Here is a 60948-nt window from a genome sequence, read left to right as displayed (position 1 = left end):
AAGAATGCGCCTATTAGCCGAAGTTTCCGAGGGTGAATGTGGCAACAGGAATGAAATTGCAATCACTTTTACACAAATTTTATATATTTTTAATAGAATATAATTGTAAAATTTAATATTCACTTTATATTTTTAGATGTTAATTTTATATTTAAAAAAAGTTGTTACAAATATATGGAAATGTTTTACAACAAATCATATTATTACTGTAATACTTCGAATCCAGTCTTGTATTAAAATATTTTCTTTCATGGCATTACATTTACAAATTGCATATTTATATATTTTTTTATAAGGTCATTTCAATTTAAACATTATAAACTTCACGATCTTATAAATTATAAACAAAAAATCTTTAAATATATTTCTTTTTCTCTTTTTTTTTATTATATTTTTTGATAAATTTAAAAAAAAATTGCTACAAAAAAAAGTTTTGTCATATTTAATTTTTAGTCTTATTTTTATATATTTCATTTCATTTTATCTTTCATTGATATTATTATACAATATAATATTATAATATATTTTATTTTTTTTTTCTATTTAAAAATAAAAATAATTTTTTTTTCTTTATATTTTCATATAATATTTTTGTGTCAAATAAAATATTTTTATAATTTATTACCTTATGTGAAAAAAAGAGAAGAAAGTCCAAAAAATTTATCATTTACTATATTTGGAAAATATTGTTTTTTTTTAAAAAAAAATTCAAATTTATCTTCCTTACCTTTTGATAGAAGAAAACAAACAAAATTTTAATTTTATAATATAAAATAATCAATTTATAAAAAATATGTAAAAAATAAGTGAAATACAAAAGGAAAGCAAAAATTAGGTGAAATAAAAAAATGGTAGGAAAAATAAATAAATAATAATAAATATTTGAGATTCTGAAGCAAAAAAAATGACAGACCCCCATCCCATTCCATCCCTTACTTATGATGTTCGGAATCTAACAAAAAATTAATAGGATTAACCCAAGGAACCCTTTAATCCTTATGTTGAAAAGGGGATACAAATGCGATATAACTATAAATGGCTAAAATATCGCTTCTCCAGGCTTATCGTCACGTCCCATTTGAAATATCCTTTTCAAAGACCGGCCATTTGGCGAGAGTTTAATATCTACCTGATTAGAATCATGGTGTATTCATCTTTGATGTTAGTGGATCGCATTTCTGGCTCAGTCATCATAAATAACAAATTTGTGGAATATTCAAATAACGTAAATTCCGAAAAAAGTATTAACGAATCAAATATAGTTCAGGACATATTCAACAATAAAAGCGATCCCAAAACGTCCATGGTAACAACATATTACATTAAAACGACTCATGAACCCAAAGTCAACTCTTCCATCAAAGATTTATCGTTACATTCCAATAAAGCAGCCAATGTAAGCGTAAGCATGAGTAACCCTATCATAAAAATTAAAAACAATAGTTGGCTTCCCGATTCCATCACTAAGCAGTTCTTTATAAACTCAACCTCTGGCCATCTCAACTTAACACATCCCTCTAAAAACCAACATACAAAAGTGACCACTAAATCGATGGTGTCCAATTCCCCTTATGAAATTAAACAAACCTTCTCTATAAATACCAGTTCCGCTTCCCTCGATCATCAGATTAAAAATGGACTCAGTACGCAAGTGAGCAGATCTAATAACGAAGAAGATAGCGAAGATACATTTCTCTCATACCGCCCAATAGTGCTTAACAACGCACCTCCTTCATTTATTCCGCCTTCTGTACCCCTCAAATACCTGACTATATATGTGGGTTACGGGCGTCATAATCCTAAACCTTATCAAACTATAAACATAGGCTTATTGCTACCCCAAAGCTGCGATTTATTGTCTTGCCTCTCCAAGATAGCTCCCGCTATCAGAATAGCATTTCGGCGTTCAAAAGTGGAATCGTTGATAAGTGGGTTCACGATAAACATTATTCAAGCGGATAGTAATTGTAGCAACATAGAAGGACCACTAGCAGCTATCCGTCTGTGTTGGTTCGAGAATGTGGTCGTGATATTCGGGCCCGTTTGCGATTATGTTGTGGATCCGGTTTCCATATTGACGAGTCGCTTCTTCAGCATACCACTCATCACAGCTGGAGCTTTCAACCCGGAGTATGGGAGAGACAAGAAACTGCCGAATTCTCCGTACCCACTACTTACCAGGGTGGGCGCTCCGTTTAACTCTATTTTTTCTTTCTTAATAAAATTTTTCCGATACAACAGATGGAAAAAGTTTTTCGTTCTCTACGAAGTTAATAGCCATCCCCAGATCATATCAAACTTCTGTTTTCATGTTGTATCTGGCATGGCAAATTCCATGTATAACTCAGACAACATGACTAACCCTCAAAATTTTACTTATAAAAATGGGTCCAGCAAAAACACGTTTAATTCATATCATTTTAGCCACAAAACCGAGGATATCCAACAAATGCGCAACCAAAATAAGTCCTATTCAGCGATTCTCGAAGATATAGCTAAAGAATATGGAAGTTAGCTAATAGTTATAAATATTATAATTAGTGTTTTTTTTTAAACATTTGAGCTCATTTCTATTTTTCGATAAAATTTATTTATAAATTTGCTATACGACTAAAAGTCAATTAACTCAGGACGTGCTACCATAAAATGTTTCCTCTTAAAGAAAATATTTTAGGCGCCTTAAATTTAAGTTTATATATACTTAGAAACCCCAACGTTTTTCATGTAAAAATTTTTATATGAAAAATTTTATCATTGAATTTAAGAGATCAAATTGTTCATTTTAGAAAAAAAATCTAAGAACTTTATTTATTTTTTTTGGAAGGTTTATAAAGAGAAGCTTTTAAGTTTAATTAATCATAATATTTTTATTGAGGCAAAAGGGTGTTATTTTTGATTCTTGGGTATGAGAAAGAAGTTTTATTTTTTGAAAAAGTTAAAACCTTATTTTAAACATTCGAAGGCAATTGCCACATACGCCCATAAAGCCCGGATAAACCTTATTATGGGTGTACTTTATTTATTTCATATTTTAAAAACAATGTAACAAATTTATTACAAACCGATATCTGATACAAATTGGAATATATTATAAAGATAAGATGAATTAATTTTCTGCATTCAAAAGAAATTATAAATTTATTTTTAATCTTACTAATTATGGATTTTCTAATGGTATATTCTTTAAATAAAGGTGGAATTTCTGAATCGAGCGACATCTGAAAATATTTACCCACATACAGCGTCAGAGAGGGGACCGATTTACCAAATTTTTTGAATGGGGGTAGAATAAAATAAAATTAAACACTATTTGTATTAAAGAGAAAAATAACTGATAAAAAAAAATTAAAATATTTTAGTATATATTTATTTTTCATTCATTCCTATAAATAACATATTAGTAAAATTTGAGGTTATACGCGCTCGTGGCTAATTTTTAGAATATGCTTAGTAATAATTAGTCAATTTTCACCAACTAATTATTATTATTATTACTATTTGTTGTTCCAGGTCTAAATAATCAAGAGGCCTGAAGCAGTATTGTTGGATAGATATCGCGACCGATGTCCGTGAAAGATTTTTGGGGGTAAGGGGGGGGGGTGTGGTAGATTTTGGAAGGAGTTTGCTTCCAAAAAATTTTTGTCATGTAGACGCTTGCCCACTTAATATTTTATTTTTGTCAACATATTCCTAATGATTTTTTTTAAATATCAATCAAATAATAAAATGGCTAATTAGTAAAAGGAAACCGAACTGATAAAAAAATATCCCATTTGAAAATTTTAAATTCCTATTAAAACAATTTAAAAGATTTTGTTAAAACTGAACTATTTGTTGTCAACTCAATCCTAACAGACGAAAAAATTCTCCTAGTCTTGAGTCAGGAGTAAATATTTTTCAAGATTGAGCTATCCTTTAAGTTTAAACCGCGATCGAGGCTAAGATGATAGTTTTCTCATAGAAATTTGGTTTAACCCTTTTAGAGTTGGCTTAAAACCTGTAAAAAATAGAGCATTGAACCTATTTGTTGGTGGTGAACCTCACTCTATATTTTAAATAAAACAGAAGCAGCGACGACATAAAAAAGTGTTGTTAAACGGCTAACTAATATTTTATTCAGAAAAATATTACTCAAGCTTGAAGATTTTGATCATATATGATATAAAGATCTAGAGATCTATTAACAAAATCTCGAGCCTTATAGGCAATACATTTTTTGGTTAAAATATTGAGTTAGCCGTTTTTAAAAATCGGCTCAAAACGAGCCGTTTAACAACACTAATAGAAATAATGATAAAAATGTTTAAAATAAAACTTTTTGCTTTTCTATCTTCTTTATGGCTTTAAAAAAATGAAAAAGACCATTGACTATATAAATTTAATTTTTATAACAATAATAAGAAAAGGACATTCAAATTTAACATTTTTGAAAAAATATTTGGTGGGGGGGGGGGTGTGTGTGGGCTCAGCTTTTCTTTGAAATTTGGAAGGAAGCTATAAGTCAAAAAATTATAAGGGGGCTTCCCCTTAGATTCCCTCGCGATACACTATATGCCAATCCCAATAGAATCCTTACTTATTTTTAGATGAATAAGTAATAAAAAATATATGCAACCACCTCCCCCAACCTACCCTGTTTAAATAGATTAATTGAAAAAATTCAGATTTGAACGAGAGTTGAATAAGGATTTATCATTCAATTTGTGTAGTAGTATTAGCACAAAGTTATCAAACAAATTTCTACTCTAAAAAGTTGAAGTTTTTCCGGCTTTTAACTTCAACTGGAAAGACAAGAAAAAGTAAAGGAGGGAAAAGAGGAAAGGAATAGGAATGAGAAACGAAATAGTATAGGGAAAATATAGAAGTGGTACCATATAATCTTTCATTCTTTCAATAATTATTATAAAATTGAGGAAGTTTTGATTTATAATTCAGCCTTGGATTTCTCTTTCCTCATTTTTAGCATGATGTTTTTTTTTATTATGATATACCAATATTTTCTCTCAAAGATAACCCTTTTAAATTTTGTCGTAACTATATGGAAATCCCTGACTTTCTCGGAAATTGATTTACTGGATTTTATAACAAAATTACTAAATATACAATTAAAAGTTAAAAGTTACTAAGCCTCCTAATGGGGTTTGGCATAATTCTCAAATATTAGGTCTAAAAAATGTAACAAATATATTTATTCCAAATAGAAAAGGAATTTAAAATGAGATTGGGAAAAATAGGCATGGGGCAATATTGCACATTCATTTTAATATAACTAATAAATAGAAAAAACAAATGAACAGCGTCAAATGAATGGAATTAGTTATTGCTGAAGATTTTAAAATTTAATGCATTATATGAAAATGAAATGAATATATTAAGTTTTAGTCCGGGGTAAGCCTCGGATCGGATGGGGGATGGACCTATAAAATTTTGCACCAGTTTGGTGAATAAATTATAAACCGCCCTAATAAATTTCTGAAAATAAAATAAAATTACGTCAATGTTCGATTTATTCGGGTCCCAGAAGCATGTGTTTCTACTACGAGGAAGAAGTATATTGAAATTAGAAGGGGGGTAGGTATTTATGATGACGTTATTTCATTTGAATAATATTGGAGGTTTGTACAAGGGTAGTTTTGATTTGGTTTCCCTATTTGCTACTTTTTAGGTATCCTTTTTTAAAATAATTTTGATTTGGTAGAAGGGGCTTCAGAGGGGGGGGTCGGGAGGTATGAAGGGTGGATTTATTGGGAGGTATAGAGGGGGATCGTCATCCTGGGGGGTGGGGAAAGTGTAGAATTCCTTGTAAATAATATATAATATTAGAATATATTGGTCATTATACTTTTTTTTTTCTTCACATTTTAATTAATTTATGAGGAAAATCTATTTTTGAAAATAAATTTAAATCTAAATATAAATTTATTTAAATGATTTATTATAAAAATTTAAATTTTTTTCTAATTAAATAAAATATTTTCCTTTCTTGGATAACCTTCGGACATATTATCATTCTGTTTTTTATTAAATTTCTATACAAAATTTAAATGAATTATTTTTTTTTCCAAATAATCTCTTTTTTAACCATTCTCAAAAATACATACCACCATTTATGATGATACAAAAAAGTAAGATAAAATGATACTTAAGATGTAAAACTTGTTTAAATTGGGCACCCTCTTTGACCAACAAGTATATAAGTATATATACTAGACTTATAATTTTCTAAAAAAATTTGCCCTCCCGACCGCCCATTTATTTAAAAATTTGTTTAACTTTCCCGCTCATCTAATGCTTAAAAATTATCATAATGTCAGGTTTGCTCTTTTTTATTTATTTTAATGTATTTTTAATTAAACATATATAATATGCAATATTATGAAAAACTAATTTATAATAAATTGAAGTCTGTTCTGTTAATTTCGCCTTAAAAATATGAAAAATTTACCCGCCAGAGCCCACCCAACTCGCCCGTCCCGCCCTATGTTGAAAATATTAGAAAACCCGACGCGTCCGCCAGAAGTGGAGTCGTGAACTGACGGGATAAAAACCCGTTCAATACAGACCACTAATATTCACTATTAGATAGTGATGGTAATCGTGTTATTAGAATACTTTTGAAAAGTTAATACTACAGTTACAAATTATATCCTTAAAAAAGGAACTAGATAATTTTTAGTTACATTTTTTTAAAATATAATTTAAATAACTAGATACAAATTTAAGTTATTCTATAAATTATCTATACAAATCATCACTTCTAATTACACTTTAATTACACAAAGCAGAATTTAGCGAATACAAATTTAAACCAAAGGAATATAAATGAAATAAAATTTAAATAAAGAAAGTTATTTCGGGGAAAATAATCAAATTATTAAAATATTTTTTTGCATTTGCATCGGAAAAAAATATACATAAAAATTTGGGCTCTTTTATTTATATTATAACTTTTATTTATTTTCAAAGTTGTTGTCCAAATGAAGTATTTTTTTTCTCCATTCCCTAGAATAGACAAACAAATAAGAGTGGCATTATATTTTATTAAACGGGAATTTTAATGATATCTATTCGTTTTTAAAATTATCTAGCTACATGTTGTTACATGCCAAAAATGTAACATTTGCCGGTAACTGGTTACTTTACCAACAATATGGTAATGATATCGATTAGAGAAAAAATATATAAATTTGTTCATGTTCGACCGTACGGAAGATAAGATTAATCGACGAGAAATAAAAAAAATGTGTTCAAATTTTGAAAATAACCATAGAGCAAATTAGGACAAGTTTTATATAAGATTATAATAATTATAAAGATGACTCTTAATTATAAAATTTGAGAAAAAAAATCATTTAAAATTTGATGATAAAAAAGAGACATTTTTTTTCTGCCTTTTTTATATTTATATATTATAAAAATATCCACGAGGCATAAATTTTCCCCTTTTTTTTAAATGTAAGAGTTATCTACTACCTTTAAACTCCATTGAATTTGAAAAAAAAAACAAGTTTACTTTCTTACTTACCCCAACATTCATTTAATTATAATTTTAATAAACTTGGAAGGGGCAGGGGTTAGAAGTGTTTATTATTGAAAATTAAAAATATTAAAGTGAAGTTCATCATAAAAAAAATAGTCTTTAATATCCAATTTTGATAATTTAATTAAATGTTCAAATTCCTCGAAAAAAAGTAGACAAAAAATGATAATAATAAAAATAAAAAAATCTTTGAGAGGCGCTAAAAAGTCAAGTTTTTTCATGTGAAAAAAAAATTACAAATTTTAGGATTATGAGTGACTAAAAAAAAATTTTTTTTTTTATTATTTTTTTTTTGTCATAATAATTTTATTTTGCTAATTTTTTTTTTGTATTTATAATTTTTAAAATATTTATTTTTTGAGAAAGTTTTTTTTATTTTAAAAAAATATTTGTTTTTTATTTCTAATGATTTGTTGGTATTTATATTTACATAATATATTTTTTAAAAAAATAATTCATCTATGATAGATCTATCAGTATACTCGGTTGCTATTTATAAAATAATAATTTTTTTTTTATGTGGAAGTACAAATCTGTACTTTTCCTATGCTTAATAGGGTTTAAAGACTTAAATGAGATTGATGGCGCAAGAGACGATGCTGAAAATAATATTATTCCATATGACGATGATCTTGGGGGGCCTAACAATGCCTGGTGGCACCGAAACGTTGATGCTACCTCTAATAAATCAATGAGCATGACTCAAGATATGTTGGAGGAAGCGTTGGAGTTCCAAAGGCAATACAAAAACTATATGAAAAGAGCCAAAAAAGGTCGGAGAAAATATTATAAATATGCTAATTTAAATCGTCAACAAAATAATGTTGAAATAAAGGTAACCTCAGATAATAAATCGAATGTATACAATACTAGCTTGAATGAAAAGTATTTAGAAGCTGATTACGAAGCTTTTCTAGTGAAAGAACAAGAAGACATCTTAGGCCCTAAAATGTCTTACATGTTGAACTCAAATTCGCATCATTTAAATGCTTCAAATCTATCAAATAATTTAACTACCCGTTCGTTTGGCGATTCTCTCACTGGCTTTAATAATAAATTATTGGACGAAAATCGAACTCATGGATTAGCTATTTACTCTCATAACAGTTCTAACAAACATAATAATATACTTGAAGGTAATGATGCATCGTCCATAACATATCCAGTTGAAGTAAATGAAAAGAAGAAAAGTATTCTGTTGCAATCTACTATTATTCCAAATGTAGCAAAGAATTTATTCAAGTTATCAACTATTATAAAAACATCTCCAGAAAATTGTGGACAAACAAAGGCAGGTATGATGAATAAAAAATTTGAGAACGCTGTAACGAGTTTGAGAATGAGTACCAAATCTACTCAGTTAAATAATAATTCTTATATTATGGGTCCTCTCGATTATAATTTAACTAGTTATTTTTCAAATTTCCCTTCCCTAATTATAGCTGCAACTAATCGTGATAATTTCCTTCCTAGTACGAGTTCCTTTAATTATCCTTCATATAATACTTTATCGGTCTTATTTAATGTGTTACTAGAAAATCAAACTATTTTTACGAATATCACCAACAATCTCGTAGTGTTAAATAAATTATTTTCTAAGTTTGCCACAAATGTTACCACGATGATTACACCAGCGACCGTTTTTAAAGCACTCTATACCACTCATGGTAATAAAACTTTTGAAATGTTTATAAAAAATTTGCGTTCAAATATTGATTTTGCCATCAACCCTAATTCAGTTAATGAATCGTATTCGATTATCTGTCAAAACTGTACGAATATTGGGATTAGTAAAAAAAAATCAGAGATCACATCAAAATCAACGATGCTAATAAAAGATGTTAATACGAAAATGGCCATGAGTGACATTACCAAGCATATTACGATAGTTCACTGGGGTCTTCTTTTGAACAACAATAGCAATAGTTTATCATCGCTTTCGAGAATTGCTCCCGCCATTCAAGTAGCGCTTAAGAGACAGCAAATTCAATCATTACTTATACTTCCAAAATACAATAAGTTAAATATTTTACCTAAAAGGGAAGGAAATGGCATACCTAAAGCGAGCACATCATTTTTATCCGCTACTAACCAATCTTCTTTATCCAGCCATCTTAAAATAATCCAAGAAGATAAAGAACAAGAGGGAGAGAACGTTCTTAGAGTAGTAGTTAAACAAGGGGATTCTCAATGCTCCTTTGTGTATGGCTTTACAGAAGCTATTAGACTAGCTTTTAACGAAAACATAGTAGTATTGTTTGGTCCGGTTTGCGATTTGGCTGCTTCAAAATTCGCCCGATTAACTGGAAGGTTGTTTAATATACCGATGATCAGCGCGGGAACGTTAACCCATGATTTTGGCAAAAATAAAACCCTTCCCGATTCAGAATTTCCACTGTTGACCCGAGTGGGTCCATCTTTCAACTCAATGGCTAAGGTTATCGTCAAAATCCTTATTCAGTTTGACTGGAATCGCGTAGCCATACTCCACGAAACTAATAGCCACCCAGAAGTCATGGATAGATATTGCTACTATGCATCGACGGGAATATTGAACGAGCTTATAGATAGGAATGGGAAGCTGGGTAACGATAGTAGTAAGGAACCAGAAGCAATGAAAATTACGTATAAGCAAGCTTTGAATATGAGGGAAGCCATAAGTGGACAGATTTCTTGGACTGAATTCCTGACGCAGAGCGTGGGATACGAATATTCTGGTAAACAAAAAGAGAAGTTAAAAATATTATTTGAAACCAAATTAAATTCATTTTTCAATTATTATCGCTGTCAATAATTAATTTTAGAATTTTCAATTAGAATTTTTAAATATAAGCCGTTGAATTATTTGCTTCAATATAAATATTTTCGGATATTTTTAATTTTGTTTAATTTTATCTATCCAATATGAATGTAGAAATTTTGTACTTTGTTAGGTAAATGTGTGAAATCTATTATATAAATTCAGAAATGGCAATATATAAAATTTCTATGGGGGGGGGGGGTGAGAGGCTGTAGATAAGTTCAAAACTTGAAAAAAATCTAATCAAATCTTATTTAATTGTAAAAAAAATAGCAAAAATATATTTTATTTTCCCTTAAATGTTTTTGATAATATGAATTAGAGATCTGCAAATCACTGCCCGGCCCGTACCCGGATCTATTTTTTAAAAAATAATTTCGTTTCGAGAATGGGTCAAACCGTAAAATTTCTAAAAAAAAAAGCCGGATTGGGTCGGGTTTAAATTTTTAAATATGATATCACAAAATTTTGTCAAATAAATTTATATAATTTAAAATTGTTGCAAGAAACAACGCGATAATATTTTTTATTTGTAGAATATTACAATAAGAAAAAATATTTAATTTTTCTATATTTAAATGAATTCGGGCTGGGCCTTGCGGGCAGATAATTTTTATTTTGATTTTTGGGTCGAGCTTTTCGGGATAAATTAAAAAAAATTTTTGCTTGGGATCGGGTGGGGCAGTATAAATTTTTTTTTAAAAAACTTTTGGTCAAGTTGGGCTTGAAAAATTAGGCCCAATGCAGATCTCTAATTTAAATATAAATAATATTTAATATATTTTTATTTTGTAAATGATATAATATAAGAATAAACTAATATTTTTTTGAGTTAAAATGTGTTTCTTCTTATTTATATAAATATTTATTATCTATCACATTTAAATCAAGTTCTTTTGCTCCTTCTATTGACATTTAAAATTCCGATATGATTTAGTCGTCGTTCCTGTTCCATTGTAGGACGTAAATAAGATTTATGACATGTTAGTCCTGAAAACGATCGTTCTGCAGAACAAGCATTTACGGGAATTGTTAATAGCATTTTAATAAAGTTAACATACTCTGAAAAAAATTGAAATAATTTTTCTCTTACTTATTTTTTTTAATATAGTTATATGACGTTCTCTAAAGTGTTTGAATTTATATATTTTTCCAAATTTGAGTAGTTTAAAAACATATCTCTATGAAGAATTAGACGAGCTCAAAATTATCTCCATATAGAATACTGAAACATGATTTCTATCAAGTTTCTGGATTGCAAATTACTCCATAGATCTGATTTGTTGATACGATTTATTTTATACTTGTACTTGCAATTGTATGATCTAAAACTTCATAATAAATTTGTCTATCTGACCCGAAATGATGGATGTATCTTAGATGGAACGAAATAGTTCCATACGTTATATAGTAATTTTATAAATAATTATTAGTTTTTTTTCTTCTCTTAATTTCATTTTCGGATGAGATATAATAATTCATCAATTTTTTTAAATAATATAATAATTATTAGTTATTTTTTCTTCTATTTTTTTTTTTTGGGGGGGGGGGGGGCTTTAATGGGGACGCGAGCTCTGCTAAACGAAGTGTGCCTATGTATAATATAATATAATATAATATGATAATGTAAATAAGAAAGAGTTAGATAATATTGTTTCTTAAAAAAATATTTAAAAAAGCTAAGATCTAATATAAAATCACAAGATGCATGTAGAATAATATAATTTAAGAATGAAAATTATTATGGCGGGGAATTTACGCATATGATATATACCCTATTAAATTGTTAATATATTCGGTTTGCCATTTGAGATTATAAAAAAATTAAAAGTGAAGATAAATTATATAATTTTTTAGGGATGTATAAAACGAATAAAAAACTTAATTTTTTCAAAAGTAAAAAATACGAAAAAATGACTAAAAGCACAGAAGCATGTTTTTTTTTAAAAAAAAACTCAATAATAAAATAATCAAGTTATAAAGAAAAGTTTCCAGCAAAATACTGGTGCGTTATGTTTGATTGTATATTATTAAAAAAATTTGCAATAAAATTGGTAGATCTCCTTTTTCATAAAAGAAAGAGTACGATTTTAAATGAGTGATACTACCTGATAAGTTATAAAAAATCAAATAGATAATCGATATTATTTTAATAGAGTTGCCATTGGTAGGTATACCTACAAAAATACTAATCGAAAATTAGTAGGGGAGACCAGGGTTAGTTAAACCTTGGGGCTTGGCAAATCTCTTAATCTCATTTTAAAATTAAATAGACTAGAAGGTTAAGATTTCATCCTAATATAGCTTTTATTAGTATGCATCAATAGGCAAGAAACTTTTGAAATGATTAATTATTAAAAGATTAAAATTCAAAAGATTTTTACATGAGAGATTAATTTTTATTAAGTTATATAATTATTTATATATAAATTAAGTTTTGTAGCAAAGTTTTAACCCTTTTTTATAATTCGAGAAAAAAGTTTTAGAGTATTTATTTTGTCTAGATACTATTTCAATCATGATTAGTCAACTTAGATCTATTGGGCTTGATAAACTATACACGTCAATTATGGAGTTAATATGAAAAAAAATTTTCAAAATTTTTGAAAGAAAATTTCATGGCTGTGTATGATTTGTATTTAAGATTTATGCTAGGAAATCATAATCTCTTCTTAAAATCCTATTTATTTATGTCCAAAATAGTTATTCAAATTAACCAAAATTACGTTTCAACTTTTATATATAATTAACTTCGATTTAAATATTATGATAGTTTGAACTAGTGATCTGCATCGGGCCTAATTTTTCAAGCCTTGCCCGGCCCGAAATTTTTTTTAAAAAGTTTTGCAGGCACGGCCGAAGCCGAAATTTTTTAAAAAAATTTTGCCGGCCCGGCCCGAATTTATTTCAATATAGAAATTAATTTTTATAATTACTCAAAATAAAAGACATATGTTATATGTCGTTTAGTTTCAATAACTAAAATCAAATATAAATCAAATATTTTTATTTTTAAATAAAAAATTCAATATAAAATTGATAAATTTAGATATATTTAAAAAAATTCCAAGGTCCGACCCGACCCGGCAAGAATTTTTTTTAAAAATATTAGGCCCGGCCCGAACCCGATTATTTAAAATAGAACCGAGCCACAGAAGTTATAGCCCGTTTTACTAAAATCGGTTCGATTAGCCCCAGTCTCCTTTAATTCGTATTCGATTTATATTTTCAAAACGAATAAATTAGTAAAATCGAATCGAATAATTCATTCATATTGATAGGAATAATAGAAATATTATTCCATTTGATTCGATTCGAAAGTTAAATTCTTTAAAATTTTAAAATATTAAAAAATGCATTATTAAAATTTAAAAAAGTAATTTATAGATGAAAAAAGTAAATAAATTTCCTCAAGGAACTTATTTTAAGAATAATTCCAAATATTAATGAAATTTTGAATATTTACTAATTGCGAATAATTAATATTTGCAAACTATTTCAAATAATACCAATAATTTTAAATTATATCAATAATTTCAAATAATTCTTTCCAAATAATTCTTTCGAATAATAGATAAAAAAAAATTATTCGACTTTTACTTATTCGTATTTAATTCGAATTTTAGAATTGAATAATTCTGTTATTCGAGACTCGCTAAATTATTTTTATTTGGATAGATCGTTTTTTAAACTTTAAAATGAAGGTCAACTCCTATAACATTTATTATCCTTCTATAGTTACATCTTAAATTTTGTCAAAATATTTTATGCATACTTCTTACACTAAGTTTGTGTTGTTAGCGGATATTGATACCCAATAATTCTTAGCCCTATTTTCCATTATTTTAAATAAAATGTTGAAGATTAGTTACCTAATATCCACATATTAAACTTACGAGGTTACTATCTTATTTAAAAGATGTGTTGTATTCTTTCAAGTTTGTCGAATGCCATCGAGGTTATTGACAGATTTGTTTAAAAAATAATTTGGTATCTGAATAATGTGAATGACACATCCTTATCGAAAAATCTTACGTGAATGGCAATAATACATTTTCCAAGAAAGTCTACTATGTGCCAACCAGCTCATATACATTTAATTCTAATTCTGTAATTCATCTCTCAAAACTTCAACCCCTCTCTCCTTCCCGATATAAAGTCGAAAAGAAATTTTCAGAAATTGTAACTTTTAAAATCACCATATAAAATTATTCAAAATTAGAAATGAGACAAAGCAAAGAATAATTTATTTATTTTTATATTGGTTTCTTGTTTACTATTAGAGTTACATATAGTAAAAGAGATGTAAGGATATACACGATGTATTACATGAGTAAGATCAGGATTCCTCGGGTGGGAAGAGCTTTACCCTCTATTAACCCCTTTATAGGGCATTGGTTTCTGCAGTTTTTTTTTACTATCGCCTGATCAAGCTTAAAAAAATATTGTTCTGCATTTATGTTTAATATGCTCCGATTTAATTAATAAAATTTTGGTCTCGCCTAGACTCGGGTTTTTAAATTATTTAAACCTAACCAGAATTTTTAAAATTTTATATCAGTTTACATCTCCTATTTCTAATTTCGTTTTTAAAAATATAATTTTTGGTTGTAAAAAAAATTTCAAAAGAGAAAAAGTTTTAAAAAATAATATGAACAATAAAATCGGGTGGTTTGGCTTTATTTTCTTATCCGTTATTTTATTAATTTTTAAGCCCAGTTTCGATTATTAAAACGATAACATCTGATTGCTCGCTCTCGTTCAAGGCCTAGCCTGCCAGTGTATGATAAAATATAATAATAATAATATAAATTAATATTTTTATAAAATTCAATTTTATAAAATCTAATTTTATAACTTAAATAATTAATCAATATAAATAAATATAATATTAAAAATCTCGCAGACTGGCATTAAACGTTATTATTATTGTAAGGGGAAGAAAAATGCAACTAAGAATTTCCGTTTAAAAGTTATTTTTCTTTAAAAATGATAGTTTTAAAGAAGATTATCCCTAATCCGATATTAACCTGATTTAACGCCAAAATAGTGATTATATGCCTCTTTTGCGAAAAATAAAATCTTTCCTGATTTATTCTTTAAAATTTATCAGTAAAAAAAAATCGCAGAAAGTTGATCAAATATTTATTTCTTACGTTTTAATTGATAAATTTTACCCTTTATAACGTGTTGCTGTAAATATTTATGATATTTAAGTATAGTGAAGGTAAATGTTTAAAATAAATAAAGATGAAAAGTCATATAATTTTGACATTGAAAATTAAGAAAATAAATAAATTTATGGGGGTAAAATTATTTTTATTTTGTTGGGTTGTTTATTAATTAATAACATAAATTTTTTTTTAAAAACTTAAACTTGCAATTAAATTAAAAGTGTTAAAAAAAATATCATGGAACTGTTTCAATGTGGACTAAGACATCATATTCATCATAATAAAAAATTGAATTTTTGTTATTTTGTAATTCAATAATTTAAAATAGTTTACTTAAATTTTATAAGAACGATAAAAAAATAAACTCTATGTGGAACTATAGGACATCTTTCTCTCTTGACCAATGAAAATTGGTTTGATGACTCATATATATCGCATTATTGTACTATCCAAATTATCACTTACTATCTTTTTATACATTTTAAACAGCATTTTGTTAGCAACCCCAAGGGTTAACGTTTCCCTTTTATTTTATCATCATACAGCTATAAAAACACCAAATTATCATTACCCTATCAGTATAAGAAGTCTAACAGAGCCAAAATCTTTGAAACTTACCAAAATGGATACCATTAAATCTCTCCGTCTTATACGTCAAAGTCCGTCTTCTCAGTCTCCACCACCTTTGACTACCACTTTGGAACCGCAACGAAAACCATTAGAGGCTCATGTGGTATCGAACGAAATCATATACATAGGCGTATTGGCCCCGGACGATTTTAATGAAACACAACAATACTCTTTTAGCCGGCGATGGATCCTACCCGCCATATTCGTGGCTCTTAACAAGGTTAGACAAACCTATCCTATGTTGAACTACGAATTTGTGGTTAAATTCAGGAACACCAAATGTTCGGCCACTTACGCGCCCCTAGAGGCCATCGAATTTTATAGGGAAAAGACTGCTAACGTTTTTTTGGGACCGGTGTGCAGTTACGCGGTAGCCGTTGTAGGCCGATTTTCTCCATTTTGGAATATTCCCCTGATAAGTCCCGGTGCATTCGTGGACCAACTCGCTGATAAGACGGAATATAAATTACTGACCAGAGTAAATGGTTCCTTCAGAAACCTGGCCGTATTCATTATCAGGCTTCTTCAACATTTTAAATGGTCAACAGTTGCTATGCTCTACAGCGAAAATCTTGATCGTAAGCACCTGGCCAAATCAGATTGCAGCTTCATAGCAGAGGCCATATTCTCTGAGCTGATGGAGGGTTTTCCTAATAAATTCGTCAACAATTCCAGGCCTCCTTTTAACGCTTTTGAAGAAGATCCTATTAATGTTCAAAATATTCCAAATTATATGAAATGGCTCAATGATACATCTAAAATTGCTCGAAGTTTTTTTCGCTTCTTTAATGTGCATATGTGTATGCGTTTTTATTGGCAAAACAAAAAACCAAAAACTTAATTTTTAAGATTGTATTAGTTAGAATGTTTCCAAAAGTCATACACTTTACTGAGAGCTTTAGACCCGTTTTTACAGGCCTTTGGCTGGACATTATTTTTTCAAGAATAGTTTTGGTTTTACACTTTATATTTTTTAAATGATATTTTAAAAAATTATTTTTTATTATAAGTATTTTATATAAGGTTATATAATATATTCATTTCTTGTGAATAAGGGGGGGGGGGCTGGGGAAGTGTAAGGGGAATATTTTAATTAGTTTAAGACTTTAAGATGATATTTTCGAAAACTTTCAAAAAATCGTAATTCAAGAATTTTAGATTATATAGCTTTTTAGTCACATATTTTTCCTTTTCAACTACATTGTATCTTTTCTTCAAAAGCAGAGTCATCTTGACCAGGCTAACTAAATTGAAAGTGGACTTTGATCGAGTTGCTGGTTCGTCTCTGAAACTTATTTCTGTTTAGCCTAGGTTAGACAGATTTTGAACTAGAACACCCTATTTTGAGTTTTTTTTAGTGTGTATATTAAAAATATCTTGGTTCGAGAAGAGTAACAGAGATAGGTTACGTACGTATATCTTAAAAACCTCCTTTCTTTTTAGGTAGTTTAGAGGAAGCTACATAGGCTGGTAAACAGCCTACTATTTATAAATCCATCCTCTATCAAGCTGAATCAAAATTGGATTGATAACTGAATAAAATCATTATATGCTATATATGTTACCGGCGATGTGCTTAATCAGGCAATATGTGTAGTATGATATAAAATTGTCTGAAATTTATAGGGTAAGTTTTTGACAAATTCCGAAATACATTTTAGGAAAACAAAATTTTCGAATTTCAAAAAAAAGGCACAAAACTAAATAAATGATTTAAATTTGGAAAATAGTAAAATTATTTGTTGAGGTTTTTTAAATTTGAAGATTTGAATTTGCTGTAAATATATTTCAGTATAAGTCTCATAGTCGGTTTTTTTCACCTATAACTTTCAAATTTTTAGAAAACTTTAATTTAAGAAATAAGGTAAAGAACTGGGCTTACTAAGACATGAACGGACAAAAATTAATTCGTCTGCCCTAAATAACAGTCCTAATTTACTTAAGCTTTATTAAAATAAGCAACTATGTTCGTCATTTTTAAAATGTAATTCTTAAAGCAGCTTAGAATATGAATCATATAAGATTTAACATATTATAGTTAGATAAAAATAATTTGTATTATATTATAATATCGCATTACTGGCTAATATTATAGATTTCAATCAATTTATATGGTAATAGAATTAGAAAAGAAAAAATTAAATGACTGAATTGGGTAATAATTCAACATAATTTACATAATATTTATTTTATACTTTAATTAAAATCACCTTTTTCTTGCATAAGAAACAAAATGCCAATAAAAATAGTTTAATAACATTTTACATATCTAAAAAACTGATAATGTTTACAACAACCTTAGAATTATGTAAGTTTTTTTGAAAAATTAACAAAAAAAACGTTTTTAATTTTCTTTATTTTTAAATAAAGTATAAAATAGAATTGTCGTAAAAAGAGATATTAATTAGCTACAATTATTTTTGGAAATTTTTTATAATGACATATTATATTAAGAAAAACTCGTAAATGCTAATTTGTATGCAATCTTATTACAGTCTAAGTTTTTAATTGGAATAAATTATCAAATTTCGTTTGATACCCTAATTAGTTTTTTATGTATATATTCACCTGGGTCACAGACGTTTAAATTAATAATCACAATTAACTTTTATATGTTTATAATTAGATAATACTAAGTTTATAATGATAAGCATTCGATTGGAAGCAAGCACATAATAAGGGCCTTTATTTTAATTCCGATCTGTTCCCACTATATTAAAATTTGAATTTCCATTTGATGTCCTTTCCTTTCCAGGTCTTTTAAGTATCAGTTCTCATAACTTTCAGATTATTAGAAAATTCCCGAAACGCTGAAATATTTCATAAGAACTCGGAACTTCCAGGAACACATTTTATAACATCTGGAAACTTATTTCGGATAATTTTTTAAAAGTGTTCTGTTTGCTTCTAAAATTGGACACTTTTTTGGTTCCGGGTCTTTGACTAATTGCTTATTGCTTTTATATTTTTTATAAATTTTATTTTTTAATATATAACAGTAATTATACTCTGCGCGTCTCAAGCTACGGTGCGGAAAATTTTATTGGCTGCGTATGATTTGAATATGGTGCAAAGTGGCGAATACGTCTTTTTTAATATCGAACTCTTCAACAAGTATAAACTTCTATTTTTTACAAATTACTATATTAACAACCACGCCCCCCCCCCTTTCTTTTTTCGGATATAAATTTATTATTTTAAAAAGTAATCCATAAAAAAACTTATTTAAAGAACATTGCAGCTATTTATCATAAATGGAATATCCATCAGCTGTTAAATCACGTCAATGGCGAAAAATCTATATTAGGGCCTCCCCCCCCCCTCACTTTTTCAGTTACGAATTTATATTTAAAAAGGAGTACATAAAAATTAATTTAGCTAATATTTATAAGATTGTTCTTAAATAGAATATTCCCAGAAATTGTTAAAACACGTTTAGGATGAATTTAATCTAGATTAACGGCCCCCTCCCCTCCTCTCACTTTTTTGGTTGCGAATTTATTTCTTAAAAAGGAATCCATAAAGCCATAAAGAGCTAAAGAGCATATTTATCTTAAATGGAATATTCCCATCTAAAACACTTTCATGATGAATTTAGTCTCTGTGAGACTGAAAGGCAATTACCACGAATTAACGAGTATATAAATGTCTTCCGTGTTTTTTAAAAAAAATGACTTTCCTTTAAAGCTTCTTATGCATATTAGTTAAAATTTAAAAAAAATATATATATTATTTTATATGTAATTAAAAACCACAAAATTTAAAAGTAAATATTTATTTTTAAAACCCGACAACAACTTATGTTAATTTAATAAGTGAAAAATAATCTATTGGATAGTTTTAATGATTTATCTTCTTATTCAGTTTTTTAAAAAATAATACGACTTCCAGACCAGATCACAAAAATCCCATATGGGAGGTAGAGAAAGATGGCACGGAGATTAATGCCAAGGCTAAGATAGCGTATGAAGCTTTATTTACACTCACCATGAGGATGCCAGATAATGAGGAATACAGAAAATTTTCGGGTCAAGTCAAAGAAATATCCAAAAGAGTATATGGGTTCGATTACGGTACCGAAAATGTAATTATTTCAAAAAAATTTAAAGAAAAAAAGAACGTAAAAAAGAAAGATGTTTAAAATATTTTTTCCCCACAAATATTAATAAAAATTAACCTTGTTTAAAATAAAATTAACCCACAGGCATTATAATTGTGAATTACTTAAGAAAAGTTATAATTATTAATTTCAAAATTTCATTTTATTCGTGATAATAATTAAAAAATCACGTTTTAAATTAAAAATTAACTTATAATTTCTTTGAATAAAAAAGGTGAACGCGTTTGTAAGCGCTTTTCACGACGCGGTAATTTTGTACGCTTTGGCTCTAAACGAAACCTTACAAGCTGGTTTTAATTATACCGACGGAGTTGAGATCACCAGGAGAATGTGGAATAGAACATTTACTGGTATTCATACTTTTTTTTATCTCCTAATGTTATACTAAATGTTAATGAAAAAAATAAGAAAAAGAATAAGAGATCATAGAAGAGCTAGAAAATGTTTTTCAAGACCCTAACCCTAAAATAAAAGATTAATAATTATAATTTTTCCATAATAAGCCTATATATAGCACCCATCCTAAAGAAAAAGTTTACAATATGTAGTGGCATTGTTTGGACCATGGAATGCCAATATTTTTATATAAAATTTATAAACTAAAATATCAGAGATCTGCAGGTCAAGCCCGGAATTCGGCCCATAAATTTGACCTAGAGCTTTAAAAATATTCGGGTCGGGTTAAAAAGAATGCAAATCTGGGTCGAACACCAAAAATGTTATTTGTTACAAAATTTTTGCTGCGTACTGGGCAAAGAAAAATTTTAATTTTTAAAAATAAATGTCGACCAGATATATATGATATAAATGGTTAAGAATATTAATTTATTACTATACGACAAAAGGAATTACTGGGAACGTAAGCATAGATGCTAACGGCGACCGTTACACAGATTATTCATTGTGGGATCTAAATCCTAACACCGGCAGATTTCAGGTGATGATGAAGAAATATTTAAAATAAATATTGGATTTATCTATCCCGCGTTTTATTATAAACTATTTGTAAATACAAATTAATTTTTAGTTTGTTTTATTTACTAATTATAATATTTAATGATAAAATATTTATTTGAAATATTTTTTTAAACCATAATTAAAATTATATATTGAAAGCCGTAATCGGTTTATTTTATTAAAATGATAGCAAAAAATAAAGAAAAAATGTGGATATTTAGTTTACACAAAATTTGAACTAAAACTTATCTTTCGAATTGATACATAAAAAAAGGTAGTATTGAATTATTATGGCAAAGAAAATTCATTGCTAGAGGTGCCCGGGAAAGCGATTCATTGGGCCGGTGGGAGATCTACGCCCCCCTTAGATCAACCAGAATGCGGGTATGATGGTTCTTTGTGCAGAAAGAAAGGTTATTTTTTCTTGCCATTCCATTTAGTGACAGCCCCTCTCTAGAGTAAGAAGAAAGAAACAGAAAAAATATGAAAGAATAGCCGCTCTAAGGGTTGTCACATTATGTATCTAATGATTGCAAGTATTTCTTTATATAATTTTTTTTTAATCATATTATTTAAGAGTTTCCTAAATACGCCATCGTCATAACATTTTTGGGGTCTTTAGTGTGCTTGCTTTCCATCTTATCCTTCTTTATTTACAGGTTTGGGTTTATTATGTTAAAAATAAATTTTTAATAATATTGTCAACTTAATTAACAATATTCTAATATTCATATGTATAAATTATTCTATTAGGCACGATTAAATCAGTATGAAAATTTTGAAATGACATAATCTTAAAAATTAACTTTTTTAAAAAACATTTGCCTTTCTCTCTTTAACTCGGTTACATAAATAACTCTAGAACCTATTCCGACTGAGACAGAGATTCCGGAACAACCTTCTAGAAATATATAGTCAATATCTCTTGAATGCAGATCTCACTGTATAAGAATACATTTTTCGAAAATTTGCCAGAGTTTGAAAGTTATAAACATTTGCTTTCTCACCCCGCTCACCGTCCGGCCCCCTCTTATATATTATAAGACTTTTTATTGTATCAACTTTTTCCCCTTTTTAATGCTTCCTCCGGCTTTCAACATTTTATTGGTCTCTAGAAAAAAAAACATTATACTGTGAATTTGAAATAATAATATATAAATCTATTTTATCATTTTATGATTATTTTGCTTTTTTCAATGATGAATAGACGTTATCGGTTAGAAGCTGAGCTGGGAGCCATGAAATGGAAAATCGCTTGGGAGGATTTGATGTTTCAAAGTCTATTACAATCCAGCGATAATAAAAAATTTCACAGCAAATATAGCCTGAGCCGTTTTAGCCTGGATAATAACAAACAAGATTCCGAATATAGGCGTAATTACGATAGTAATTCCTCCAATTCACTTGCCAGCGACGATATTATAGAGGAGTCCGGAGGAGGTAGCGATGATCACCAAAAACACAGGCAGGGCCCTCTAGATTATATGAGAAAACGGAGAAAATATCACAAGAAGAAATCACGCCACAAATCAAGTTACCATCTCCTTTGCAGCCTTACGATTAATTCAGTTTTTGATTATAAAAAAAATCCTTTTGAAATTCGATTATATTAACTAATAATTTATTAGATGTGGTGACTTAAGACAATTTATAACTAACTATATAATAGCTTGTTAACGATATTTTTAGAAAGTATTGAAATAGAGATCGATATAAATTTTAAACGGGCATGCCGATATCGAGAAAAATACATTTTTTCCCAAATATATTCGATAAGATACAATATTTAATTTTACCACAACTAAATTCATATCATCTCTAAATCTAATTAAGTTATAAATTTTTGACTCATTATAATAAATATCTTGGAAGCGTGACTGTCTAATAATATCAAATTTTTAAACAAATTGGGTTCATCGTTATAAGTCAAATTATCTTAAATTTTCATTGACCAATATTGTAAGTTAAAAAGAAATTTATCAAATTATTGATCAATAAGAAATATATTCTTTTGAACCACTTAGCAGAGGCGCATCATAATATTATTTAAGTGTAATATAACAGATTGAACATTTATTTTTTTAAATATTTTATAAAAATTTTTATTTTTAGAAGTCGAGAATCAATATTTCAACGAGCATAAAATTTCAAACAAAATTTCCAAAATTTCTAAAGCTGCCTCCATAGAATTTATCGGACACAACCACAAGAAAAGCTCGGATTCTAATTGGTATGGAGGTATACATCATTATACAATATTTTTTTTCTCTAAAAAAATTTAATGCTATTAATAAAATATTTATATATGAAATTTTTTTATTAGAATTTGGGAAAATCACTAAAGATAATTGGATAGGAAAAGTGATGATCGCTTATTACAAGAGTGTCCCGGTAATACTCAAACCTGTCATAAGCAAGAAAAAGATAGAGATAACTAGACCCATGTTATTGGAGATAAAACAAAGGAAAGATTTGCAAAACGATTATATAACCAGGTTCGTAGGGGCTTGTTTAGATAATACAAACCCATTGCATAATTGCCTAGTCACTGAGTACTGTCAGAAAGGTAGTCTTAGAGATATACTAGAAAATGGGCGACTTCAACTAGATTGGATGTTCCGATATTCCTTGATGCATGATTTGACGAAGGTTAGTATTGATAATGATAATGAAGTTTTTTAATACATTATAAACAATATAATCTATTAATATATTATACCAATTCCCTTTCGATTATACCCTAATTCTATTCATAACACACTTTTTTTAAACTTACTATGGCATATTTAATTATTCTTTGTTTATAAAAATTTTGTCAAGGGAATGTCATTTTTGCATAACAGCGAAATAAAATCGCACGGAAATTTAAAATCGACAAATTGTCTAGTGGATTCACGTTTCGTATTGAAGATAACTGATTTCGGACTTCATATTTTAAGACCTAATTACGACAACTTTTTTAAGGGCGAGCCTGAATATTATGAAAGTTTGAAACTTGCAAACTAATAATTATTTTAATCAAATAAAACAATAATTTACCAAAAATGACGATAAAATTAATAATAGGAAAACTATGGACAGCACCTGAACTCTTAAGATTAAGCGAACCTCCCCCAGCCGGGACTCAAAAAGGCGACGTGTATTCATTCGCTATTATAATGCAAGAGATTGGGCTGAGAAAAGGCACTTTCTATATAGGAGAGAATAAAATCTCTGCTAAAGGTTTAAATATCTAATTATTATATTGTTATAACATTTATAAAATAGTGGCTCTATTATGAAGCGAATATTTTCATTTATACAAATAATATTCACGAATACATTATATTAATTTGGATTATTCGAATAAATTATTCATATTCGATAAGCCATTCATTATATTCGATTCTATTAGAATATAAATATGAACACAATTTTAAAGATCACTTTTACTCCTATTTATTACTAATCATAACAAAAATATGATTAATGCTAAATTTTTGAACTATTATTAGAATGAACATAATATACTCGAACGAAAAATTTTATTATTCTAAAAAATAAAAGCAAACCTACATTTTGTTGTGGTATTGAGATTTGGAGTCAACGAGAATTCGGAATTTAACATCGAATGTATTCTAGCATAATAACCTACCATACAAATTTCAGACAATTTTCGCAATAAGCCTTTGTGTATTTTTTTTAAATTTTAATTAATTTAAAAAAATTTATATAAAAATTGAATATAAATTAAGAATATTTAAAGAAATTTCCGGACAATATCGTCTGAAATGTACATTGTGGATGAGCTATACATGACGGAACACATCTCCGGTCAAATAAAAAATTTTTAATTTAAAAATCGCCCACAGTTAATTGGCTTTTAATTAAGAAATTCTGAATCCTCATAGATTCCATGTCCCAGAAGGCATATATATAAAGAATAAATTGCACCATTGTAAAATAAAAATAAATCTGAAGCTAGTATACTTTAAATAAAAAACATTAATAATTATTATAATTAAAATATTATATTATACTTAAGATTCGAAAATATTCGATACTGGTTTTACTATTCGAATAATAATCGATTAATATCAAAATAAAACTATTGAAACGAATACGAATAATAACAATAGTCCTATTCGAATACTCGTTTAGGAGCATTAATTATTATAATTACTTTTTGGTTGGTACAAATTTTACAATTTACACAATATTCTTATTTCACGAGATATATAACTATTATTTAGAAATTTTTGAATATACTTATCATAGGTTTATTTATTTACACAATTATCCATACAAGACATAATTTATTTTTTCCAAAAATGGCTCGTTTTGAGCAAGTTTTTAAAAACGGCTAACTCAATATTTAAGCCAGAAAAATATTGCTTAATCCTCGAGATTTTGTTAATAGAAGTCTAGATATTTGTGCTATCTATGAGCAAACTCTTCAGCGTTGCGTAATATTTTTGTTGATAAAATATTGAGTTAGCCGTTTATAAAATTCGGCTCAAATTAAACCGATTTAAAATTAAGATTTTAGCTAAAAAATATTAGTCAAGCTTCGAAATTTCTTTAATAGATGTTTAAACCATTTTGCCATCTATTAGCAAAATATTGGGTTGACCGTTTTTAAAAATAGAGCCGTTTAACAACACTAATATGCACTTTTCTCTGGTTCATTTTTTTTATATTGGTACGGTGTCTGTTTCTTTTAACAATCTAGTTATTACTTATGAAAATATTTAATCGACTCAACTATGCAATTTTATTTTAAAAATGGAAGACATAATATTAAAAGTCAAAGCGGGTTACAACTTAAATTCTTCAAACCATTACTTTAGGCCTACGCTAGCCGGGGCAGATTGCGATGAAGAAGTGATAAAGTTGATTGAGAAATGCTGGAGTGAAGATCCGATTGATCGAATGGATTTTAATGCCATTAGGCTTATTATCAGGAAAATTAATAAGTTAGTCCGAAATTAATATTAAAATTTTCAATTATATATCATGATAATCGCTCAACTCAGGTAATGTTCAACGGAAGGAATTTTTTTAATTGGATGAAATATAATTAAAATTAAACAATAATCTTATGTGAGGAGTAGGATTAAAAATTAGACAGAAATGAATTAGGATTAGTTATATAGGTTTGAGAGATTTATGTTAGTGGTTAGATTAGTTTTTAATAAAATTTAATATTACCCTGTTAAACATGACATCCGTATGATTTTAAATAGACGAATAGAAATTTGAATAAATAAGCTGTTTTAATGGCAATTTCCTTGAGTTGAATTATAATCATGCATTATGAGGTATAACATTATTATCTTTTCATAATTAGGGTAAATTGTATTAAATTTCAAATAAAGTGAAATATATATCTTTTTTTCTCTTTAGTCTTCACCTTTTCTAATGGTAAGCTCCTTCAATATCTCTCTCCACTTTATGTTATTCATACTATCTCTTTTATCTAATTTATACTTCTTCATATTGGCTCTAACTTTATGGCCCCATTGAAATATTGGTTCCTCTTTTAAGTTTACCCATCACTTTCAAACTCTCAACCTTATTGCCTATGTAGTTCATAGGCCTTCTCATTGTATACCACCTAAGTCTCTTTACCATTATCTTAGTCTTAATGGGCACTACCTTTAAACTTCCTAGTATTCTTGTACGTGAAATATATATAAGGTTACAAAAATTAAATTAATATTTTATTTCATTAAACCGAACTTAAACATTTTTTTGAAATTACTTGCTTTTTATTAACCTAATAAAAGGGAAAACGAAAGTGATAATATTTTGGACAACTTGTTATCGAGAATGGAACATTACGCTAATAACTTAGAAAATCTGGTAGAAGAGAGAACAGCCGATTACTTAGAACAAAAAAGAAAAGCTGAGGAAGTATTGTACCAACTATTACCAAGGTACACATTCATCAAATTTAGGTTTAAACGTTATGTTTTATTTTTAAATTGAATTGAAAGATCCGTGGCTGGTCAATTAATAAAGGGGGAATCTGTGACGGCAGAATCTTTTGATAGTGTTACAATATATTTCAGCGATATAGTCGGTTTTACTTCATTATCCGCTAGCAGTACTCCTATGCAGGTAAAATCGCAAAAAAAAATCATGTCATGATGAATTTAATTTATAACATGCGAGACTAATAAAATTGATTCATCATTATTCTTAGGTTGTTGATTTGCTCAATGATTTATACACGTGTTTCGATTCCACTATAGGAAATTATGATGTTTATAAAGTAAATTTCATTTGGTAAATTTATATGATATAAATGATTCCAGTTATAAATCTTAGTTGTATAAGGCTGGTAATTAAATAAAAAATAGACCATTTTTTGTGTTTTTTTTAAAAAAATTTGAAAGTATTCAAAAAAATAACTTAAATTTGATTTTAGCGTTTTTTTGTTAACTGGATTTATTTATTATTAAATATATATCTCTTAATTGCAATGTATTTTTTCCTGCAATGTGTTATCTTTTCAACTAGCGCGTTTATATATAAATTTAAAAATCTGATTTTACTGGAAATATATTTCACCAGTTTGATATAGCTACCCTCTGAATTTCAGAGAATTTTGCCATAAACCTTTGAACTTAATATAATTTACATTATTTTTCCTTAAATTTTTTACATAAATTATAAATGACTCAAAGGTTAACGGCAAAATTGTCTAATATTCTAAACTTGCTGAAATACATTTTCGATAAAATCAGATTTTGAAATTTTAAAAAACTCGCTTCAAAAAATGATTCTAAATTTTAAAAAAACACATTGCCGCTAATAGTGTTGTTAAACGGCTAACACAGTATTTTATCCAGAAAAATATTACGCAAGCCTGAAAATTTTGTTCATAGGAGCAAAGGTCTAGACATATAGTTCGAAATTTCGAGGCTTAGTCGATATTTTTTTTAATCGGCTCAAATTGAGCCGTTTAACAACACTAGCCGCCAACATACATATTTCTTAGCTCTATACTTGTTTAATCGCGTTGCTAGGTGGAAACGATAGGCGATGCGTATATGGTAGTTTCAGGATTACCTAGACGAATTAATGAACACGCGAGAGAAATATCAGCCATGGCATTGGCTCTACAAAAAGCCGCAAAGTCTTTCACAATAAGACACCGACCATTTGAACAATTAATTCTTAGAATCGGGGTTCATTCAGGTTTTTAAAAAAAAATTGACTTTTGATCATCAATTTGGATTTTAGAAATACATTTATTAACCATTATACCCATAATAATTACACAGGCCCATGTGTCGCAGGAGTAGTTGGATTAAAAATGCCTCGATATTGTTTATTTGGAGATACAGTCAACACTGCTTCAAGGATGGAGTCTACAGGAAAACGTTTAAAATAACTAAATAATTTAAAATTTAATTTTTTTTATAGCGAATATGATTCATATGAGCTCGTTTACCCGGGATTTAATTGAACCTAGTGGTATATTTGACCTTGAATTAAGAGGAGATATTGACGTTAAGGTTTATAAAAAAATAACTTATTAAATTATTAATAATATCTTTTATTAACAGGGTAAAGGTAAAATAACCACTTATTGGCTTCTAGGTTATAAGACTGATAAATCTGACAAGATGGACAAAAAAACTGACTTGAACGATAAAGATATTACTAATAAGAAAGATATCGAAAATTTTCAAGAAAATAAAATCAGCCCTCACGCATCGCACCTTTTCAGATCGGAATATGAAATTCTAGAAAACCAAAATAACTCCATACCATTATATAACTCAGAGAAAATTCCAGAGGAATGCAGTGATGCTGAACAACTAAATGACGATTCAAATTTAAAACGCAATAAAATTATAAGTAATAGGCAAGAAAACAATTGCAAATCTATGTACGCTACACCTCCCACATCCCCGATTTTTATGAAAAAATTTGACCTTGATAACGCACCTACGGATGATAAAAGAAGTGAAACTTACATGCAAGTGGAAGATAAAAATGATATCCCATCATCATACTCTGCGATCCCCGCTTCAAACGATTCTCAGTCGCATGAACAGCCTGATGATAGTATAATTATAAAATTTCTTCCAATAAAATTACCGCCGCACCAAAATAATCGCTCTGATAATAGTGGCAATTTCTTTTCCAATGCTGCTCGTAATTTCTTTGGTTCTACTATGTCATTATTATCAAATTTACATTCGCCCACTTCCTTGGCACCCTCATTGTTTAAAAATAATGGGCATTCCGGTCATTTCTCCTTTCAAAACTTGGACAGCAAACCTATGTCTAGATATCTAACGGTTTCCAAACAAAACTCTAGTATCGCACTGGAAGATAACCCTAAAAATGCACCCTTCAATATTATCCATCGAACCTCTAAAAAAGGAACTAAAGATCTCCAAACCAAACCGCTTACCACAATTTCTGACGATTATAACCTTGATCGCTTAGCCGTAAGACATAGGAAAAATGCATTCAGTCGAATGCAACACAGAAAGCTCAGATATTCAAAAATATCTAGTGAGATGCCCAAACATAGTGGTTCTTTAGCTAGCGACTTGCTCATAAGTGGAACCGAAGAAGATCGGTTTAGGTTACGAAATAAAAAGAATGATCAACAAAGTATTTATGAAAAGGACAAAAATCAAATCGAAGTTAGTGAAGTGGGAACAGAATTAAAGCCTCTATTAAACGCGTAATAATAAAATGCGTTTAAAAAAAGAATAGCGCTAAAATCAGCATGTTATATAACATACTATGTGTTGTAGGAATACACAGCACCTAATAAAGTGAATAAATATGGACCAATTCTCTTAAAACCAAATGAGCCACTTAAGTATTTTTAAAATACAAAGCACACTTCGCAATTCCCATTAACGAAATTGTACCAAGTCAAGTATTATAATATAAATTTTCACAAATTTTATACAAGTAGATTAATTATCCGCTAGATTTTTCACGATAAATTGATGCAATAAGTCTAAAAAATAATTCAATCATAACCATAGTCATTTTAGCATGTTGATCATGTTTGAAAGAGGCAGATAAATTATCTCACAATTCAATCTTTGCACTAGTATATCTTTGTAAAGTTTAAAAAAAACATTTATATACCATATATATTTAATATGATGATAATGTGAAACATTATATTTATATATTTTTATATTATATATAGAAAAAGACCATCGTGATATAATAAAATATTATTTTTATATTATTAAATGATTGCATAATATTTGAATAGCGTTGGACGTTATGGTCATGTGATTTTTCTATCATATCCAAATATTCGATAATGTAGTAAATTGTCCTTATATAAAACACTCATCAATTTTTGAATGGCAGCTGTGACTTATTTTAGGTTAAAAACTTTGAGGGTAAATCATAATCCTAGTTCGATCCCCGGAGTGACTAATTCTCTTCTGAAATGAACCTTAAGGTAGGGTCAGAGTCAGACAGATATGGGATAAGTTTAATTTAAAAAAATGCATTTGGTCGTTATGTAGTAAATTACTATTATGTTGACCGTCCCTATATAGCGTTATCTTCTTAAACTGTGCGCCCGGCTGTGTTATTAGCGGCATTTGGTAAAATTGCAAATATATTTTGATCATACAAATGGTGTGTTATGTTATAATCACTTTTTAATTTTTTTTACTCTAACATGTGACGTTTCTTTTTTTACAAATGACGGTTGGTGGCGGATTTAATTTAGCACCGCCATTAAAATCTTCAGTGGCTTAACGATACTTTTTTTTTAACTTCAATTTTTTTTTTAATAATTACAAAACATGTTAATGTATAGAATTCATCTTTTCCATTTCTAAGGTAATTGTAAATATTGCAATGGACTTGAAAATGGTATTAAATTTTGTCTTGATTTTCTTCGTTTCTTTTAACTTTCACGTGATATGTCATTTTTATCTAATAAATGTCTCATTAAATTTGAAGATATTGATATTGTTAGTAAAAGATTTGATTCGTTTGATTTCATTTGTATTAATTTTTCTCGTTTTTTTTAACTTTCACTATGAGATGGGTTCCCCTTTTAAATCGCTAAAATAGAAATCGCCAAAAACAGAAAAATTGGGAATCTGGCTTAAATCTATTAGAAAATTTTAAAATAGGAATCTTGTGGATATTTCCTCCATCAACGATATTTAAAAAAAATCAATTAAAATACAAGTGGTTACTTCCTAGCATCTATTAATATCATTTTCAAATAAGCGAGATTCTTAATTTTTAGCGATTTAGAACCGATCCTATGCATGGTAGTTTATTAAATGTCTCACTAAGTTCGATGTATTGATATTTTCAGAAATAAGATTAGATAACTAATAATTAAATAAAATCACAAATTTTTTAAAAATAAATAAAAACACTCGGAAAATTTATAAATCTTTCCATTTTCGTTATCTTTATCAATATTTTACATAAATTAAAAATGTTTTTATATGCTTGATTTACATGCAAAGGAAGGCTTTACTCACTAGGATATACTCTATCTTGTATTAATTGTTAATGCAGCATCCAATATATCTTTGTTAAGTTTAGTAGTATATATTAAAATGTTAATGATAAATAAGAATAAAGTTAAATTCAATAAAGAGCAATAAGGATAATATTTCATATTAACAAATAAATTTTCTAATGATCTCACGTAATGCGGTTCAAGGAGATGGAGTTCAGGGATAAACTTAGCATTGCTCAGACGATCAGTAATGCGAGGAAAATTAATCTCATATCGATTATGGTAAGAATTTTTTTTAAAAAAAAATATGATCAAAACGTCACAAAATGATATTTATACTGAATATGAATCTAGTAATATAAAATAAACAAAAATATATTAGACTATTAATTATAGTTGGGTAATGGCTAAATTTCGACTAAATTCTGCTCAATCTTCAGGTGCCTACGGAAGAAAACTCATTAACATTAATGTCGTAAACTGTCAATAATATTTTCGCAAATACAATTTAAATATTAGGTATCAATCAAAGATTGTAAAATTTTGATTGAACATAATGATTTTAGGATTATGATTATTAAAACAATTTGGATTATAAAAAATATAGACACTTTATGATGTTCAATGTAATTTTGCGGCTAAAAATTTAACTTAAACGTTTAAAAATATATTAATTTAATTACCCAACTATACTAGTAATATAAATGAACAAGAAATATATTGGAATGATTATTTTTTAAGTGTAGTCTAATGGAAAAGTGTTTTTAAATAACATTTGAAAAAATAAACGAGTTCTTATCAAAGATTAAGGTAACATATAAAAAATTATATTATAATTTAAATAGCACAAAAGATAATTTTTGATATTTTAAGATAGAAACCAAGTTTTTCTAAATATCTCATTTTTTAGAACAACCGCCAAATTTTTACATTGGCTGTGGCGTGTTCATTAACACGTTTTATAGCTTCAACGTGGTCAAAAATTATTGGCAGCAGCGAATTTAATCGACGTCGCATAGGTCTTATTACAATATAACCCACATATGCAATGTTTATCAACTAAGAATTTTAAAATGGAAACTTATAAAACCAGTATCTACTCACCTAAAATCTTAAGAAGCGCCCACTCCCTCAAAAAATTTTGAAATAATTAAGATATAAATTCTTTAATTTTTTATTAATTTTAGGTAGAATTTCCCTTTTAAAAGTTAGCGACGTCAGTTACAATTAATAGTATTTCTAGTTGCTAAAAATATTAATGGCAGGAAAACGTAATAAATGGAAACATTATCGGATTATATATATATATACTATCGTATATACAATTTTAAAATAAAGGATTCATTATAAATAATTGAATGAAATTTTATGTTACTAAGTGTTATTTGTTACTTTTAAATTAAAATATAATAAATGTACCTTCAGTAATATTTATTTGGAAGAAAATCTACCAAATAGTCTTTTTCTCCCCTTTCCCCCTCCCACCTCCCGGTTAATTATTTTTTGATACTCTTAAATTTCAAAAATAACTTTTCTTGCATCAATCTTTAATATTATATATATATAAAATGTAAAATATACTTTAAAAATATTATTTTTAAATTAATAATTTAGACAAATTAGGGGAAGAGGAAGCAAAAGAATTTATAATTTCTTCAATATTTAATTGTTATGTTTTAATTTTACTCATGATCCTGGCAGTACATAAGTAGTAGGAATGGTTAATAAATATTTTAATATTGTTAAATTAGTGAAAGTAGAAAAATTTAAAAGTAGACTATAAGGTAAAAACGAATAGTTTTTCCAGTTTGAATCATAAGTCAGAATTATCATCATCATCAGAAGAAGCTAAATATTGTGTTAGTAAAAATATTTAATTAAGTAAATTTACAATTCTCAGAATCCAACAAATCTTTAGATTTTTTTGTTATTTGTCCAAGAGAAATATTCTTAAAAACTACTATTTCAAAGCTTCTTTATATCGTTAAAATGCCCACCATGTCTTTTTCTAATGTGATCTATTTATTATCTCTTATATTATGCCATGTGCAATTATTAATTAAGTACTTGTATTTTTTTTGGTTAATATTTTTGGGTATATTTTGAAATTGGAAAAATAATTGTATGACAAGAAATCTCGGATAACAACCTGATTTGCTAAACATCGACCAAAATTTATCAAAAAGTAATCACTTATTATTTAATTTAATATGTATTAATCGAATCACAATGTCGAGTCCGATATCATAAATTAGAAATCCCATGGAATTAATTTAAAAAACTTACCCCCACTCAAATTTTTAGAAGCAGTTGCTTTGACCCTTCCCCCGTTGTAGGGGCCACTGTTAGCCTCAAGTTCTAGATTAATATCAAACATATATGTAATCATGCCATATAAATTTTCTAAAATTAATTAATTCCAATCATTTTATTAAAAAATAATGCGTAAATATCAATTTTATTTACGACTCTAGCTGGTAGATATTGTATTAGTTTTTAAAACCAATACCACTCAATAACAATACCTATAGCTGATAAATCAATTCAATAATAATTAATATAAGTTGAAATGCTATAAAATTATTATTTAAAATTAATTGATATCATTTCTAGGACGTACTTAGTTTGAAAAGCAATATCAATATTATTTAAAAATTTAATTACTGTCCTATTTTATAAGATTTCTTTACTAAATTTTTGACTTTTATTTCACGGATAACGCTAAATATCTTTAAATGCCTAATTTAAGAGGTGCCATATTTTTCATCACTGATCCTTATTATTTTTATAAATTGATTTAATTAACTTTCATATGTTCTATTTATTTACAGCTGTCATCAAAAAAACGTTTAAATAAAAAGTAAATGCTATTAGATTTGTGTAAATTATATTTTTTTAGTTAAACGACTTGAGCCCGACTTATAAAGTTAAATTTTTAGACCTGATTCTTTTTATATTTTTTATTGAAAAACATATTTAAAAAAACGCCATTTTATTTTTAAAATAGTAATTATTTTGTCCTAAATCCCGGAGAAGATTCCCAGTTGACATTTTATTTTAAACAAAAGAAGGGAAATAAACTATATTCATGTTAGTTTAATGCTTGACCTAATTTGTTAACCCTGACCCTAGATATTTGATTAATTTATTTTTAGACCCTACTGACTTTCATGAAATCTATCTCATGGAACCATTAGCATCTAAAACTTTACTTATATTTTATGATGTAAAAAGTATATATAAAATATAAATACATATTTTTTCAAAGCCGAAAAGAATATTACTGTCTTTATAAAATTTTAATAGTAGAGCTTGTAAATTTTTTAAAAAAATAAAAATTCCATGAAGGGATTCAAATCTAGAATCCGCTTCAAATCCGCCACTACACACCTGTTAACACTTCATATTTTTTTAAACGGAATTTTGATTAATTCCAAGTTCTGAGCCATAGACATTTTTTCGAATAAAATAAAATATTTCAAATCACTTATAACTTAATATTTACCAATAAATAGACCTTTAATAGATAATATCGGTAAATTGTAATAATTATAACTATTATGCCTTACAATTTTATGCTCTTGAAATTAAAAATATTTTAATTATAATTATTTTCGTAAAACTTATGGCCTGAGGGAGATCCTATTGTAAAAGTCATTATAAAGATGAATTGATTATTTTTTAATCAATTATACTTAAATAATGTAACACAAAAGATAACAAGAACATATAATAATTTAGAAAAAAAAGAGTGTTTATATATACTATTTATTAGATTATTATTTTATATTATAAAAAAACATTTTTAAAACACCAAAATCCAGCAATCCAGTTATGTATAACATCCTTGATTATTTAGGCAACCATTATCTATCACTTATTTACACCCTTATTTTTGCATGGTTAATTATTTATGGTTTAATTCCAGTGATAAAACTATTCCGTTGCGGCTATAACCATCCCTTACCTTTACCATTCTTTGGTACATTCTTATGGATATATTTTAAAGGCTTCCAAAAATGTCTCATGGACTGGAACCATAAATATGGACAATTTTACGCCGTAGCTCAAGGCCAAAGCTTGGTTTTGGTGATAAGCGATCCTAACTACCTTAAGGATATATTGGTTAAAAGTTTTTCCAATTTTTCTAATCGAAGAATTTTTCCAGTCCGTAATAAATTTTTAAGTAAATCAATTTTCTCCACCACAGATGAAGAATGGCGCTTGGGACGGAGGCTCATATTACCTACTTTTACCTCCCACAAAATGAAATACAATATGTTTCCACTGATTCTCAGCTGCGCCTCTCAAATGGTAGGTCACTTAAAGGACTCAATCAATGGCGATCTAAATCTTATTCATAACAATAAAAATGATGAAGATAAAGACACTGCAGTTGTCGATACCAAAGACATTTTTGGGTGTTATACTATGGATGTAATTGCTTCAACCGCTTTTGGATTGGATCTAGATTCGCACAAGGAAAACAACCATGCTTTTGTTAGGTATCTCGAATCTTTTAAAATTAATTATGAATAGGGGAGAACCCAGGTCAGATTTAATTTAAAACATTTCCATATTTTTTAATTTATTTGAATATAAAACTATTTGACTTGCAAAAAATTGTTAAAATCAATTTTTATAATTAAATAATTTTAATACAAGTGAATTTAAAAAATATGGAAATGTTTTAAATTAAATCGTGTAGAAGACTTAAAAATAACTGATCTGATTAGAATCAGGGCTAGTAGGTTTATTAAAGGTTTGAGATATGTTAAGTTGTATTTTGTAAATTCCATCTTATATTTCTAGTAATTTTGACCAAAATTTTACCTATCACCAGGTATCATTATATTATTTATTGAATGATACAATATAATAATCGGTAAAATTTAATCAATTTAATATTATAAAAATCATTTTTATCTTTTCAAAACATCAATTTAATATTAAATATAATATATCGTTTTAAGCCTTAACAGGCGCGTACGCAGGAATTTGGTCTGGGGGGGGATAATAAAATTTTTTAAGAAATAATATTTTTAATTAAAAATACTAAGCATAAATTTATTAGGATTAATAACTTTTCTAATACACAATTTTAAACTAATGTGAATTAAAAAAATTATATATATAAACCGGCATTTAAATGTGAATCATAAAATATAAAGTGAATATAACCCACGATATGAATCACCTAAATGACCCAAAATTGAAATTTGAATTTTTTGAGCTTTTAAAATATATAAAGTATAAAAAATTTAAATGTTGTAAATATAAATTAATACACAAAAAGTTTCTTAGGAATAATTGTATTTTGTATGTTTTGAGCTAATTTTTCAATTATCAATCCTTGCTTGGCGTTAAATGTCTATGAATATTCAAAAGATCCAAATCATTCAATCTACTTTCAGATGTTGTATTTCATAGGTATGTTTTTCACAGACTTGCAGGCCCGGCCCCTGAGCCGGACCGTATTTTAATTTTTTTAAATATACCCGGGCCGGGCTCGTAATTTTTTTTTAAAAAACACCCAGGCTGGGCCTGAAAATTTTTTAAGAAAAAATATCCGAGCCGAGTTGTATATTTTAAAACCAAATATTTGAAATCGCCATTATTAGCTATAAATATCAAAAATAAATATAATTTATTTTAAAAAATTCAGGCTAAGCCAGCCGGGCCGGGGCCTGAAAATTTTTTTAAAAAAAACCCGGGCCGGAAAAAATTTTAAAATAAAATCTGGGCCTGGTCCTGCAAATGGTACCTCTGCAAGGCTCTGTTATTCTTCTTAAAAAAGTGAATGTTCTCTCATTAGTTTACTAAAGAGCTGCTTATATATATATAACCATTTTAATAATTGGGAGTATAATCTAAAATGTGTTTGAAATAAAAAGCATCCATAGCATTTTTTGGGACTGTATCAACCATAGTTAATCTTTTAATCATAGTTATTCAGCTAATAAGGCATCATAAGATATTTTAACATCTTCATGATAAAAATATAACAAATATTTATATTTTTTTTCTATCACCATATGAAAAAGGTTGGGAGAGGGGACATTTGTTTTATAATACTCTTCTACTGATCCTATATTAATGTTTTGATGATGAGCTTGCTTGCTGCAAGTCGAGGGGGACAAATATTTAACACGTATAGCTCTGCTTTTGACTCAACAATAACATATAAAATATGAAATTCTTCAACAACACTAGCTCTATTTCCTTGAGTTCTAATAAAATGCTCTCCGCTATTCTCATCTTCTTAATCAAGTCAATGTTATGTTTTTAAAAGTATTACATAAAATAGTTGTATAATTAAATAATACATTCTAATGAGAAAAAAAATTTGGAATAAGTATTGAATCCAATAATTTTCTTGCTTCTGAGGAAATATTTCTTTCAAGCCATTGTGATATTTCAGTAATAGCATTAATAATCAGCTCTTCTAACTCCAAAATAGCTGTTACTGTGGCGGAGACTCGATCTCGTTGGACAAGCTTGCAATTTTTTTCTCCCTGTTGGACAAGGAGTTTCAGAGATAATTATTATTTTATTAGAAATTTAGATAAATATTACGCCACTAAAATTTGAAAATAATAGGTAAATTACGCCAAGGAAAACTTGAAATCGAAATTGATTGATAAAATAACTTAGTAGATGAATGTGATAAATAAAATATATATATATATATGTGTATATATGAGATAAGAATAAATATTAACAAATATAAATTAATATTAACAATAATATTTTTGAAAAATATAATCCGGCATCTGCATTTTTTGGCTTTGGGGGGGGGGAATTTGTCCCCCTGCCCCCCCCCCGCTGCGTACGCGCCTGAGCCTTAAGTCTTCTACAATACAACATTAATAAACAATGTTACTTGTATTTAACACTAACAAATCTCTCATTCTTTTTTTTTGAAATAATGGTCTGGTCTCCATTGACCATTATTTTGTCCATTTTGCTCAAATTTATTGGTGGGTTGTGTTAATAACTTCATAATTTCAGATGATTGTTATCTACAATATGGCGAATTTTATAAAGATCTTCTATATGTATCTGCGAGGCGCTCTTGTTAATTTTATTCACTAACATAGCATAATACGTTAATTTTCTTAAAAACTGAGAAAATATATTTTAGATCGTCCGTTACTGACAGAGACTTCATGACCGGTTCCTCGGTCCATATTTATATTATATTTTCTAGCGGACTTGAACCGGATCTGACTTTTTGATTAATGGTCTTGGACCTAAAGTTAAATTTAGCTAATTTAAAACAAGTTGCTAACTTAAAAAAAATATTGCAATTCTTTTCTTTTTCTAACAATAACAAATTTTAGTATTGTAAACAAATTGACTGCTTAATTATACTTAAATATTGTTTATTTTCATTAAATAAAAAAAATTTAATTTTTAGGTTTGGGCCGGGCTTGGGAAAATATTTTGAAACTTTTTATGGGCTTAGGAATTTTATTTAAATGTTTAATTTGGACAGGAGGCCTAAAAAATATTTATTTACCAAATTGACACATCTGTGAATTGTGCAAGATGATAGATGCACACCATGGATGCATATTGTTAGATCCGATATAAAAATATATATTTTTTATGTAAATATAAAAATGAGAAACTTACCATTTTTACAGCATTAATTTTTCTTCTTTTTTTTAAAAAATCGAGGTAAATCTTATAAAGTCTATTTCCAAATAGTTCACACATGCTTTTTTAAATAAAATGGGAAACATCCTTCAGCATGGATTGGGCTTTTCGATTATTATATTAAAGTCTAAAATGAATGATATATATAATACGTGAGATAATTTACTGTAAATATTAGAGGATAAAATCGAGATTTCAATTTATGCATGATTTGTAGTGTGTATTAAAGGTCTGTAATGAGCGGGGTTTATCCAAAAAGCTTGCCCATTTGTCGTTTAAATTTTCCCCTCTTCCCCCCCCCCCGCCTAACTATGATTTTTTTAAAAATTAAGGTTTAGCTTAGCCCATCTAACCAATGTTTAAATTATTTTAATGGCTAGTATAGCTAATGATATAAAATTGCAATATTATGAAATAAAATTGTTCTATATTTCGCCATAACAATATTTAAACGTCATCCGCCTAAAAATATTTTTAAATCCGCTCGCTGAATGTTTAAAAAAATTTTTCCCCGCTCCGAAAACTAGCCCATTGCATACCTTTACAGTGTTGTGCAGATTTAATTCAAAACATTTCCATATTTTTTAATTCGTTTGTAAATAAAATTATTTAACTATAATATATAAATATATTATTTTAACAATTTTTTGCAAGTCAAATAATTTTATTTTCAAATAAATTAATAAATATGGAAATGTTTTGAATGAAATCTGCACAACACTGTAGTGTGTATCAGAGAGGGTTTCGTAAGCCGTGCCGGCCTATTGTCCAATTTATTGTATTCAATGAAAATAAAACAATATTTAACTGTATTTAAAATTGTGTTTGCATAACTGAAATTATAATTATTAGAAAGAAAAAAAGTTACAATATTTTTTAAATTTAGAAACACTTTTAAATAGCTAAATTAAATTAAAATATTTGTAGACGTAAGTTCATTAAAATTTTTAAAATTCCAAGCCCGTTAGAAAATATAATATAAGGCCCATACCCGGCAGTTGGGCCATGGGCCGACTCTGCTTATGAAAGCCATTGAATTTGTTTATGCAAGAAAAATATTATATATAATTCTAGTAAAAAATTTTTAAATTTTAATTTACGTATAAGGTGGAAAAAGGAATAAAAATATAAAAAAAAGATTTTTCATCAGTTGAGAAGCCTTAAAAAGTGAATGTTTAACTGTAATGATATCTGGCATTCGTCATTATATGGAAATTTTGTAAATAACCAACAAATTTTATTTAAATACAATACAACTTTTATTTTCGGAATCACGGGGTGGCTTCCAAAATCCCACCCCGTAGCGTGGAACTCCCTAGTTGCCTTCAAAAAAATACCTAGTACTTGCTGGATTCAGACAATTACGAGGCTATCTATTATTTTAATAAAACAGATTTAAAAAATCAATAAGGTTCAACGCTAATCATTACCCGTCTATTTATAGTTACGGCCTTTATAGGAACCTCTTTATAATGAGCGCCTCATTAACTACTTTTTACTGTGGTCATTTATATTGACCGCCTTTCTAGAATAACTATTTAACTGTAATGACCATTTGATTTCAATTCTACGAAATTTTAAGATAAATTATATTTGGTGTCACCTCTAATAGTAGGATGAATTTATAACCCTCAGTGGTTAACACATGAATGATTCACTAAATTTTGATTATTATAACAACTAATCTACCCAAATCAATTAATTTTTCGTCTTCCTAGCAGGTAATATGCTATTGCTAGTAGCGATCTGACCGGGCCTATTTTTAAAAAGAAATCGGGTTCGGGCTAGGTCGGTATTATTATTTTTTAAAAAAATTCGGACCGGGTTGGGTCGAGCCTTGGAATTATTTTTAATACATCTGAATTTATCAATGTTATGTTGAATTTTTAATGTAAAATTGAAATATTTGATTTTATTTATGGAAACTAGACGCCATATAACATATATCCATTATTTTGAATAATTAATTTCTATATTTATTTAAATTCAGGCCGGGCAGGTAAAACTTAAAAAATATTTCGGGTTCGGGTTGGGCCGGCATAATTTTTTTAAGAAAATTTCTAGCCGAGCCGGGCTTGAAAAATTATGGCCGATGCAGATCATTGATTGCTAGTATATTAATAATTGTTAAAATTAAAAAAAAATTGACATAAACTATTATAATAAAAAAAAGAAATGCAAAAAAGGTGTTTGATTTTGAGATAACGAGACCAATATTGGCTGTGATAGGACTTTTCCCAATCATAATCCCTCTAATTAATTACTTCAAAATATCACTTATTGAAGATGCACCAATGCAGTTTTTTGCTGACATCGTTGAAAATACCATCGAGAGGCGGAAAAAGTTTAATATTAAAAGGTAGGAAACGTTATAATAACTAAATTAATAAATTAAAAATATCATCTAAAATGTAATTTATTAAAGATGAAGTCCTAGGATATTCTTAAAATTTTCAAACTAAAACTTGATATAATTTTTTTTTGCATCTATTAACATTGACTGCAATTTATTTCGTTCTAACAGGATCCAAATAGACTAAAGATTTGAATTCATATATTTGAAGTTGTGAATTAATTTTATCTACTTATTTCTTTCTCAAATAATGGAAAAATATCTAAATTGTAATATATAATTTTCTGATATAACTCTTGATTTCAATATATTATGTAGAAATGATTATTTACAATTGCTCATTAACTCCCATGATATTTATAAATCAAATCAATCGAATTCAAATGGGTCGCTTAAAGAAAATGACTACACCACTAATATAAATGGATGTAAGAAAGATATTCATAATATTTCTGATGATATGATGACCATGAATGAAGAGGACAGCATCGAAACCAAAAAAGTTGAAAATCAAAATATATTAACCACTGGAATGTCCAAAGAGGAGTACATCTCTAACGCATTACTGTTTTTCATAGCTGGGTATGAGTCAACTGCAAATGCTCTAAGTTGGACAGCTCGCACTTTAGCCTGTCATTCTGAAATTCAAGAGAATCTAAGGCAGGAAATAAAACGAAAGATTAGCCAAAAATGTAATTTTATTTATTATGGAGTATATATAATATTTGTAAAACAGATTTGAATTTAATTATAATTAAAAATTATTTTAAAATTTATTTTATCATCTTTATAATACGTAGAAGTTTGTTGAGTGGACAATGAAATGTTTATTTCGGAGCTTTTTAATTGTTTAGTAAACTAAATAGATTGAGAAATTTTAGAATTAGGTTTGTCTAATAATTAATTTCCTTGTAACCCATTAATTTTTTATGCCAAAACAATTATCAAAAAAAATAGATAGAAGCTTTAGACCTGATCTCTTAAATTACGATGATATTATGAGCCTAAAGTATATGGATCAAGTAATTAAAGAAGTTTTGCGGTTACATCCTCCAATAACATTATTTGATAGAGTGGCCTCTGAAGACTATTATTTGGAAGACAAATTAATCAAAAAGGGTACTGTCATTGAAGTGCCTGTCTATGCAATGCACCGAGATGAGAATATTTGGCCATCGCCTAACGAATTTGATCCGGATCGATTTTGTCTAAAAGACTCGTGAGTTATGACTTATAATATTGTTTAAAAAAAATATAAAATTGTTATTTTTAATCTTTTAAAATTAATAGAATAAGAATAATAATGACTGACATCTTATCCTAAATATTCTGCTACAGATTGTTGTAGCTGACTATAGACCTAACTAGAGTTCATGAGAAAAATTGCGTCCCAGACCTGTCTAAGGTGGCGAATCCATAAGAAATTATAATAGCCTTATCTCTTATTTGTGTCCGTATGGCCTTGCAGGTTCACAGAACCTGATTGGCTGTCGTTTTATTATTTAAGAATTATTTAAATTTGTGCTTAGTTTAATTTTTTTATTATTTAAAAAAACACTAAGATTGTTATATAACAATAACAATGGTAAGAAAAACGGTTATAAGTTATAATAATTTTATTCTAAAACTAAAATGATACTAAAAATAAAAATAAAATAAGGTATATATATATATGTATTATAAAAAAACAATTTAAACGAAATATATATTTTTAGGCTATAATAACAATTTAAGTTAAATAAAAAATCAATCAATCAACAAAGATATGATTTTATTTTAAAAAAAACTTTATTTAATAATACACCAAAAAATATAAATCTATATCATTTAGCTAATCACACTCATGTATAAAATAAAATTGGTTATTAAGGTGTCTGAGTAAGACAAATGTACACCATGCATAGTGAATGACCTGTTTCAAATCTCGTAGCGACTGTTTAATTTTCAAGATTTTTTTTGTTGACTGATGATCAAATAGAAATTTAAAAAATATAGCTTAGAAATACTACTCCGATCACCGTCAGGTTAGAGCAGCTGGGTACTAGGATACATGTTCAATAAATCTAAAATAAAAAAAATTATAATAAGGGCATTCTCGCCAAGTCACGCGCATGATGTAGATCTCTATTCTGTGAAAAATAAAACTAAAAGTCAACTAAAAAGACCCAATTCACAAGTTTAATATTAATACTCCTAAAAGTAGGACCAATTGGCTTCTATGTTGGGAAAGATAAAAAGTAATATATCATGTATACAAGAGACGAGTGGAAAAAGCCAATCGATATAAATAATTGGAGACGGTTTTAAATTCGATTAAAATGAATTAGTGAACAATAAAAATGTGTAGGTATTATCCTCACATGATCTAACTTTGACATTAGTAGTTCTCATAGACTGGCTATTAAAAATTTTGTATTGGCCAGGGAAGGCTTATCTTGGTTTGGATATGGGGATGTAAATAAAGGGAAACTTGTATTGAGATTTGCCCAAACCTGACCGTGCCTTAACTAACACCTTCATTAAGAAAAGCAACAAACATTTATCATGAGAGCGGTACACGAAAAATTCAAATAGATTACATTCTGATCTCTCTTAAAAGGGTTAAAGAAAGATGTAATAAACTGTAAAGTCATCCCAGGCATTGCAACTCAAATCAATTAGAGGATATTAAAATCAATGACAGATGCCTTCACTATAGATGTAAATACTGAAACAATTGATTTTCCATAGATTAGTGAAAAAATGTGGACTGATCTCTCATCATAATTATATACTCCTACACTCATCCTTGATTTGACGGGGGGGGGGGGTAAATCAAACTCTCTGATGATCTTCCAATAGAAAGTCTAAACATTATGAAATGAAGGAATAAGATTTTCCATAAAATTTTAGAACAGAATACTGGAAAATGAAAAGATTCCTCAAAAATGGAGGTAAAGTTATATAGTTCCCGTTTTCAAATATAATGATGATCCATATTGTAAGAGTTAGCTCACTAATTTATTGGATGAAAGTATATAATAATAATAATACGAAACTAAAAGTAATTTTTGTCACTAATTTATTGGATGAAATTACATAATAATAATATGAAACTAAAAGTAATTTTTGTAAATAGTATAAAGAAAAAATTCAATATATCTAAGCCAACAAAAAAAAATTAAATATATCAATTTTTCATTATATTAACGTTTAGCCGCCAGCAATGTTACAGAGATTAATATATATATATTATAACTAAAAGACCATTAAAATGTAATGTAGTATAATATTACTATATGCATTGAATAAAATTTAAACAAAAATTATTTAATAAAAATTAACATAACGTAACGTGTGTCACAGGGTTGAGAAAATTGTCATTAAATATTACATTCTATTGTAGAGAGATGTGGATAGGGAATGAATGGGATTAATGTAAATGATAATAACTTTTCATAGTACATTATATAACATGTTGGAAGGGACTGGAATTAATGTAATTGACAATGTTGATTTAATATAATCGAATACAACAAATATTATATTACATGTGGGAAGGGCCTGGGATTATTGTAATTGATATTGTCGATTCAATACACTAAATATATATCACTTGTCTTATATAAAGTTTCTGCTATGATTGACTGAGTAATGATCATATCCATTTTATTAAGATTGTCACTTGGAAAAATATTTAATTATAAGATTTATCAATATTTAATTTATCCCTTCCATTTGTTCATCATTATAGTAAATCAGTATGGAAGTACTTACTGATTATACCCAGAAGGGCCTTTATCTCTATTTTCAATTTCAGCTATAAAAAATATTTCATCATTTCTCGATATCTCACCTACAACCCAAATGGCATTCTATTTTAAAATCCTCCCTGTGTTATTTTTCCTTATATGCCACTCATCCATTTCGATAACATGCTTAGTGTCCCCTATTTTTTCAAAAGAGATGGCCTGTGTATGGCAGCAAATTTTTCTAAATATTACATATACCTAATAAAACTTATTGATTTCAATAGTACTTTTTGCTAATCCTATTAAACGAAGACTGTCACTTATAGATGTCCTGGACACAAAAAGATATTGATGAATAATTTTGTTTATTTTCAAATATAGTGCTTAATTAATAAAATAAAATCTAAATAATATAATATTAAATCCTTCCAAATAGAATAGCTGCTTGAACATGTTGAGCATCTTACTCTGTAAGATGTTGCATTTTTCTCCATTTTCATGCTATTATAACACGTGTGATTATGTAATCCATAAAAAGAGGGGAAATATATTTGTTAAATTTAAAAAAATATATAAAAATTATGAAATTCTTAAAACTTTTGAGTAATGAAACTTTGAATTCTTATTGCTAAAATTTTTTATCCAATACAGACAATGGTATATTTATTATTTTTTAATAAAAAAAATAATCCAAATTTACGCTAATTGAACGAAAAAAGTATGCGATTCTTAAAATTTTTGAGTAATGAAACTTTGAATTATTATACATCAAAAAGTTTCCAATATCCAGACGATAGCATATTTATTCTTTTTTATAAAGAAAATTCTTCTAAAATATTTAAATAATAAAACATTTAAAAAAATATTAAAAATTTTCCCAAGTTTCAGTGAGTTACCCAATATACGAACAAAAAATATACACAGTCTATATCATTTACATATATTTTTATATCACAATATTTTTAGCTAATTGACCAAAGTCTTTAAGAGAATTTTGATGTAATTCCTATCCTCAACCATGTATAAAAATTAATTTTTTCCTTGAATAGTTAATTTTATGTGAATTTTTAAATGATTTTTCTAATTATTGTAAAAATAAGAAAAGTGAAGCTTATTTTTTTTTAAAATCTTTTATTTCTCTAGATAGAAAATCATACTAAATTTTTGCGTGTCGTTCAATTTATTAGCAAGATTAAGTATATTTTTTTATAACAAGGGAGGGAGAGGGAGGCATGAACACCTCAGAGGGTCAATAGTTTGTATCCATTTTTATAAATGAAATATTTCATATTTTAGTTACCAAGGGGTAAAATTGTTGGCTTAGGAGTTTAAAGGGCTGTTTTTATGGATTATTAACTGTATTGACAATTATTTTGAAAACTAAAATAATATATTAAAATATAATTATATATAACATTCATAATTTTTAATAGAACTATGGAACAACAATATAGTTATATGCCCTTCGGTTTTGGTCCTAGAAATTGTATAGGTTTACGTTTTGCAATGCTGGAGATCAAAATTGGTTTAACTTTAATTCTAGGGTCCAACATAAAATTCGTCTTAGCCCCTGGAGACATTAATTCCGATTTAACTCCTGACAACACGAAATTTAAAAAAAATGGTATCAACTTTCCTAAAAATGGGATTAAAATAGGAATAAAATACGTGGAAGAAAATGATTCATAAATTTTTGCAACAAAATATTTTTATTTTTTATAACATTTAAAATATAAATACGATATTATCACCATTTTTTTAATAGTTTGATTTTAAAAAAAAACATTTTAAATATGCCATAATATCAATAAATATTTTTAAATGATGTATACTTTTTATATAATATATAAACATATAATAAAGATAGATAGCTCATATCATACATTATTAAAATTCATGTTATTACCTTCTTGTTTTGACTTATGTTGTTAAACGGCTCGATTTAGCCGATTTTAAATTAAGATTTAAAAATATTATGTAATCCTCGAAAATTATTAAATTGGCAGGAACATTTGCCGCTTATATTTATTTAATAATTTATAACAGCATTTTTGCGCTTATATATATTTAGAATTTATTTGCTAAATTAAAAGATTATTTAATTGTAAGTGTTGTTAAGGTAGCGCGCTATTTATTTTAGTAGTGGTAGTTTTAGTGAGCTACTAATTTAGAAAGTAGCGAAGTGAAAGAGCTACTTTCAATTTTTTATAATAAATATACATAAAAATTATTGAAATATATTCATAATTAATCCAAAATAATAATCTTTTTATTTGATTTAATTTTGAAATTTAAAATATGCATTATAAATCTAGTTTTCAAAATAATTGAAATATCGACAATAGATTTATATTGAAGATAATTTTGGTACAGATCATATTTACAAAGTAATTTCTCTGGGAAATGATGATAATATAGAATTATCTTTTCCTAAATTCGCAAAATATTTTAATTTTGATAAAAAATAAACACAAGGTATAAATTTCGTTATAAGATGTGCCAGGAGGTTTTATCATCAAACAAGACTAGCAACTTCAACTTGAGAAATTTATAGGTTACATATCAAACAAATGTAATATTAATCTTTCGCCCAATCCGAAATTTAAAAATAAAATTTAAATCAAAGCTTCATTCCTAATAGTTTTTGAGCTAGACGAGTTTAGGGCCGGGCTGGACTCAGGCCGGGCTATGTGAAAGTTGATTTTTTAGCCCAGTCCAAACATGGTATTTAACTAGCCATAAGATATTATAAATTAAAAATTAAGTTTACTATTTAATGATATATTTTACAATTACAGTGCATACGTGATATTTTGTAAAAAAAATTCAAAAATGGACAAAAGCATTTAGTATAAAATTATTTTTATTCGACAATTCTTGTAAAAATATGTTGAGAAAAAAAATATTATTTAATAAAGAAATAGTTAAAATATTATTTTCACCTTAAAATAAAATTTTAAATTTTTTCAAACTTACCTTAAAATTCTGATATTTTTTTAAATTTATATTAAATGTCAAATTTCAGTATCGCTAAATTTGACACATCAAAGGGTTATAAATATCTTATATTTTAAATACTACTGAATAAAAATTGGCGAAATTATGGATATATATAAATTTGATAAAGCTACTAAAGATTTGAAAAGAAATAAGGGTTTTCGTATGCGAATAAAAATTGGCGAAATCATATGCAAAAAAGTTATATTTATTTTTAAGAATTCTGAAAAATTTTCTATCGGAATAGTTATGGAGAAAATGGAGGTAAAAATAAAATATTTTGATAGCTTTTACTAACAAACTTCGCTAGATGAATTCGGGTTATCCATTATTATTATTCAATTTGATAGTAATATTAACGATAATTCATCGAGGTATGTTTTTAATTTCATCGCCTTGAAAGCCCCGTCGATAATTGTGTATTTTTTTTAGCCCGCCTATTCTTATAGTACAGAATACAGATATATTTTTCCCTTGGAGGGAGGTAACTTAGAAGTTGTCCATACATAGTGTGATATAATATGAGTACTAAACCCAGTCAAGGAAATATATATTTTCAAAGAACATATTTTTCATTTATTACAATATTCCTTGCGAATCTGAATAACGTCAGAGGGAGGGGCGTTTCTTCTATTATGTATTTTGCAACCCTTTTCCTACTCCTCCATAATGATTTTATACACTTAGATATTGTTTCCTGACCCATTCTCAGGTGTGACGGCATTTAATGTATGGTTTTTTTTATAGTGTAACCATTATTATATTCCAGCAAACCTATTATATTTGATTTCAGTTTAGTGTGTTTTATAATGTAATCTGTCAACGGTTGGTCATAATATTCAAAAAATGTTTCCCCTTTTAAAACGATAAATAGAGTCAAAAGATAGAGGTGAGCTCGGGCCTAATTTTTTAGTCACGGCCTGCCCGCTCTCGGTGGCAATAAAAAATTCACGCTTACCACTAAAAAATTTTCCGACCCACCCGCTCATAAAAGGCAATAATTCACTCCCAAAAATTCACGGTGTTTTTAAATTTTTCAAAACTCTATTGGTATAATTTTAAACTTTTTTGAATTTATTCTATTTATTTCTCTAATTCCATGATCCATATTAATAATAAAGAATAAATACAATTTATAAATAGAAATTTTTATTTATAAAAAGAAGATGTCCTATTTTTTATTTCAATTGTATAAGTCTTTATTTTAATAAGCGATTGGCTACAGAAAATAACCTTTTACTTGAAGACGAATTTGTCGGGGCTGACAAAATTTTATTCACTAATTTTCTCAAAAAAAGAAATGAATTTTCCTGCTTCCATAACTTCAAAATATTGTCATTGTTATTTGTCTTATGAACGATGAGTCTTTTAAGTTAATCCTCACAGCTTTCATAGGTAAATATTGATGCTTCATCAGAATCATCTATAAATTCTCTAAATGTTTCATTTAGAATATACGGTTTTTTGGGAGTGTAGGATAAATTAGAAGAGTTATAAATGATAGTTGGCATTGGCTCATGATTATCATCTAATTATATCATTTAGCATTTTTAAGGTTGTTTTATATATATCTTCCTTTTCTTCTTCTATTAAAAACTTAAGGCGTTTGAAATTCGAATTTAGAATTATGCCTACCATATGTAGTGGTTGCATAAATTTTTCTTTTAAAAGAAATCTTGTCCTGTTTTTTAAGGTTTTATTATTGTATCACATTCAGAAGGTTGACTAAATTTTACTAATTTTTTCCATAGATATTATTGTGTGACCAAACTTTGTGCTCAGATTATCTGAGCATTCTTTAAAAATTTTGATAAAAATTATCTAACTTGCGTATGATGTTGATATCAAGTGGCTAATCTATTTAATTTTAGCTTGCTAATCAAGTACACCTGTATTTAAGAATGTGATTTTAATAAGCTCTGTATCATGATATATATACAGAGTTCCATCTCGTTATTATATCTTGTTTAAGGATATGACTTAGATTGCTATTAGAGGTAGATTGTTTAAAATATTGTGCTATTTTTTTTACACCATTTATATTTAAGGCTATTTCAGGCAAACTATTGTCAAAAATATAATTCATATATTATTTAATATATGAGATATACATGCTAGCCTCTCGTCATCTTTGAATGCACTTATAAGATTTGCCCAGTTATCAGTTACAACTATATATTTATTTAAATAATTTCCTACTTCTGGGTATACTTCTAAAATTGAATTGACTACACTTTTTATATATACGCTGTTTTTTTTCCATCCATTTCCCTTGTGGCCAAAACAAATGTTTTTAAATCAAAATCCTTATTGATAATATGTTCTGTAATTGTTAAACTTCGATTTTTATAGTCATCCATCCAATAATCGGTGGTCATGAACAAGTTATTATTAATGATCATGCTTTTTATCTTTAATTTAATTTCATCGTATATTTTTGGAGTTAAATCATGAGAGTTTTTCGTTTCACAAGTATATTTTGTTGTCCATATGTAACACCAACATTATTAACTCTTGGGCTAGCTTGTAAAATCCTTCACTTTTTGTTGCATTTAAAAGTCGAAGATCTTTACAAATAAAATTTAACTGTCTTTTCTGTAAAACTTTTGATTTGTCTGACATTTGTCTTTTAAACATATTAAATATCGTCTGAGTAGAATAATTTTTTAAGGCACATTTATGTCTTAATAAACTGGCAGTACCCGTTTTACATTCATATGACATCACGCTAAACTTGTACATTTTATAAAATGGTACCTTTTTAATAAATTGTTAAGAAATAATCCCAAATCTAGCTTTTTATATTCTGGAGCTTTAAATTCAATATCAATGTCTTCCCATCTTGGCTTTAAGTTTCATTGATAATTTAATACCTATTATAAATTAATATTATAAATTCTAAACCTTCACGACTCATACATAACATTAGAACATTTATTAAAATTAATAAAAAGTAAATACTTAAATGTTTTGCAAATATATTATAATTTAATGCAAAAAATTACATTTTCTTAGTAAAATAATAAATATATAATAATAATAAACTTGAAAGAAGATCAACATACTCCTGTAAAAGAAATTTGATTTGAATATATAAATTTTAAAGTTTAAGCAAGATTTAGCAAAAAGTCTCGCGAAAAAACACCTAAACATAAAAAAAAGCAGAATGAGCGGCATGATACCGGATGTTGTTTATAAAATGCGGAAGCTTTTTTGTTTTCAAAAATTATATTTTAAAAATGAACTCATTTAAATTAGAATATGTATATTATAATTATAAATTGCAAATTTATATTTATAAAAAAACAATTCTAAAAATTAAAATTTCCTTGATTCATGGGAAATTTATATTCACGCCCGATCAAGTTTGGGAAGATCTGTCAGGCCTAATAATTTAAAATTTATTCACACTCACTGACCCACCGTGATACGATGGGTCACGCATAATTTCATGGCCCGCGCCCACCTCTACCAACAGATAATTTAAGATCGTGGGCCATTGACTTTACACTTGGTTGATTGCCAATTGGCTCTCAGCCATTTTTTTAGCTAGCTCAGGTTTTTCTTTATTCCAATTATTATTTTTTTGGCAGGTGAATAATCGGATCAAAATTTTAGTAGGTCATTAGAATAGCTGTTAGTTATGTCAGACAAACATCTAGAATTTGATGATATAGATGAATATTGTTGAGATATTTGTCGTTAAATAAATTCCCTAGAAAATAGGTTCATCAGGAAATCTAAAATTATATATATACAATTAGTAAATTATATCGATATAAAAATTATAAACCTGAAACTTTAGATATATTTCAAGATTCTAGCTATACTAAAATTTGCCATTTAATGAAAACTATTACAAATTTTTAAAAAATTGATTATATGTTATAATTTATGTTGCAAAAAATAATTATAACAAGTTTTTAAAAATGATAGCTTCAACAAGTTTTTAAAAATTTTAAAGATATTTTTTTCTCAACATATTTTTAATAATTGTGAATACAAAATAATTTTACATTAATAGTTGTTTCCATTGTTGAAATGTTTTTCAAAAGATCAGTGGATGTTAAACATAGCTCCTATTTCCCCCTAATTTTAGGTTGAATTGACCATATATAAATATGACTGAATCCAAAGAGCAACGTAATATCTAATGGAAATGTTAAATAATACTATACCAAACTAGGCCACCTACTAGATGATTTTTTTTAAAATAAATAAAAATACTATTAAAAATCCTCTAGACGCATTTTTTAAATCTAAAAATACTCAAATGAATATTCTTGATGATTTTTCTTAAATAAAAAATATGAATCCAGGAAAAAACCCCCAGGAAAATATAACCGCGGAATAAAAACTCCCAGAAAATATACCCCTGGGTTTTTTTTCATATTAATAGAATTTACTAATAATATTGTTGTTAAACGGCTAACTTAATATTTTAGCCAGAAAAATATTGCTTATGCCTCGAGATATTGATAATATATGTTTAAACCTTTGTTCCTCCTATGAGCAAATTCTTCAGACATGGGTAAAATATTTCTATGAAATAATGAGTTAGCCGTTTTTAAAAATAGGCTCAAAACGAGCCACAACACTACATAATAATATAGGTATATTTTTATTTGGATTATAATGGATATACTCATATTAATAATGTATAGATAAATTAATATTTTAGAAAAAAATATTATAAAAATATAATATATTAATAAGCCAAATTTCTTTAGGCCCTAATTCATTATTTAAAGATTACTCATATACCCTTCCATAAAAATGCTTAAACAAGATAAAATGCTGAAGTTCAAATTGGTACTGGGAAAAAATACCCCAGTAAAATAACCCATATATTTCTTATTTTCGTAAAGATTATTTGTTATAGTAATAAATACAATATCCATCCTTAATTACGAAATTAAGTAGAGATTTAATAATTTAAAATAATAATTATATTGATTAACATCGAATATTAAAGGAAATAGCTCTTATAAAATCTGGGAGGCTTCGCATCCCATCACGATATTCCTGCAAAGTTTCTTTAACCTAATCTGGGTATTATAACTCTGCGATTTTTTTTCGGTGTCCAACTATCTACATGCCATCGTTCAAGTTTAGTTTCATCGGTAGCCACATCTCATTCCATTTTTTTAAGCAATACAGATTGATGGGTGTTTATTCCCAACCAGATTAGAAAAACGATGATTCCAACCTTCACATTGATTATTTGTGCGTTCTTCGTCTGATAGAGTGCTCTGATTCACGTTCCAAGTTTCTGGGGAAAATCGAGGCTCAATTCGACGTGTTTGGAATTGAGAATTGCTTCTTGTGACAAATTCTATAAATATGAAAAAAAAGTCCGGGGATTTATTTTCCGGGGGTTATTTTACTATCACCAATAAATATGTATATTAAATTAAATACTTTATTGCCCTCAAGTGCTAATGCTGAACGATTATTTAATATAGAAAAGCTTACCTTCTGATAGTCGCTCTAAATTCGGGATGGCAGTAAAGAAATGTAATAAAAAAATATATATTATATATTTAAAATTAGTCGTATTTTTTATTTGTGGAAATAGATATGTAAAAATTCTAAAGTAACGTAAAAAGTGCGCTACTTTGTTATTGTTCAATATCAAGATGAATTTTAATCCCCCCCCCCCCTACCATAAAGCAAATTCTTGGCCACGCGCCTGACGTTATATTATAAAGAAATAATATGATTTACTTAAATTTCAAAAACATATGTTGATAAAAAAAAATTATTATAATAGCCAAGAAAATATAATTTATAAAAAACAAAATCTGTGGCACATCAAAGAAACTATTAAATACAGAGACGTATCTTAACACTAACTTGATTAATAAAACTCAATTAGTCCAATTATAAAAATAATTTTTTGTTTAACAACCTGATCTTACATGGTTAATTTTTCTTTAAACTACATCACAATCGCAAATTTAAAAAAAAAGTATATAATATAATCAAACTGGTAAAACAAAATTTATTTAAAAAAAAAATGATAATTAAAATAATCCAAAAAATATTAATTATCCAAGAGTTTAGTTATGACAAATGTATCCTATGGAATGGAATTAAGGAATGTCACGAAGGTTAGTTTCATCGAATATGACTTATAATGCCTTATTTACCCTAGAGGTCGAGATATAAAATGGTCGATTTATAGAAAAAATTGATTATATAAAGAAAGAAAGAAAGAAAGAAAGAAAGAAAGAAAGAAAGAAAGAAAGAAAGAAAGAAAGAAAGAAAGAAAGAAAGAAAGAAAGAAAGAAAGAAAGAAAGAAAGAAAGAAAGAAAGAAAGAAAGAAAGAAAGAAAGAAAGAAAGAAAGAAAGAAAGAAAGAAAGAAAGAAAGAAAAAAAGAAAGAAAAAGAAAGAAAAAAAGAAAGAAAAAGAAAGAAAGAAAGAATCCTTTCTTTAACAAGATCTGCCGATTTTAGGCTAGTTTCAGGTATCAATTAATGATATTCCAAGATTGAGTGAAATTCAAAAACTTTTTAACAAATTATTTTGTAAACTGACTTTGATTGAGTTCCAAATGATTAATAAATGATTTTACATCTCATGTTAATGTCATTATATTATATATCTATAATGATTATGATATATAATTTTATAAATTGGTAGTTAACAAAATATTCTTTACTTATAGTTATTAGTTACAATATGATTTATGGTTGATTGCATGTTTATTTCAAAATTATATACACATATCAACGATTAATAGCAGTTTCCCAAGCGGTTCAACTGGGAGGTAGTTAACGGTCTAAATAAATCGTACCGTGTTGATCTTAGGTGAGATCAAAGAACTTGAAAGGTTTAAGTATCTGTCATTTTTTCTATGGAACTGATGCGTTTTGGTAATTTCGCAAATTAATGATTAATTCCAAGTAGGCCACCGAAAATCGAATCGAATAATTTTACTATTTGTTTTCGAACAAATTGAACAAATATATTAATGAATAATTCAATTTATTCTGATATTTTATTTTGCACACAATAAAAAATTACAAAATATAAATTTTATATTGCATAATTAATTTAAAAAATAACTATTTTATAAATTAGCTATTCTTTAAGACACGTTTTATTATGCCTAACCCCCAAAAACATGATTATTACATAACGATGGCCTTATTAATACACTCGTAGAGAATTGTAGTAGCATAATTTTGTTTAAAAAAACCCCACAAAAATTTAACAATTTGCAATAATTTTACATTTCGACCTAATGATAAGCTAAGAACTAGATTACATTGCACAGTACAGTACGACTACCATATCAGATAAATGAATGCACAAACATTATATTATAAAAATCGAAATTTTATTGCAAGTTTTTTTTAAAAAAAAGATCATTGTATCGCCTTATTATTTAATTTGTAAACTTATCATCTCCTAAATTTAAAAATGGTTATTTGAGATATTTGATATAATGTAAATGCTCCGCATCTTTATCCGCAGGTAAATATAGATTTAAATGATTGTGTAATTGGCGGAAAAAAAGAAAATATAAAATGTCACCGGATGATAATGAATCCCTAATAATAATCGACTTTTGATATAATAAAATAAAAAATATATTTAATGGTAAGGAAAATTAAATAACTTTATGCAGGTAACATTATCAAGTGATTGCAGCAGTTGATTTAAAAAAAAATTGAAATGTATAATTTAAAAAATATTCAAAAAATTGGCTACTAGCATATGAGCAATTTTATTCGATTTTTTGTGCTCTTTTAACAATTTTGGATTTGGAAGTTAAATCTCCATTGGAAGCGGATTTATTAATGTTGCTTTGAGAATAAATGTATTCCGTGAAGGGCCTTATAAAAAATAAATATAAGAAATAAAGCAGATATAGAATTTATTATATGATATAAATAAAATATTTATACCAAATAAGAATTAAAATATAAACAACAATCTCAAAAAGGTAATTAATATAAAAAATATTTGTAATGAATGAAAACATTACTTACTCCTCAAACATGATTGCTATACGGTATACAATCCAAATCCATACAGATAACACAATACCAGCCAAACTGCTATGTCTGAATATATTATACAAAAAATTTTTTTTTTAGATTCGGTTAATCAAGGAGAAAATTATGAACCAATCATGTATTAACATTGATTGATTACATAAACAGAATTTAAAATGATCTTCAGAATAAATGAACATTTTTGCAAACAAATTTTTGATCAAATTTTACATAAAATTCCAAATATTCTATAAAGTAAATCTTTTGCGATTTTCATGCTCAACAATAATTATATCACAAATTTTTTCAAAAGAGATTATGATCTTCAAAGAATTTTTTTTCTTTGACAACAAATTGATTTGTAAGGTAAAGCCTTATTTTCAAAAATGAAATCCCAAACTTTAGAAAGATTTAAAATGAGTAAATTAGAGAACATAACACAGTATTATAAATTTATGTATAGTTCAATTAGCATACTTTCAATTTATTCCCAATCCCAAGATTCAACTCCCCTCTTGGGATATGAATATTTAATAATTCATTATATATCATAATGTTTTTGTGCCCCTTCATAATTTTTTCCAACATATTTATATGATCATAAGAAATAATTAAAATTTATCATAATTATTTATTGGTTTGATCAGTTAAATTTTTTTAAAAATTGTATAAGATTAAAATTGATCAGGATAATAAACACTATTTATTTATTATTAAATAATTTATTTTAAAAATGAATTTAATAGTAAAAAATTGTATCTAATGATACCCAGATGTGGGAAAACGTATCTCTGGTTAAAATGTAATGGTTGCTTCTAGGGTGAAAATCGTCAATAAAACATAAATATATTTATAATATCTCAATTAAATGATTAATAAAAAATTTAGTTTAGACTTTTTTAAATTTGTCTTAAATTTTTAACTTTTTTCCTAAATGATGAATGAATATAGGCAATAATTATTTCAAACTACCTCTAAGGTTTTTAAATATTTATTACCATTTCGTTCAGCCCTAAACCAAGTGGTGTGTCCCTAGTGAAGTAAATAAAATTGTCACTAACTTTTAAGATAGTGAATATTGTTCTACTATTAAAAACTTTTTATCAGGTAACAAAATAGCTTCTTTTTTTTAACTTTCACGGAGTAAAGAAAATTGGAGGTAAATACTCCCAAAAGGTTTGTCATTTTGTCTGCTATCCATAACTCTTATCCAGGCAAAGATACCAATTGATCAGCCCAGCCTTATAAATAAGATAATGTTTTTAGGCCCAGCCTGGAAAATTTAAAAATTCTATTTCCTGGCCAAGCCCGGATTGCCCCATCCTGTATTATTTTTAAAAAAATTAATGGCCCAAGAATAATATACCAATTCGCCATTTTAAGGTTTGTTCTTCATAATACAAAATCATTGAATATCTATTAAGTTTTTAAATTATAATTTTGAAATGAAGATTATTTATCATTTTATACCATGGGTTACATTTGTGTTTATTTTTGGTAAAATGTATTTTAGTAATATTGTATGTTTGATTAGCTAAAATTAAGTTATAAAAAATAATCTCTAAATTAAAAAAAATCTGGATAAGGCTGAAAAATTTTTATAAAAAAAAATCCTTGATGGCTGGAAAATTTAAATGTGGCCAGGCCAAGCTGAAATTTTTTTTTTTTTAAAAAAAAATCTAGACCATGCAAATGGTACCTCTGCAGATTTCTGATTAATGTATTTAAAAATGTTTTGAAAATGCAACGACCAAATTATATTCTAATTAAATCTAAGGTGATGATAAATGATATATTTTATAAAATTAGAAGCATTGGGAAGTGTTTTGCAATGCAATCAACTCATTATTTTGCTAGAAAAATCGAGAGCCATTTTTGATCTCAATTTTTCACGCAGGAGCACTTGGGATGTTTGTTTTTGTCATTTCATTATTGGTAAAGTCCCTTCCATCCCTTATTTCTACCAGATATGGGCTGGGGGAATATAACTTCCTTCAAAATTTATTTTATTTTTTCATAGAGGAGCTCAATCTATATTTGGATGGTTATATTTTTATCGATTATAAATCGATTCATATTATTATTTAATAACATTTATATTTTATCGTGTAATCTTAATTAAATTTCATATTATAAAAGATAATTTTAAGATGAAGCAAGTTATGCTATTTTATTATTAGGATGAGACAATTTTGTTACTATTTGTAATAATATTGCATATAAGATATAAATATTTGGAAGTTTGGATAAATAAATTAAAATTTCATAAAAAATATTTATTTTTTAATTAATAATTAATCCATGCTTTATATATGTTAATTTATCTTTTTCTTTTTTAGTTGTTATTTTTCAAAATTTGATGAGAATAAATTTAAAGCTTATCATTTTAAGTTCAACAATTTTTTTTAGCATATCTCTCCTAAAAGCAAATTCCTAGCTAAGTCTCAGAAAGAATAATAAACAAATAGCTTAATTTTAGAAAAAAAATGAATCAATATCCCATATTAAGTGCCATAATACATTAAATTTATAATATACATATTAATTTTCCTCAATAAATTTAAAAAATTGTGTAAATTATAAAAATAATATTAATATATCTTACATTAAAGATGTCCCAATAAAATTTAAGGAAGATCCCCAATACATAGGATTTTGAACAATTGAGAAAGGGAAACTTTCAATCTTTCTGCTAAGCAAAAAGCCAAAATAATCACCTAAAACAAAAATGTAAAATGATATATTTTATTTTTATTTACCTAAATATGTATTCACAAATCCTAAACGGTAAAAACTACCTAAAACTAATATGAGACCAATGATAAGGCATATCCATCCTAAGAGATGAATGATAGAATTATCAAATGGCTCAAATTTTGGCTGAGATTTTAGGGCAATTTCAAAACTTAACAAATATTAATATTATTATATCAAGCTTTTAATTTCTTACATCCAATTTCTATAACTTGATAAAAGGAATATTGAAATACCAAATATATAAACCGCTGTTAAAGGATCTCCAACGAGTTTTGAAATAAAATGAGTTTGATATTCAACCCTCCCTACCTAATATATTTTACTGAGGTTAAAAAATATTAAAATTACAATATTCCAATAGAGGGGAGATAGAAAAATAAATAATAGAGCCAATCTAAAATAGAACTCATGTATATTCAAAAAATATTCAATATTCATCTTTAACACGTTTATCTTTAAATTTTAAACGAATAAAAAATACTGTGCCAAACATAAAATTAAGATGCCAAAATAGTAGACGTTTGGCTGACAACTTTTTAACATCCATCAATCTGTTCGTTCACACAAAAATAAGGTATATTTTAAATTTTATTAGACTTTATCCGAAAAATACCCTTTCAAAAATTATTCCATTTTAATACATTTTAATTTTTTTAAAAAATTTGTGAGGCTTTGTCCCCAGCGTCTACATGATAGGATTATAAACCTTACTCATAAAAAAATGACTATACCACCAAAAAAATTTTGCCACCTATGGCGGTAATATTATTGCACCTTTTAAATTATAATGGTACTCCCTTGATAAATTTTAAAAGAATATCTTAAATATTTTAGCTCTACTACCAACTATCAAAAAATTATGAATAAAAAATTATTTTTTAGATAATGATTAAAATTAAAACCACCTCATTTACAGTGAATGCATTATTGTAGTATATTGTTTGGCAGGATTGTGAGTTTGTTTTGCTGAGAATTTCTAACAAGGATAGCAGAAAGTATTATTTGGAAAATAATATCTATAAATGTATATTATATGTAAGTTTGGTCGACGATTAACAATATCATTCTATTAAATAGAACTATCACAAAAGAATAAATTTTTACAGCAAAATATTTTGCCCTATTTTATCTAAAAATTTTAGCCTCCAATAAATTTATCATACCTCCTTAAAGGCACCTGTCCTCTAGCGCTCTCAATAAAATTGGATGAAAACTAATCCTAACCTCCACCCCATGTAAACGATGTTGTCTCCAAGTCTTCCCTTTTTCAGTTTTCGGAAGGATTAAGAAGTGTCCTCGTAATATATATTTTTGTTTATATTAAATTATTAAAATGTCAATCAATTTTTTGTGATAAAATTTTTATCATTTTTTTAAAATTCATTCTTCGTTTTTCAAAAATGAATTGAATTATTAATTTTTCTCTTGTTTTTTAAAAACATTATTACTTTTGTGATTATGTTTCAAAAACATAATATTTTTTTTTGTAATTTTTTCCAAAGTATTTTATCAATTTGTGTTCAAAATTTAATAAAAATTTAAACTTTTGAAATTGTCAGATTATTTTGATTTTTTTTGTCCCCTCATTTGGGTTACTTAGATACTTTTTGGTAAATTTTCCTCATAATTTTTAGAGGTAAGTTTGTACTGTAATTTTTGAAAGTACTATTATTATTAGATTTTTGAAAGTAAGCTAGTTTGTTTTTATTATTTATAAAAGTAAGATTTTTTTTCTCTATTTTGGAAGC

The 60948-nt window shown here is 27.1% G+C and overlaps 3 protein-coding genes across 5 annotated transcripts; 2 read left to right on the top strand and 1 right to left on the bottom strand.

Moving 5' to 3' along the window:
* The first annotated feature begins 773 nt into the window (after nt 1-773).
* On the top strand, nt 774-30400 carry LOC135927826 (atrial natriuretic peptide receptor 1-like). 3 transcript variants are annotated; one of them, XM_065464026.1, is made up of 21 exons: nt 15111-15121; nt 16060-16914; nt 19144-19258; nt 20036-20228; nt 20479-20614; nt 21110-21201; nt 21496-21634; nt 21799-21880; nt 22429-22754; nt 23334-23459; nt 23545-23870; nt 24042-24207; nt 24288-24443; nt 25993-26176; nt 26990-27139; nt 27200-27323; nt 27409-27477; nt 28235-28406; nt 28493-28591; nt 28635-28726; nt 28778-30400. In XM_065464026.1, exons 2-21 carry the CDS (start codon nt 16137-16139, stop codon nt 29915-29917), a joined length of 4665 nt encoding a protein of 1554 aa, XP_065320098.1. In that variant the 5' UTR covers nt 15111-15121; nt 16060-16136; the 3' UTR covers nt 29918-30400. The 3 variants fall into 3 exon arrangements, with proteins under 3 accessions (XP_065320097.1, XP_065320096.1, XP_065320098.1); XM_065464025.1 differs by lacking the exons at nt 15111-15121; nt 16060-16914 and adding an exon at nt 774-2510; XM_065464024.1 differs by lacking the exons at nt 15111-15121; nt 16060-16914 and adding an exon at nt 8006-10257.
* Nucleotides 30401-35470: 5070 nt separating this feature from the next.
* Nucleotides 35471-47254, top strand: LOC135929117 (cytochrome P450 3A13-like). Its single transcript, XM_065465625.1, has 5 exons — nt 35471-36197; nt 41528-41713; nt 42026-42399; nt 42665-42926; nt 46872-47254. The coding sequence occupies exons 1-5, from the start codon at nt 35527-35529 to the stop codon at nt 47125-47127; spliced, it is 1749 nt and encodes a 582-aa protein (XP_065321697.1). The 5' UTR covers nt 35471-35526; the 3' UTR covers nt 47128-47254.
* Nucleotides 47255-55069: 7815 nt separating this feature from the next.
* On the bottom strand, nt 55070-59686 carry LOC135928237 (phosphatidylethanolamine N-methyltransferase-like). The gene is made up of 6 exons (XM_065464641.1): nt 59549-59686; nt 59394-59509; nt 59203-59348; nt 59049-59160; nt 56438-56512; nt 55070-56281 (listed from the first exon to the last, which is right to left on the bottom strand). The coding sequence occupies exons 1-6, from the start codon at nt 59636-59638 to the stop codon at nt 56173-56175; spliced, it is 648 nt and encodes a 215-aa protein (XP_065320713.1). The 5' UTR covers nt 59639-59686; the 3' UTR covers nt 55070-56172.
* Nucleotides 59687-60948: the final 1262 nt, after the last annotated feature.

This window comes from Gordionus sp. m RMFG-2023, chromosome 4, assembly GCF_954871325.1.
Source record: "Gordionus sp. m RMFG-2023 chromosome 4, tfGorSpeb1-WG-v2, whole genome shotgun sequence".
Classification (NCBI taxonomy): domain Eukaryota; kingdom Metazoa; phylum Nematomorpha; class Gordioida; order Chordodea; family Parachordodidae; genus Gordionus; species Gordionus sp. m RMFG-2023.
This window is presented reverse-complemented; position numbering and strand designations above follow the sequence as displayed.

Coding starts and splice junctions, on each gene's coding strand:
- LOC135927826 (XM_065464024.1), top strand. CDS start 8,058: ATGTGGAAGTACAAATCTGTACTTTTCCTATGCTTAATAGGGTTTAAA. Junction 10,258..19,143: donor CGTGGGATACGAATATTCTG/GTAAACAAAAAG, acceptor AATATATAACAG/TAATTATACTCTGCGCGTCT. Junction 21,881..22,428: donor TTATCCTTCTTTATTTACAG/GTTTGGGTTTAT, acceptor AATGATGAATAG/ACGTTATCGGTTAGAAGCTG.
- LOC135929117 (XM_065465625.1), top strand. CDS start 35,527: ATGTATAACATCCTTGATTATTTAGGCAACCATTATCTATCACTTATT. Junction 36,198..41,527: donor AACAACCATGCTTTTGTTAG/GTATCTCGAATC, acceptor AATAAAAAAAAG/AAATGCAAAAAAGGTGTTTG. Junction 42,400..42,664: donor ACGAAAGATTAGCCAAAAAT/GTAATTTTATTT, acceptor CAAAAAAAATAG/ATAGAAGCTTTAGACCTGAT.
- LOC135928237 (XM_065464641.1), bottom strand. CDS start 59,638: ATGAATATTGAATATTTTTTGAATATACATGAGTTCTATTTTAGATTG. Junction 59,161..59,202: donor ATTTGTGAATACATATTTAG/GTAAATAAAAAT, acceptor TTTTTGTTTTAG/GTGATTATTTTGGCTTTTTG. Junction 56,282..56,437: donor ATAGCAATCATGTTTGAGGA/GTAAGTAATGTT, acceptor ATTTTTTATAAG/GCCCTTCACGGAATACATTT.